This window comes from Humulus lupulus, chromosome X (assembly GCF_963169125.1).
Source record: "Humulus lupulus chromosome X, drHumLupu1.1, whole genome shotgun sequence".
Classification (NCBI taxonomy): Eukaryota; Viridiplantae; Streptophyta; class Magnoliopsida; order Rosales; family Cannabaceae; genus Humulus; species Humulus lupulus.
Genome location: NC_084802.1, coordinates 123,862,786 through 123,934,874, shown reverse-complemented (window position 1 = coordinate 123,934,874; position 72,089 = coordinate 123,862,786). Strand labels below are relative to the sequence as shown.

Here is a 72,089-nt window from a genome sequence, read left to right as displayed (position 1 = left end):
GACTGATCAACAAGTCACTAACAGCGGTTTCGTACCTTTAAACGAGTGACTAGTCATTAAGTTACTATCATGGGATTCTGCACCCTCAGCCATGTGACAAAACAGTCACCTAGGCCTTCGGCCCTGGCTCTGAGTAACTAGTCTTAGACTAGACAAGCGCTTATAATTTTCATCGACATTCGGATCGGTCCAGCATTAATGCTCCTAGAGTCATTCAATGCTGATATCGATTAGATCTAATCTTTTATCAGCTCTGCGTTCATGACGCTTATGTCATTTCTGACTCTCAGGTCAGTAATACGCGACCAGTGCCGATCCTAAATAGTCAGTGCCACACACAAGTTAGCAATGCTACCAAACATATATTATGTGTCACATATCCGAATACAGGGCATTCAGCATGCTTACTTAACAATTGCTAGCACAATTAGGATCATGCATAACACAGAGACTCAAGCTCTGATCAATCTCACATTTAACATTCATGGCATGCCCTAACCACATGTTTCTCGTGCATCATAAATGAGCAAGATTTACTAAGCATTTAATATGCATTCAATGTCCACATTTCAACATTCAACATGCTTCATAATAATAACCACGCATGTCGCAGATATAGGGTGTCATTTTCTTACCTCAAGTTCGAACGAGAAATAATATACGAATGACCCTTGAGAACGATCGACCTTTTAGACCCTTGAGAACGATCGACCTTTTAGTCCCTTCCGGGACTAAAATCAATAAGAGGTTCACAATCTAAAACGACGCTTCCGGGATCAATCCCGCACTCTCGGGAATCTCAATCTACCCAAACGGGGTAAAGGAACCCATCCCCGAGCCTTAAAAGTCATCCCGAGCCCTATAATAGGCTTGCTGGAAAATGGACCAGCGCTGCAGCACTATTAGGTGGCGCTGAGGCGCTATTTCAAGTCAGAGAGGCCCAGCTCTCTGCCCTGCCTAGCGCTGCTGCGCCAAGAATGGCGCTGAGGCGCCAACTACAGACCAGAATCCTTCTGGTTTCCTTCCTTGCGACTTCTCCTAAAAAACAACCCTCCAAACCAATCCCAAACATTACCAAACACATCCAATTCAACCCCTAAACTTCATCTACATCACACCCTTATCAAAACCCAAGCAACCAAACTCAAAAACTTCCACTAATTCCCAACTAACCACATCAAAATTTATAAGCTGAAAACTATAAGGAAAACAGGGTATAAACCAAATATTTTCATGGCTGAATTTCTTACCTCAAGGTTGATTTAGATCCCCTTCAATGGTTGAACCAAGGCCCTAAGCTCTCAAGCCTTGCTCTCCTAGCTTGGATCCTCAAAGGGAGTTTAAAAAAAAACAAAGGAAGAAGAGGAGAAGAATAGGTACGGGAGAGAGAGATGAGGATGATAATGAGGCTCTGTTTTTCTTATACTTTTTCTATAGCCTTTGAATGATACATATCCTTTGCCAAATGACCATATTGCCCCTAGGTCAATTAAATCCCTCTAAAGACTTCCAAGGGTAAAACCGTCATTTCCTGCCTATCTCGTTAATTATAATTAACACCCTCAAATTCCCGTTATTCTCAATATTCTCAAATGCTAATAATTCATATCCTGTTATCCTTTAATTCCCAGCAATGTTCTAATCATTAAAACACCCTAAGGCTCACCCCGAGGCTCGAACTTAATCTTGTTATGAATAAACTGCTAATTTATACTCAAAGATCGTCTCATGCCGAATGGCTTGAACAAATCCACATATAATGTGGTAATATTTATAATTCACCCACATGCATGAAAATACACAATCTTGCCCTCAACGGGCCAAATTACCAAAATGCCCTTATAATAAAATGCAGACCCATATGCATGCATTTTTCATCATCTAATAATATAATTCACATAACACATGCATATAATCATCTAACAACATAATAAATCAATTATGGCCCTCCCGGCCTCCTAATCAAGGTCCTAAGCCTTATTAGGAAATTTGGGGCATTTCAACTACAGAATATACATAGCAAACTTTAGATCAATCAGTTCAATAAACAGTAGAATACAAGTGCTAAACTAGGTAGCGATAATAGTTCAAGCCAAACATATAAATCAACCTTAATATAGTTAAATAGGGTTAGCACCCTTAGGCCAAACCCTCTGGTTATTTAGCTGATCCTTACTCGCTTAGGCCGAGGTGTGTTCAGTACGCTTAACATCAGTCCCGACTACCTTAGGCTGTATTTTCACATCACACATAACAAATAAAAAAATTACATAACACATATGTTCATTAAAGGGAATCTCAATCCCATTTACAACTTGGGTGCAGTTTTCTTACCTCGAGTCCTGAGCAAAGGATGCAGAGCGGTCCCAAGCACGATCCTCAGTCCTAAGCCTTAACGGTAACCCTAGTCACAAGTGACAATGGATAACTATCAAAATCTAATCCAATTAAATGCTTTGGAATCAAATACTAACCTCTGGGACCTCGAATTCTACTAAACCAGGTAGTAGAATTTGTCCCGAGCACCTAGGTTTAAGTCCCCGAGCCTAAAACCAACCTAGGCTATGGCTGCCCAAGCAGGCCCGACCTGGCCCTAAGGGTCACGGCGCGCCTTAAGTTAAAGGCGCCAGCCTCTTATCTTAGGGGGAGGCGGGCTGCGACTTTCCCTCTAGGGTCACAACGCGCCCACGAATCAGCAGGCCTCCCAAGGCTTTTTGGGGCACGCAGGCCGCGACGCCCATGAACTGGGTCGCACCACGCCCCTGTGAACCCATAAATCCTTGGGTTTCTCTGTGTTTTTCCCTATCTATCAACCTTAGAATTCAACCCTAAATACATACCCGAACCAAAACTAGGCCCAGAATTCCCAATATCACCCCATAAACAACATATATATATCCTATAACACCAGTTCAAATTTCCCTAAATCCCAAATTCAGAAGCTAACCCAAGCATCTCTAAACACATCCAAACCTAACCAGAATTTAGCATAATAGGGCTTAAAATCTTACCTCAGTGATGGCTCAATCCTCAGTTGTTCCTTGCCTACTCCTAGCTTCAATCTTTCAATCCCCGAGCTTCAATTCCTAGGCTTCTCCTTCAACACTCCAAAACCTTCAAGCCCAAGAGATGGAGAGAGAGAGAGAACATGTAAGAGAGAGGGAGAGAGTGTTTGAGAATAATCCTAATGGTTATGGTTATTTCCTAAAGTATCAGCTGAGTTTACCTTTAAACCAAAAGACCGAAATAACCCTCAAGACAACTAAGCCCTCTAATTTCTCTTAAGGGTAAAACAGTCATTTTTCCCGTTTCCCTATAAATTCTCAATTAATCCTGTCATGCCAAACTAACTACCAAATACTTACCTGTTACTTGATAAATCCAAAATATACATTAAACTTTCCAAAATACCCCTAAGCTCACCTCAAGCCAGGTATTAAACCCCACTGTGACTATTCCGCTAATCCACTCACTAGGATCGCCTCGAGCCGTATACTGTGAATATATCCACATAATAATGTGGTGTCAATCATTTAATTCATATAATCACATTAATGCCCTAACAGGCCAAAACTACAAATATGCCCTTAAAAACAAGAACGGGCCCACATGCATATTTAATACTCATAAACGTGCATATAAATATATTTATATTATCATATAAATAATGCATGTCACATAGTCACGCATTTAACAAATTAATCACACATATATCCAATTATGCTCTCCCGGCACGCTAATCAAGGTTCTAAACCTTATTAACATTTGTGGGACGTTACACGTCCACTGCTCACTCATCACACTCCAAGTTATCCTAATTCAACCAAAAATCCAGATCAGTCACCAGTGCCTCTTTCAAACCCAAATTCCTCATCCCATTCCAATTATTCTGCTTCTGACCAACATCCGCAAATATCTAATTCTGATTTAGTTCCAACAACTTCTAATCCTACTCTAGATTCTTTTCAGGTTCATGACTCTTGTGCATGTACTATTGCAAGTTTTGGTGACACATCAGGCACCCCAAATGATACTCTAAATGATATTACTACTACAAATGACACTACTTCAAGACCTTAAACAACAGCCACCAACATTCATTCAATGAAGACGATGTCTAAAAGTTGTATCTTTAAACCCAAAGTTTTCACAACTACTCTTGTGCCTTATTTTGTTAATGAAGCTTTAAATAGTGCAAAATGGAAAGCTGCCATGCTAAAATAATTTGTTGCATTAAACAGAAATTGTACATGGAATCTTGTTAATTTTTCTGAAGGTAGCCAACCCATAGGATGCAAATGAGTTTTTAAAGTGAAAGAGAATGTTGATGGAACTATTAACAAATACAAAGTGTGATTTGTAGCTAAGGGTTTTCATCAACAAGATGGATTTGATTTCTTGGAGACCTTTAGCCCCGTTGTTAAACCAATTACCATAAGAGTTGTTCTCACACTTTCTCTTTCAAAAGGGTGGCCAATTCATCAACTAGACGTGAACAATGCATTTCTAATTAGGGATTTACGCGAGAAGGTGTGCATGCAATAGTCGTCTGGGTTTGAAAAAAAGGACAAACCATCTGCAGTTTGCAAACTCAATAAATCATTGTATGTTCTAAAGCAAGCCCCCGGGGCTTGGTTTGATAAATTGGCAGTTGTATTAGTGAATTATGGCTTTGTTTCATCAAGAGCAAATCATTTTATGTTCCTCAAGCACACTGTAGCTCATACCACTATCATTCTAGTATATTTAGACGACATCCTCATAACTAGAAATTGTCCTACAGTCATTTCTTCACTCATTTCAGACCTCAATCGCATTTTTGCCTTAAAGGACCATGGAGAAGTGAACTTCTTTCTCAGCATAAAGGTTTTTCACACGAGTGAAGGTATTCATCTTTCTCAATCAAAATATCTCAAGGATTTACTTGCAAGAACAAAGATGCAATCTCCAAAGCCTCAAACAACTCCAATGAATGGTGGATTAAGATTCTCTGCCTATGGAAGTGATCCGGTTGAAAGCCCCCATTTCTACAGATCTATAGTTGGTGCTGTACAATATCTAGTTGTCACAAGACCTGAAATTTCTTTTAGTGTGAATAAGGTGTGCCAATTTATGCAATCTCCTTTGTAAACTCACTAGTGTTCAATGAAGAGAATACTAAGGTACTTGTCTGGAACTGTGGATTATGGGCTCCACATTCGGAAATCCAACACTTTAGATTTGGTAGGCTTCTGTGATGCTGATTTGGCAGCAGACCCGGATGACAGAGGATCCACAAGCGGCTATTGTATATTTTTTGGTCCAAATCTCATAGCATGGCAGTCAAAGAAGCAACATATAATCTCAAGGTCTTCCACAGAAGCTGAGTTTCGAAGTCTAAACTTGGATTAAGTCTCTGCTTAAATAATTGAAAGTGTCTTTGGCTGCTGTTACAATCGTTTGGTGTGATAACCTCAGTACAGTATTGCTTGCAGCTAATCCGGTTCTACATGCTAGAACTAAGCATATTGACTTAGACTTATATTTTGTGAGAGAAAAAGTGATGAGTAAAGACCAGATGGTTCAACATGTTCTTCCTTTTGATCAAGTCGCTAATAGTTTCACTAAGGCCATTTCTAGCTCAAGATTTCAAATTCTTAGAGACAAACTCAAAGTTGAATCTCTTTCAACTCTGAGTTTGAGGGGGCTGTTAAGGCAGTTTAAGTTTCTGTCGAGCAGTTAGTCGTCAGCTTGGTTAGTTGTAGTTGTTGTTAGTTCTTGTTTCCATTGCTTAGTTCAGCTATATATTTATACATATATAGCTTCTTGTACAGTTACTCAAACATATACAGAAAATACTTTCCCCCAAAATTCTCTTTGTTTCAAGTTTTATTGATACCATAAGTCCCAAATCCTTTTGTATGGCCGTAACCTTTACCCCCAAAGCACCAGCCCCTAACTCTCCTCCCATTCCATAAGTAATTTTCCCACTCCCTTTCGCAACACCCACACAGTCTTAGACCCATCACATCCAGTTGTACTCTGTCCCGATGAACCACAAAGAAAATAGCCCATATATAAAACAACATCAGGGATTTCCTCATTGAAATTTGGGAAAGGGCTTATTTTATAAGGTAATGCTTTAGACAACAGTAGTGTTTTTGTACAAATAACTTTATCTTTTGGTGTGATATCCAATTCAGGGGCCTCTCTAGGAAGCTCTCTGCATCGCTTAGACAAAGCTGGAACTACTAAAGTCTTACCTTTAGGAGACGAAGAACATCCTCTCGCAGCTAGCCTATCGATACCCAGGCCTACCCTCTGCCCTGGCACCATCAGCCCCCTTAGACATAGTTGTATTCAACCTCTCTACCAACACATCATGGGAAGAAAGGTACGCCCCTGGCTCTACCCAATTAGATAAAGGCCTTTCCACTCCTGGCCCCCGAATCCTCATATATCCATCACTTCTAGATCTCTGCAGATGGACTTCAAAACAATCTCTAATGGGACAATCCACCTTCATCCATGAACCAAGAACATGATTGTCAATTCTATACTCAGTTTGAACTGTAAAAAGAGGCTTGTGGCAATGACACATCTTATGAAGAATCTGCCTACACCGAAAGCATACAAACGTAATCCTTTCAAAATTGAAAGGAATCCAAAGTTTTTTCCCTGACATTGGGGGATAGCTTCCTTAATTTGAAGCATCTTCGATGAAAAACGCTACTAGAACCTGAACATATCCTCAAAGAAGAATCTCCTTCAAATTATCCAACTTAATCACAACAACCTTGCCAAAAACTCCAGCCAACCTTTTAATATTTTTATAATTTATAAATCGAGAAGGGATTCCCAACAATCAAATCCAAAGTTGATAAGAAATAAATTTCGCCTTTTGCCAGAGCCCTCCTGTCAGCCATTGTTCCAGAATAAGCAACCCCATATTAAAAATCCAGGGGGGTCTCTCTAAAATTGCAGACCAATCTGACCCTAATGAACATTTGATTCCAAGAATCATTTTCCGTGGCTCTTGATGTATAATCTTCATACTCCAAACCCTGTCTAACAGTGTATCAAGGAGCTTTTTTTATACCACTTTTGTAGACACCAAATGCCCAAGGAGATTTTTCCCATGAATAAGCAGTTCCATTATTTCATTAATTTCTCAATCCCCTTCATCGTTAACCTTCAACCTTTCTGCACTCCACACCACCAAAGCCATAATTGTGCTAAGAAACCAAATCTCCTGTCGAATCTCAATCGCTGAAATCAAGAAAATAGCAAAAAATCCACCACCTGCTGTCAAAACTTGAAGCCATGGCACCCGGAAAAAAGTAAAAGAGTCGACTAAGAGAGAAGAAGGAAGAGGAAGAAACAAAGACCTCTAGAGCAAGCTCTTGCAAGAGATGACATCATTGTCCAGAAAAATAACATAATTTGATTATTATTATGATTATTATTATTATTATAGTTGAATATCCATATCAAAATTCTTTGACAGGGCTTCATTCTAAGCCCTACCGGTAAGGGCTTTCAGTGTTTCTCGATCCGTGAATAGTTTTTGGCATAACTTTTTTTATGATTGTATATATTGTAGCTATTTAGAGCATCCTGCAAATTTTTAGAAAATTCCGAATAGTTTACAGTACCAAAAACTAGGTTCAAACATGTTATTTTCTATGCGCATAAAAAAAATTAGTCATGCGTGCAACAACATGTTTGAACCTAGTTTTCGGTACTGTAAACTATTCTGAATTTTCTGAAAATTTGCAGGATGCTCTAAATAGCTACAATATACACGGTCAAAAAAAAAAATCGCGCCGAAAACTGTTCACGGGTTTTAAACACTGAGAGTCCTACCGGTAGAGCTTAAAGTGAATCCCCTATAGAAGAATTCCCCTATATATATATATATATATATTTGTAGGACAATTCTCCTATAGGGGCTTCACTTTAAGCCCTATTGGTAGGGCTTTCAGTGTTTCTCGACTCGTGAACAGTTTTCGGCGCGATTTTTTTTATGAACGTGTATATTGTAACTATTTAGAGCATCTGCAAATTTTCAGAAAATTCTGAATAGTTTACAGTACCGAAAACTAGGTTCAAACATCTTGTTCTCCACACGCAAAAAAAAATTAGTCACGCGTGCAACAATATGTTTGAACCTAGTTTTCGGTACTGTAAACTATTCGGAATTTTCTGAAAATTTACAGGATGCTCTAAATAGCTACAATATACACGGTCATAAAAAAATCGCGCCGAAAACTGTTCACGAGTCGAGAAACACTGAAAGCCCTACCAATAGGGCTTAAAGTGAAGCCCCTATAGGAGAATTGTCCTACAAATATATATATATAGGGGAATTCTCCTATATATCCCCTATATATATATATATAGGAGAATTCTCCTATATATATATATTTGTAGGACAATTCTCCTATAGGGGCTTCACTTTAAGCCCTATTGGTAGGGCTTTCAGTGTTTCTCGACTCGTGAACAGTTTTCGGCGCGATTTTTTTTATGACCGTGTATATTGTAGCTATTTAGAGCATCTGCAAATTTTCAGAAAATTCTGAATAGTTTACAGTACCGAAAACTAGGTTCAAACATCTTGTTTTCCACGCGCATAAAAAAAATTAGTCACGCGTGCAACAATATGTTTGAACCTAGTTTTCGGTACTGTAAACTATTCGGAATTTTCTGAAAATTTACAGGAAGCTCTAAATAGCTACAATATACACGGTCATAAAAAAAAATCGCGCCGAAAACTGTTCACGAGTTGTAAATATTGAGAGTCCTACCGGTAGGACTTAAAGTGAAGCCCCTATATTTATATTAGATAAGAAAATTAATAAATAATAATATAGGAAAAGTCTCTTGTGCGGACCTCAAAAACGTCTCCAACCGTGCGGACTTTTTTTAAGAAGGTCATTGGTGGTTTTTAGTGATGACCAACTCTTTTATGGTGGGCATATGCGTATTATATCTTTCTTTTTTAGTGTCAGACATTTTAATTTTTTATCTTTGGTACGTTTTCTCTCTCAAATCTCACCTCTATTTATACATATATGTATTTTTAAATTCAAAAAATATTTCTTTTAACAAAATTTGAAAAATACTTTTATATCCCTAATAAAACTAAAAAAAAGTTAAATTAAAAACCGAAATAAAATTATATTTTAAAAAATATATCATTAATATTAAAACTAATTCATTTAGAATAAAAATCTTAATTAAACTCTTTTTCTTTTATTTAAAATCAAAACCTAAACATCTTTTTTTGTTCAACTTAATAACAAAATTTATATAGCTTTAAAAAAACATTAAAAAAAATAATAAGTAAGGTATTTTTTTTATATATAAAAAAAACTATAAAATTATTAATCTCATAAAAATAAATAAAAAAAAGTCATAACTAGTGCCTCAATTAAGTGTTACTATTATAAGAGCATAATATTTATTTTGTTTACTTTTTATGATTCATTTAATTTATATATAATTACATGTTTGTGATATATTTTACAACTAGAAAACATAATTGATTTTATAACTAGAAAATATAACTGCACTTCGCGTATATTTTTATAATTATTAAAAAATATACATATTTTAAAATATTTTTTGAGAGATTGTAGAATAGGGATTCATTTTAACTCTACTCGTACAACATACTTTTTATATGGACACATGAGGGCGTCTTGACCACAATTTTTTTCACAATGGTGTTCATTGTATAGCAAACCTCTTGCAGGTTTTTGAAAAATTCTGAATAATTAAAGTGTTGAAAATAAAGTTCAAAAAGCCTGTCATACGTGTGCTTTATTTTTTATTATTATTATCATTATTGTATGCTTTGCGTGATTTTTTTTTTAATAAAAAGTCTAAATTATGTATAAGAAAATTAATGTTTTGTGTAACACTTATTTTGGCCGATTACCCATTTGAACCCTTTATTTTTAAAAATTAACTTTTAGATCTCGTGTTTTGTCAAAATATTAAATATATGAATGGATAGATCGATTATTTGAACATTGTATTTTGGCCAATTACCTGTTTTGACCCTTTATTTTTTAAAATTAACCTTTGGACCATGTATTTATTGAAAAAGTTCAAAATTCTTTATAAAAATTTAATTATATATTTAATTTATGTTTTCTGTAAGGGTTCACACCATTTTGAACATTGCATTTTAGCCAATTACTCGTTAGGACCTTTATTTTTAAAAATGAACTTGTGGTGACCGAGCTCTAGTAATGTTTAACATTTTGACCAACACACGAGATCTAAAAGTTAATTTTTAAAAATAAAGGGTTCAAACAGGTAATCAGCCAAAATAAGTCTTACACAAAACATTAATTTTCTTATACATAATTTAGACTTTTTATAAAAAAAATCACGCGTAAAATAATGATAATAATAAAAAATAAATAAAAGCACAAATATGACAGGCTTTTTGAACTTTATTTTCGACACTTTAATTTAGAATTTTTCAAAAACCTACAAGCGGTTTGCTATACAATGAACACCATTGTGTAAAAAATTGTGGTCAAGACGCTCTCATATGTCCATATAAAAACATGTTGTACGACTAAGGTTAAAATGAATCCCTACCCTACAATCTCTCAAAAAATATTTTAAAATATGTATATTTTTTAATAATTATAAAAATCTACGCGAAGCGCGGTTATATTTTCTAGTTATAAAATCAGTTATGTTTTCTAATTGTAAAATATATCACAAACATGTAATTATATATAAATTAAATGAATCATAAAAAGTAAACAAAATAAATATTATGCTCTTATAATAATATCACTTAATTTAGGCACTAGTTATGACTTATTTTTTTATTTATATGAGATTTATAATTTCATAGTTTTTTTATATATAAACAAAATACCAGGTATCATGTAATTTTACTTATTATTTTTTTTAATGTTTTTTTAAAGCTATATAAATTGTGTTATTAAGTTGAACAAAAAACGATGTTTAGGTTTTGATTTTAAATAAAAAAAAAAAATAGTTTAATTAAGATTTTTATTCTAGATGAATTAGTTTTAATATTAATGATATTTTTAAAAAATATATACTTTTATTTAGGTTTTTAATTTGACTTTTTTTTTTTTAGTTTTGTTAGGGATATAAAAGTATCTTTCAAAGTTTGTTAAAAAAAATTATTTTTTGAATTTAAAAATACATATATATGTATAAATAGAGGTGAGATTTGAGAGAAAGAAAACGTACGAGCGAGAAAGAGAGAGAGAGAAAGAAAGAAAGCAAGAAAGATAAAAAAATTAAAATGTCTAACACCAAAAAAAGAAAGATACAGTACATGTATGCCCACCATAAAAAAGTTAGTCATCACTAAAAGCCACCAATGACCTTCTTAAAAAAAGGTCCACACGGTTGGGACGTTTTTTAGGTCTGCACAAGAGATTTTTCCAATAATATAAAGGGAAGGGAGAAAGAAGTTTTTTTTTAATATTTATTTTCAGGGGATAATTTTTGTATTTATTGAAAATTTAAGATAGGTATGAAAATAAATTATTTATAATTTAAAATTTTATGGGATATTTAATTAGAAAGGGTTGAGAAGAGAAAAAAATGTTTGAATCGAAACAACCATTTAAAGTTTATGAGAACAATTAAGAAGGTTAGAAGCAAATTATTTTACTTAAACACATGTACATCTCACAGATTTTTATTTATTTCATTCTTACTATTTTAAATGGATGATATGCAGACTTGTTAATCATCCATAATTCAAAACAAATCAAATATACATTGCGGTGGATTCCTACCCTGGTGTTAGTGCCCCTCTCCTAACCCAACAAATCTCTAATGGTATTCAAACAAAGAGTGACCATGAATAAAAAAGTTGGCCAATGTAATATAAATTATGTAGAATAATCAAAATGAATCAAATATAAGTAATATATATACATATGAATTTTTATGTATTTATATTAGTTGGTTCTAAAGAATTAAAAGTTAAATACTATTATTACTTGCATTAATTTAATAAGGCTAGTAATCTATCACACATTTATCATCAAGGTTTTGTATATAATTACCTAGTAACTCATAAACCAACTCTTATCTTTATGTAGTACAAATGCTACTTGTTGGGCTAATCTCATCAAGGTTATCACCAGCGGGTCATTATGCGAGAATTTGACATGGTTAGTGTCCTCTTCCGTAAAAATGATTGGTTGTTTCTCCAACCGTTGTTACTTTGATAACCTCTGCTCTGGTACAAATTCGGTGCCATTGTGTGTCTTCAGCTCTTGGATATACCTTTTTTGTGCTCCACTACTCGTTCCTGCCAAATAGTGCCCTCCAACAATAGTGTCTATTTCCCTTCCTTCAACAAAAGGAGGGATAACATTATTCCCTAGAGCTTGTTAAGGGTTGGCCTGGCTTGCCTGGGCTAGTTGTGAATCTAACTCGCCGATTGACTAGGAGTTACCATGTTTCGAACGTATTACACTAACGGTCTAACCCGGATGAGAGTCTTGATCTCATCTTTCAGTTGATGGCAATCGTCAGTGTTGTGACCAATGTCATTATGATATTGATAGAATTTAACTAGATCTCTCTTCGCCCTTTGATGCTTCATGCGCTCAAGATTTTTCCATGGAATGCGAGTAGAGTTAGCTAAATGAATATGTTCTCATGAATCTGTTAAATCTTTATAGGCGGTGTAGACTGAGGTATATTTATCCCCGTGCTTATTTTTCTTGGAGTCATTTTGATCACCCTCACCATTCCCTTTCCGTTTATTACCCTTCGGCTGATTTTTCTGGGTAGCAGGCTGAGCAACAGTTGTAGTATCCATTACCACTCAAGCGGGCCGAACGGGGGTTTGGCTGGCTTCTGCGACAGTAGACTCTGCCTCTTCTAAATTTATCAATTCTTGAGCTCGAGCCAAGAACTCATCTACACTCTTCATCCCTTTTCTTTAGAGTTCTTTCCACAAACTTCCTCCTACGGTAATTCTCATTCTCATAGCCATGAGCTTAGAGCTATCTGTTGGGGTTTTATGCCCTAATTAAAACCTAAATTCTTTGTAATCTCATTTTATTATCAATAAAAGAATAGAAATAATTTTTGACTTGGTTAATTACTTTGCTCACATGTTTTATTTCCATGATTATTTGTTTAATATAAACTACTATTAAATCCCGAGTATATAGCTAATCTTATTTATAGTGACGTAATCACAGTGGAATATAAATATGATTATATGTTCAAAATAAGTTAGTCCTAAGATTAGTCAGTGCACAGGATTTACACTGACTTACCAATCTACGATATGATCTACTTACACATTACAGTGTTATGTTCTTTCCCGAACATTAACAAAGTAGATAAGATCGGATGTATTTGTTACATCGGACTGGACTGATATTGACAGTTGATAAGATAAGTAAACATATCGTTATTATCTATTCTAGTCATATCATATAGTTGACCATAAGTCAATTCAATCTCAATTCTGAGTGATTAGTATTCTAACTGATTGTATTATTTGAGTTCTTTGACTTGTTCGTTACCAGCTTACCCTACGGACTAGCCCATACTTACATCTTAGGAACTCGGTAGTATAATTGAGTGGGAGTGTCAATCATAGTTATGAACATTTGTAGCTTCTGATGAAGAAGAGAAACGATGGTTTCCTTTTAGTTTGGTTCAAGGTGATAAATGATAGAGACCTCATTTCAGTAATTAAATTAGTTTACTAAAATATCATTTACAAGGAACTAAGTGTTTTAAGGATAAAATACAATGAGGGGTAAAATAGTATTTTAGTCCTATCTCATTGTAGACCATCTATAGAGGATTGAGTGACAATTATGGTTGTAACAATGGATAATTAATAGCGTATCTATATTTGTTATAGAGCATTCTATGAATTCAAGAGTGCAATTCCGAGTCTATAGTGGAGTCACGAGGAATTAATAAGTTAGTAAATTTATTGTTAGATTTATGATAACTTATTGGAGCTTGATTTCATAGGCTCATGGTCCCCATTGTACCTTGGATAAAATCATCTAGATAGTCTCAATTAATTGATTTAATCATCAATTAGAATTATCAAAGTTGACCAGGTCAATTTTGGATAGTTTCACAGAGTTGTGTAATTTTGAGAAGAAAGAGAAATTATAGCAGATTTATTAATTAAGATAAATTGGTATCTAAATTAATAAATAAGTTTAAATCAAGGTTCAAATTATAAATAATTAATTTTATAAATGATTTAAATAATTATTTAATTAATTAAATCGATAGAAAATAATACAGGACTTGATTTTAAGTCTAATGGGCTTATAATCAAATGGGAAATTTCACGGGCCTAAAGTCCATGATAATTTCGACCTACGGCTTTAAAATTGCTATTATTTTATTGATTTTTTTATTAAATTAAATGGCATAATTGAGTCTATAAAATGAGTGCTTAGAGAGAAGTCAAAACATAAGTTTAATCACTAGTTTTCTGATAGTTTTAGATTTTCTCTAAACACAAGTCATTTTTTAAGCCTCTTTGTTATTTTCTCTTCTTCTCTCTATATCTATCTCATGTGTTGAGAATTGCCCACACTAGTCTAGGTGGTTCTAAGGATACATTGGAAGATTGTGAAGAAAATAGAAGATCGGTTCAGTTTCTTGATAATACTCTGCGACAGAGAGGATACAAGAGTTAGAGAAACTGAAGGAATAACTGTTTCATTCCGCTGCATATACTGTAAGTATTCTATTCTTTGTTTCTCTTTGAATTTAATTTTAGAAACATGTTTTAGGCTATCTCGTATTAATTTGTTTAATATTAGATATATATGAAAATAAATAAAGGTCCTATATAAGCTTTTCCTAACAACTGGCCTCAGAGCCTTTGGTAATCTTTATTTTCATGCATGAATATGTTTAAAATTGAATTATTTGATATATTTGAATAATTGGATGGTTTTCATGTTTTTATGAAGCATATTGATTTTATGTGAATTTTAGCAATTTTTAGGTTATTTTGTTGTGTTTTCTATGTTATTAATTTTTATATATGCTTTATTTTGTGTAAAACATGTTAAAAATTAATTAGAAAATGATTTTTGTTTGAAAAATTGCTAAATTTTTTTTTTGCACTGGCTTCCATGTGCGCACGCGCACCACGCACCAGCGTGCGCACCAGCCCAGCCACCAAAAATATATTAAAATTATGAAAATACATTATTTATTATAAAAACTAAAAATATTTTTTTTGTTTTATCATTTAATTTTTTAAAAATAAGATATTTTTGTTAGTTAGGATTTAAATAATTAGATATTTTCTACAAACATTCAAATTCAAATTTAAAAATAGATTAACAACTTAATTTTAAATATTTTAATTTATTAAAATATTAGAATTATGATATCATATATTTAGGATATTTTCATTTAAATTCTTGATATTTTTATTAAATCTTTATTTGAAAATATAAATATCTTTTTATTCTATAGTTTTTAATATTTAAATTATTTGAAATTTGAATATTGTTAGTTAGATATTTTTATGGATATTTGAATTTGTTTAACTCTTTTGAGATATTTTAGGATTGTTATAACTATTTATATTTTATTTTTTTTAAAATGGTTAAAATATTAGCTAATAGTTGTAACAACACAAGATGTTTTTGGAAAATTGTTAAGATATTGATTTTAAAATTTAAAATTGGTTAAATTTTGAAAAATATCATTTTTTTTCAACCAATTAATAAAATATATTTGTTAATAAATGGGATTTAAATTAACTTTGGTTAATTGTTGATAAATCTTATTTAAATTAAATTAATATTTTTTTTTCAAATTAACCTAAACCAAGTTGATTGTTGATAAATGAAATTTAAATTAACAATTGTTAGTTGTTGATAAATTTCATTTAAATTGACTTATTTTTTGTACAAATTTAATTAATTTGAATTTTTTGATAAATTCTAGATAATTAATTGTGGTATTTTTGTAAATAAAATAAATTGTGGTATTTTTGCATAAATTCATAGAATTGCTCATATAGTAACATGATTAGGCCCATCCAATTATAACATGTCTCTTTGCACTATATGTGGTATTTTTGCAATTGGGCTTAGATGCATATAGTGGCCCATATGTTTGTTAGATATATGGTTTTTGCCAAATAAAATATTCATAAAATGATAGGTTTTATTTGGGCCCATTATAAATGTAAAGTTTAAATTCCTCTCTTGTGGGTGATTCCACTTGTGAAGACTCATTTGCTTTGCATAACTATAGTGAGCATAATCAATTAATAAAACAAATGTTTAAATTCTTGTCTTTTGGAGCTTGTATGAAATATTGGGGGCCTTTGTCGTGGGAACGACATACTGGACCCAGCCCTCCTCCATACAAGCCCAATTGTTAAGGCCCATTTACCTGAGTTTGACTTAATTGTATAGGTTCATTATATTAGTTAAACCTAAATATTGATTAGCAACAAATTAATTCTAAATTAATTGAATTTGTTTTAATGTGGCACTTTAGAATTAATAAGAAATTATAGGACTTTGGTTTTAAAAATTTTAATATGTTTAATTTTTTTTGGGGAAAACCATAGTCATTAATTTTCTAAAAATAAATAATAAAAATACTATTTTTAATTTTATAATGAGCTTATTTTAAGAATTTTATTCGATCTCCACCGTTAGTTTAACATAGTCAATAGCTTAATGGGGCCTCGAGGTGCTTTGATTCGTCCCCCCACGGAAGGTGTTCATTAGTTATTTTGACAAAGTTAGATTTCGAAAGATAGATAATTATAGGTCAAATTCTACTAGACTCACCCCTACGGTGACTATTAGGACTAAATCTATGATTATTGAAACCGTGGGTCTAGCTCATAAAATAAGAGATTTTGTTTTCTTATTTTGATCGAATAGTAGGTTGTTAATAGTGGCGCCCATTATTAAATGAGTTTGCAACTCTATTTAACTAGTGATATTTTTGACTCTCGCCAACCGGGACAAGGATATCATAGATTAATTAAAAACCTAAAGAAATAGAGATATGATTGTTTTTTTATTTTTTCTCATATCTTACATATTTTTGGTATATGTTGTGCTATTTCTTGAAATTTGTGTGAATAGAAGTTTTATTGAGCAAATGTGATTGATTTCTATTTTATTGGTAATTTGTAGTTTTGAGTTATGGCTGTGTATACTCCCATCATTTCTCAACTTTCGATGGAGAAACTCACTAGAGAAAACTTCCTTAAATGGAAGCAAAACATCAACATTGTGTTGATAGGTGACAACTCCAAGTTTGTCATGACTGAGGAATTCCCGGAAGTTCCAGTTGAAGGAGCTACCAAGTCTGTGAGGGACAAGTATGAGTGTTGGCATGCGGCTAACAACAAGGCGCGGTACTACATGTTGACTAGTATGGTCGACACTCTCAAGACAAAGATGGAGAATGTCAAGACAGCCTACGAAATCATGGATCAGCTCCAAGACATGTTTGGTGCCAAGTCAGCGCAGTTTCATTTTGAGGCCACCAAGAAATATGCCAATGCTCGAATGGCACCTTCTCAACATGTTCTTGATCACCTGATCAAGATGACAAACTACATCCAGGAAGTTGAACTGCACGGAGCCATAATAGATGAGGAAACCCAAGTTGGCTTAATCCTCAACAGTCTTTCTCTAGCTTTCCTTCCATTCACCACCAACTATGTGTTGAAGAAACTCAACTATGGCCTAACGCAGCTCATGAATGAGCTTCAGAATTTTGAGTCTATCATGGGTGGACCTAGTAAGGGAGGAGAAAAGAAGACAACTACTACTACTGCTGCTGATCCAGCTAAGGCTGAAGCTAACCAAGCTTCATCTTCAAAAGCTAGAAACAAGAGGAAAGGTGGGCAAAACAACCAAGTGCAAAGGTTGTAAAGGCGAGTGCACAGACGCCTAAGGGGAAAAACAAGAAAAACAAGAAAGGTAAAGGTAAATGTTTTCACTGCAAAGAGAAGGGGCATTGGAAACAAGATTGCCCCAAGGTTCTAGCAGATAAAAACAAAGGTAATGATTATAGTTCATTTATCTTGGAAACATATGTTTTAGAGAATGATAACTCTGTTTGGATTATTGATTCTGGATCTACTAACCATGTTTGTAACACTTTACAGCTTCTTGAATCGTTGGAGGAAGTGAACGAAGGCGGCTTAAAGCTTAGAGTTGGGAATGGAGCGTTCGTTGCGGTCCAAGCTAGAGGAAGAGCTCGTCTGAAGTTCGGAAATAAATTTTTAATTTTAAAATATGTATTTTTATTCCAGATTTTAGTAGAAATTTAATTTCAGATTCCATGTTGCAATTAGAACGATTTGTTATTACTTTCACAAGTTTTAATATAGCTATTTCTTTCAATAGATCACAATTGTGTATTGCATGTTTGGAAAACGGGCTTTATATTCTGCGACCTAACGAACCCCTCGCTCTTAATAATGATTTATTCAAAGTAGCTAAACCTAGGACCAATAAACGTCAAAAGACTGATAACAATAATATGATGTATTTATGGCACTTGAGACTAGGTCACATTGGCTATGATAGGATTCAAAGACTTACAAAGGACAGACCTTTGAGAGAAGTCACCTTAGGTGAATTACCTGTCTGTGAATCTTGTCTGGAAGGAAAACTGACCAAGCGTCCATTCTCTACAAAAGGTGATAAGGCCAAAGAACCACTTGGTCTTGTGCATTCAGATGTTTGTGGACCTTTGAATGTACAAACCAGGGCTGGTTTTGAGAATTTCATCACTTTCATTGACAATTACTCTAGATACTCATGTCTTTACCTAATGCATAGGAAATCAGAAACATTTTCAAAGTTTCAGGAATTCCTAGCAATGGCTCAGAACCAATTAGGTAAAACATTAAAGATCTTGCGATCTGATAGGGGTGGAGAATATTTGGATATGCAGTTCCAAGATCATTTAACTGAACTTGAGATTTTATCACAACTTACTACCCCAGGTACTTCGCAAAAAAATGGTGTAGAGGAACGCCGAAATAGAACTTTATTGGAAATGGTTAGATGCATGCTTAGTTACTCAACTCTACCAACTTCATTCTGGGGACATGCAATTGAAACCGCGAATGACATTCTCAATGTCGTGCCGTCAAAATCAATCCCCAAAACACCTTTAGAATGCTGGAATGGTCGTGAACCTAGTTTACACCATTATAGAATCTGGGGGTGTCCCGCTCACGTCCTGAGGAAAAAGGAGAGAAAGCTAGAACCGCGAACTGAAGTTTGGAGAGCTAATCCAAACATTTACAAGTTGTTCTCAGTACAAAATGGTCATTAATGTTTCAAATTTACAACCCCGCCGACCTAAGCGGCAAAAATAGGGTAAACCCCCTAGTTCCTCTAAGAACACCTTGGCCGTGGTGGTCAAGCGGCCACATATGTACACATCACCACCTAAGCTCTCCACTCAAGGCTGGGTGAGCTTTTCTTTCCCTTTACCTGCACCACATAGCACCCATGAGCCAAGGCCCAGCAAGAAAAGCATAATAAAACATGATATAATATCAACAATGATCATAATAATCATTCAGGACCTTCAGTCCAAACAAATAGGTGACAGTCGCAACAATCACAAAAGTGGGTACAGCCCCCTAAAGCCATGTGATGATAGGGTCACTCGGGCTTAAATGATTAGTGAACTTTTCACAAGTTTGAACAGGATAGGTGTATGGTGAATAGTCACCAACATAACCTCCTCATGACCATAGAGTCATAACCCTGGAACAGCGTTCCCTAGCCATGTGACAAACAGTCACCGGGGCCATATGCCCTGGCTCTGAATAACTGGTCTTAGACCAGACAAGCGCTTATAAGTTCATCGACCTTAGGGTCGGTCTAGCGGTAATACTCCATATAAGTCATTCAGCGCTGATATCGATTAGATCTAATCTTCATTTGGCTCGACGTTCATGACGCTATGCCATTTCTGACTCTTAGGTCAACGTCCCTGACTAATCAGTACATATACAAATATTCAACATTCGCTAGCATTTAATAGGCAACCCATGTCCACATTTATCAATCAACATGCCTCAATAATAGTCACGCATGTCCTATATACACAGGGTGCAGTTTTCTTACCTCTTGTTCGAGCGAGAATTAATAATAAGAGCGACCCTTGAGAACGATCAACCTTTTGGTCCTTTAGCGATTACCTGGTCATAACCAATTACGAGATTCCATCAATAAAATGAATAATAAAGGGTTCCCAAACCCCAACCTAGCCGAGACATCAAACACTACTAAACCGGGTAGTAGGATCGACCCCGAGGCCTAAGACTTGCATCCCCGAGCCAAAAAGCCATTTCTGGCCAAAAAGCCACTAAGGGCCGCGGCCCTCCTTGGCCATGCCGCGGCCTGCCCCTCAAACAGAGGCGCCTAACTTCAGCATCCTTCAAGGGCCGCGGCCCTCCCTGGTCATGCCGCGGCCCAACCTCCAGTTCAGCCAAAACCCCTGTTTTTCTTCCCTTGCGATTTCTCTTGGAACCAACCTTTCAAACCAAGCTTAAACACCACTCAAACCTCCAATACAACCCCTAAAGTTGATCTATATCACTCTCTTAGCAAAACCCACGATAAAACCCAATCAAAACTTCCATCAATTCCAACAATCCACCACAAAAACACAAGCTGAAAACTAACACCAAAACAGAACATACCAGTAAACTAATGGCCGGAAACCTACCTCAAACTCAGGTTTGTGATGCTATTCAAAGGTGGAACACTCTCCCAAACTCCCAAGGTCTACTTACCAAGCTTGAATCCTCAACAAGATCACCAAAAATCACAAAGAAAATGGAAGAAGGAGAAGGTACGGGAAGCTCAAGAACTTGCTCTGTTTTTCTCATCAACTTACTGCTGAACTCAGTTTATATCTATCCTAGGGGTAAAAAGACCATTATACCCCTAGGTCATTTAAGGGTTTCTAAAGGCTCCTAAGGGAAATATGTCCTTTCCAACCTATCTCGTTAATCATAATTAACGCTCTCCAATTCCCGCTATCCCCCATAACTCCAAGCACCAATAATTCATATCCCGTTACCCTCTAATACCCGGTAACGCACTAATCACTAAAATCACCCCGAGACTCAACCCGAGCCTCGAACTTAAACCTGTTATGACCAGACCGCTAACTAGTAATCCAGGATCGTGTCATGCCGAATGGCTCAAACAAACCCACATTATAATGTGGTCTCAACACATATCATTGACATGTAAACAAATATACAATTATACCCTCAACGGGCCAAATTACCGTCACACCCCTGTAACTAAACATGTGGACCCACATGCATGCATTTAACATCATATTATAATATAATTCACATATACATGCATATTATCATTTAATGGCTTAATTAAACAAGTATGTCCCTCCTGGCCTACTAATCCCGCCATTAAACCACATCGGAGAAATCAGGGCATTACAGAAAGTGTTTACTTCTACAAATGCTACTTTTTTGGAAAAATGATTATGTCCAAAACTTTAAACCTCGCAGCAAAGTAGTTTTAGAGGAGATGGTTAAAGAATTGACTCCAACCAATGTTCCATCGTCATCAATGTGAGTTGATGATGAAATTCCCACTCTTCACGTCCAACCGACGCAAGTCAATTTAAATGAAGAAAGTACCATTGTTCCTGAGCAAACAGTCACGGAGCCTCGTCATAGTGGGAGGGTTTCTAGGAACCCAGTTCACTATGGTTTGGATCGTGAAACCAATATGGTTGTTGGTGACACTGGTGATGATGATCTGTTGTCTTTCAAACAGGCAATGGCTAGCCTTGAAAAGGAAATATGGCTCGAAGCCATGAAACAGGAAATGGAGTCCATGTACTCAAATTCCGTATGGGATCTTGTGGAAGCACCTAGTGACTTTAGGGCCATTGGGTGCAAGTGGATCTACAAGAAGAAATGAGGTGTTGATGGAAATATCGAGACTTATAAAGCTCGATTAGTGGCAAAGGGTTATACCCAAAGAGAAGGCGTGGACTATGAGGAAACTTTTAGTCCGGTAGCCATGCTCAAATCCATTCGCATCCTCCTATCCATAGCAGCCGCTCTCGACTATGAGATCTGGCAAATGGACGTGAAGACAACTTTTCTTAATGGAAAGCTTGACGAAGTCATTTATATGGATCAGCCAGAAGGATTTAAAGTATCTGGACAAGAAGGAAAAGTTTGTAAGTTAAATAGGTCCATCTATGGACTTAAGCAAGCTTCTCGTTCCTGGAATCTTAGGTTTGATGAAATAATCAAAACCTATGGCTTTGAACAAAATATTGATGAGCCATGTGTTAACCAACTGAAGGCAAATCAAATAGTGGTATTCCTGGTTCTTTATGTAGATGCACTACACCAAAAATCCCTTTTTGCAACACATAAGTATAACAATATTGCAAAAGTATTATAATAGATAAAAATAAAGGTGACATACTATAATACCTAAAATGAATAGCTGAAAATAGTAAAAAATAAGCGGCAAATGAATTATTGTTTCCCAAAACAAAATATCTCAAATGAAACCCTATCTCTTTCTTTTCCCCGTTCCCTCTCCCTCTCTCTCTCTCTCCTGCTCGAAACATCAGCAGCTGTGGGGGCTTCAACTACGACGGCGAGGGGCTATACGAGGCTTCAACAACGGTGGAGGTCGACAGGGCTGACAGAGGCTCAACAGGACTACTGGAGGCTCGACGACGCAGACTCAGTGACTCGTTGGTGCAGGTAAATATCTATATCTCTCGTTTGGTTTTATAGTTGACGTCGACTGGGTTACGTGGGCTGGAGATGGTGGTGCGACGAGGTGCCATTGGTGTTCAGTTCCTAATTTATGTATTTTTTTTATTATTGTAAAGCAATGTATTTATTTCTTTTTGTTTAAATGGTTCTCGTATCTTGCTATGTGCAGTCAACTTCAATATTGTTAATTTCGAGTTTGATCAATCGTGTCATTTCAGGGGAGAAAGGAGCTGGGAAGAGCAGAAAGCCTCTCCACTACAAAGGGAGTTCATTCCATAGAATTATTGCCAGCTTTATGATTCAGGGAGGCGATGTTACTCTTGGCGATGGATGAGGTGGAGAATCGATTTATGGTGCTAAATTTACAGATGAAAACTTCAAACTAAAACACATTGGACTAGGGAAGTTAAAAAGGCCTTCTCCTTGACCCATTTCTTCTTTTATTCTAAAATGGTGATTGTTCAAAAGATAACCCAAAACCCTAGTGTTGACTGTGAATTTAGCCAACGACGTGAGAACGTCAACTACGACAACCTTCAAGAGAATTATAAACGACAACAGACAGTTTTTTATGAACGAAAGTAAATAACACGAGGTTTTTATAGTGGTTCAGCCCCGATGATCGGTAATAGCCTAATCCACTTAGAGATTTTATTACTGTATTCGCACTCAAGATCAGATGAACCGTCTCAACTGAGTTTCTTCAGTGTGAGATATTCCAGAATACAAAAATGGGTTTTTCTCAAGAACAACACACTTTCTCTCTCTAGAATACAGATTCACTCTCGATTTTTGCAAAAGTCCTTTTACGATCCTCCCAAGTCCCTATTTATAGACCTGGGTTCTCAACTGATATCCCCTTTTGATAGGGATATTCTATTATTTACCTAATATTTATATTACAAAATAAACATTCAAAATATAACTGATCCCTAATTTCGAGTGAGGATTGAGTGATTCCCGGATGCTTGGACCAATTCTCACTGAAGTAGTTTCGGGCAGTTTGACGTAGCTTCTCATGCATGTTGACTATTCTTCAAGCTTTACGTAGGTCAAAGGTGGCATACGCATGGCTCTCCTTGGACCAAAGGTCAACTACACTCGAGGTATACTCCTCCATTGTGTCCGATCGGACACAATGGTTGTCTTCTTTGGCTTAAGGTGGTTCAAACCACCTTATTTGACTCCTTCAATCAAGGTCCAATATGACCTTACACTTTGCTCCTCGGACCAAGATGGTCCGAGCCATCTTCTTCCTAGCATATCCTCGGACCAACATGGTCCAAGCGCTCCTGCAGGCGTCTTGCGCGATCGGGGGAGGTCATGTGCGATCGGGGGAGGTTTTGTGCGATCGGGCATAATGCCCCTTTACTTGGACTTAAATGGTCCAAGCTTCCTTTGTTTAACCAAGGTCCGATCGGACCTTGGTCCTCTCTCTTCGGACCTAGGTGGTCTGAGCCACCACCTCTCCTTGGATCAAAATGGTCCAAGGTACCCACAAGACCACGTTCGATCGGGCACACATCCTTCTCCTTGGGCCAACAAGGTTCGAACCTCTTCGCTCAACCAAATGCTCGATCGGGCATTAGGCTTTTCTCCTCGGACCAAGGTGGTCCGAGCCACCATCTACTTCTCCTTGGACCCGAATGGTCCAAGGTACCTCCTATGTGTATGCTCGATCGGTCATAGTCATCCCTTTGGACCAAAATGGACCAAAGTATCCACACGCATCATGTCCGATCGGACACCACCATTTCTACTCCTCACTTCATTCAAGCCCAAGTTCACTTCTTCCACATCATACCCGATCGGCCACTATGTGGCTTTCCCCTTGAGTAAAACTTGAGCCTTATTCTTTTTGAACTTATTCGAGCCAAGCTTAACAAGAGGTCTCCTAAGCTTAGGTCCGATCGGACCTACTGTTTTTATATCTTGAACCAAAATTCATACCTCCCCTTCACTTTCTTGGTCTTGGCACCAATTTAATTATATGGGTCTTTAAACTGAGGTCTGAACCAAGCAACCCCCAGTCTAAATACTCTCTTCGATTGGGCGTATTTGGCTTGACTCTCTGTCCCATTCCTTAACTAATGTATTAGGCCATTACTAAGCCAGATCACCCTACTAACTCATGCCACGTGTCCATTTCACCGCCACGTCATTCTTTTGAAATTTTTGGGATAACATTTGCCCCCCAAGTTTATTATATGATTTATTCACGTAATAAACTTTTTCTCCAGCTGACGCCATTATGAAAAATAATAACTGTTCATCTTCATGCAGCAGACCCACGATCACTGCAAAAATCCACCCATGATCGTGGAGAGAAAAATAGTCCCAGAATATCAAATGTCCAAAAGTAAATGAAAAACCTACTTTTTTCCCTTCAAATATCCCCACTTTACACTCTCTTCTTCACACATACAAAAAATTATTCTAAAAACCCTTCATCTTCTCCCTTGGCCGAAACCTTCTCAAGGACTCCCTCCTCTTGCCGACTTCACAATCTTCAAGGGGAGCTCTTCATCTTCAAGCATCCTCCAAGCAAAATCAAAGCTCTCCAACCTTGGGTAAGTCTTCTTCTCCATGCCTCTTAGATTGCTACATTTTCTTTTCTAAAAAAAAAAAATGCCATGGCCGAATATGCTTGTGCCTTAGATGTTCTTGAAGTTCTTGAATATGTCTTGTTCAATGTGTTTGCTTGTTGTCTTGATGAGGTTTGTGGGATGGGTAACCCGAATTTTCCCTTAAGCTTTTAGGAATTTCAAGACATTTTTGGTATTTTGACATAAACATGAATATGGGTTTTGAGGGTTTTGATAGTGTAATGGGTTTTTAAGAACATGAAGAAAACCTTTCATTTATATGTTTTGATCTTGTTTTTTTGTTTATGTAAATGATGGAATGTGTTTGAGACTAGGGATTTTTAGGGCTTTGTCTATTTGGTTCGGATTCAGGGTAGGCAAAGTATGCCTTTAGGGGCCATTTTTTACATAGTTTTTTGCCCAGAAATTCTGGGCATACGCGTCTCTTAAGGCGTGCAAGTTCCATCTGGTTCGATCGGACCTTATGTCCGACCGGAGCCCACGCCAAAACACCCTAGCCAACGATGCCTCCTTAAGTTGTGGTTAAGTCATTAGGTTCGATCGGAGCTCTTGTCCAAGGCTGGAAGTGGTTGCCTTTCTCTTCATACCCGATCGGATATTCGAAAAATTTCAGACAAATGTGTGGTCCGATCGGACCACACTTTCCTTGGCTTTTAAGTGCCCGAACTCTTGACAGCAAATTTCGAACCTCCCTAGACACCCATGCCCGATCGGTCCTGAATTGTTGCAGCTGCTGGCTAGGAGTTTTCGGAGGCACGAGGCACACGTCTGATCGGACCTCGACATCTTCTCCTCGGGCGTGCTATGTCCGATCGGACGTCTTGGGGACTTCGCGTGAGGCTCGAGCGGTGGCGAGGCAGGACGTCTCCTGGCAAGAATTTGTCCGATCGGACCAAGTGCATTTTGCTCTGGGCTCGCGTGGATGCACGGTTCCTCGACCCATGGGCTCTGAACACCTCTTTTGGTCATGAGTACCCATCCTATCTTGGCATTCGATCGAATGCTAAGTTGTCCCTTAGAATAATCATACGGTCCTATCGGACCACATTCCTTAGACCTTGGCTTCTTTTCCTTTCAAATGTATAACCAACCTTTGTATGTTAACTACACACACAAGGAACTTAGTCTTATAGGAAAACCCCAAAAATGCCTCCTTCTATAAGCTTTAACAAGTTCAATACTTTAAGTACTTTTTAGGCACCTTTGAGCATTAAAATTATTTTTTCATATGCGTTATATTTTTATAACGTAGACAAAATTTTCCAAGTATAACAATAACTCTTATTTTTGATGAATTTTTTCTGTATGGTTACTCACCTCCCCATTTTTTATTCATTTTTGTAGATGAATTGCTCTGACTATAGGGGAGGTGACAACCATACCGACTCCGAATCATCCGCCCCGCAAACAATTGAGACTCCCTTGAATAGCGATTCCTCACCAGGCTCGTCTATCAGTTACACTCCAGAGGATCGTCTTCACCGCTTCAAACAGATCCTCCCTCGCTCAGCCTTATAACTTCTCCACGAGGAACAGTTTCTTCGACAAGCCTCTGAGTCGACGATGAGGGTGAAGCAATCTAACAGGCTCCCTCAGGAACACGACCCGCAGGTTGCCCGCAGAGCAGTACAGAAGGTGGTACAGCGCAATCAAACCCGCACTACCACAGCCTCAAGAAAGCCTTCTCTAAAATTTGCTACCGCGATTCAGGATTTGGCTGTCCAGAAGCCACGTGATGAGGGAGAAGAAGAACCCTCCTGGTTCGTTGCCGAAACCTCAAAACTTACTCCCGCGCTATTCCAGAAACACATTGAAGCTTTAGGCTTGAGCGGGGCAAACGTGACGTGTCCAGGCTCGCACCAAAGAGCTAATAGGCCCGGTGGAAGGTACTGTGCCTGGTCCAGGCACCATGTGCATGCTGGAGCAACACTCCCGCTGCACATCTATTTCCGGTCTGTAGCAGACTACTTCAACGTCTCCCCATTTCAGATCACACCGAACGGGATCCAGGCACTCTCTGCGCTGTACATCCTTTACTTTCTGAATGGTTGGGACGAGCCTACCCCTCATGAGGTGCATTACCTGTTTGATCTTCGGACCATTCCTTCCCACAACAACTCAGGCTTCTTCCACTTCTATCACAGGCACAGGGGGATTACATATCTCAACGGCATCTCCCACAAATCAAACGCCGGGAAGTATCATAAGGAATACTTCCTCACATTGGATATTGAGGCCAACAACTTGGCTTTTTCGCGCTCGGGTCCATTTGAGCGACCATTGCCTACTGAAGAGATGTTTAGGCGGGCCAAAAAGTTGGCTAACATGAGTCTTAAGGAGAAGGATGTAAAAAGGTTGGTCACGCTGGACCTTCTCCAGATGGTAGGTCTGGTGCCATGTGACTAGGATTTGGCGGTGGACAGTACTACCGGGGAGAACGACACTCCTGATCAGTCTACTGGGGGCCTGGAGCCAGTGACTGGTCGGCCCTCTCCTAGGCCTTCTCCGCTTTCTCACAGATCTGGCGACCTAGTCATTAGAGAGCCTGATCCCCAGCGTAGATCTACTATTCCCGCTCAACCTGGGAAAGGAAAAGCTATCCAGGTTGAAGGGGAACTTAGCTCATCCTCGGATGACGAGGATGAGTTCCTTAATCAGATCTTCAACGCAGGTAACACATGCCTAGTGAAAATAGGAATATTTTTGATAATTGGTAATTAGAGAGTATCACAATTGTAGCATACACTTGTACATGTTTCATTATGTTTATTTCTCTAACAATCTTGTTTTTTTATCCTTGGCAGATTCAGACATGTTCAGAAATTGCGTTGCTTCAAAGAGGAAAACTGGTGATGGAAGTGGCTCTATGCCTCCACAGAAGATTCAGAAGGTAGTACCGCCAAGTCAAGGGAGGCAACCTGGGGGACCGACTACACTTCCGCCATTGACCCCCTCTTCCCTTCCTCCTTCTGCGAGCCTAACTCCTACTCACCAGGGTAGTTCGAGTGAGCTTTTTCGTGCTGTTAGCGACCTGGGCAAGGGGCTTCTTGAGGATATTGGCCGTGATGCATCGACACTTCAAAGCCTAGACTCCTACCCCCGACTTAGTGTCGAAGTTGTCTTGAAGAGAGGACTCACTCAATTGATGAAGGTAAGCATTTTTCCTTGAGATACTTTGTTATTAGTATTTTTACTTGTATTAACCTTTTGTCTTCCACGCAGTCACTTGTCACCATTGGTCATGCTCAGCTTCGAGCCGTAGACTACAAGGAGTTGATCAAGGTGCAGGACGATCAACTGGTGGAGGCCAGGTCCAAGCTGGAGCAAGCAGAGAGAACTATAGCTGAACGGGACGAGTCTCTCAAAAAGCAGGCTCAAAACAATGCTTCCTTGACAACTCAATTGGAGAAGCAATCCCTTGATATTAAAGAGTTAGTTCGAGACAATGAGAGGTTGATTAGCGAGAACGAAGAGCTGAAGCAAGAAAAAGAGCTTGACTTGATTCGCTTTGAGGAGGCCAGTTTTGACTGCTTCTATAAGGTCTGGAAGCTGAACAAGCCTCTTAATCTTGATTGTTTCCCCAAGGAGGCCCAGGCAGAGGATCTTGCCAGATGTGAAGCAAGAGCCGCTGAAGAAGCTGCCAACCCTCCTGCACTCGCCCCAACCTGCTCTGCTATATCATTTCGAGCGAGAGGAGCAGCTGATGCAGAGGAGGGAGTCGATCAACCCTCTAGAGGAGCTCGCCTGTGACTCCCTCTCATAGTTCATCACAGTCTACTTTACTTTGTATTTTGTTGCTCGAACTAGTGAGCTATTTTGACATTTAGCACTTTACTCTTTCCTTGCTGACAATTTCAAACTTTTAAGTTTTTATTGTGCATAGCAAAGTTTTTAGATGCCTTTAGTTTCACATGAGAATTTAGTTTTTTAACTTAGAAATTTTTACCATTCCATAAGTTCACACCAAATATACTTCCTCATGCTCTTATTACTCTAACTTTTTATGAGCGCAAATGTCTTATTACACGAATATCAGTTTTTAACTTAGAATTTGAAAAATTCTAAGTTACTTAAGCTTTGTAAAACAAGTTAGCTTAACGGCTATTTTAGACTTCTAAACTTACAAGTCAGCCCAAAAACAAACATATTTGCTCGTGCTCTTATTGCCTGTGTTGAAATACATACCAGTATACCCTATGTGCCCCCCAAGTGATTGAGGGTGGATAAATCCTTGATCACTTACTACTTGATCGAATTTGTTCGAGTAGTTACTACTCGTGAAACACATGAAATATACGAACATATATCAGTAGTTGACCACTTCATAAATATTATCTAAACGTTGGTCCTCCATATATGATACCGACCAGTTGAACACTGTCCAGTATATATTTACACTTAGTTTTTAAAAGACCTGTTTTGTTTAAATCATCATGACAGTTGAACACTGCCCAGCAAAAATAATCAACACATATGCAAAGTTTGTAGCAAGGTACGACCACAATGCGTGTGGTCTCTTTTATTACTCGTAATAATAAATGACAAAACGTGTCTAACAACGAGTTCCAAACAAAATAACATTGTTCAAAATAATGCGACTGGGTAGCAAATAACCAGTTCACAAACAAAAACTTAAATAACAAGTTAAGCACTTGATACAAAGCTACTACTCTGCAAGTAGTATTTATTGATAATATTTTCTCAAGTGCTCGCCATTCCAGTAGTTTCTGATCAGCTCCCCATTCAATCGAGCAAGCTTGTAAGTGCCGGGCGGTAAGACTTGTTCAATTTGATATGGTCCTTCCCAGTTCGGTCCTAGCACACCAGCTGCTGGGTCTCTAACAAACACCTTCCTTAGGACTAAATCTCCGACCTGGAACTTTCGATCTCGCACTCTGGAATTGAAGTAGCATGCCACTTTTTGCTGATGAGCTGCTACTCTGAGGCTTGCCTCCTCTCTTCTCTCTTCGAGGAAGTCCAATGATTCTGCCAACAACTGATGGTTCTCCTCTTGGTTGTAAACGGTCCTTCTATGAGAGGGTGGATCTATCTCCACAGGTAACATGGCTTCATACCCATATGCTAAAGAGAATGGGGTATGGCCAGTTGCCGTCCGAGCGGTAGTCCTATACGACCAAAGGACCTCTGGTAACTCATCTGCCCAAGCACCCTTAGCTTGTTCCAGGTGCTTCTTCAAAGTGTCCTTCAATGTTTTGTTCACTGCTTCAACCTGCCCATTGGCCTGAGGATGGGCCACCGAGGAGAAACTTTTGGTGATGCCATGCCGAGTGCAAAAATCGGTAAATATGTCGCTGTCAAACTGGGTGCCATTGTCAGACACTATCTTTTTAGGTAGACCATAGCGACATATTATATTTTTAACAACAAAGTCCAACACTTTCTTCGATGTAATCGTGGCTAATGGTTCGGCCTCAGTCCATTTAGTAAAATAATCTACCGCGACCACAGCGAATTGCACTCCTCCCTTTCCTTTGGGTAACTTCCCGATCAAATCAATGCCCCATACTGCAAAAGGCCACGGACTTTGCATTTGCTTCAAAAGATTTGGGGGTGCTCTGGGTACCTTAGAAAATCTTTGGCATTTGTCACACCTTTTCACATATTCCATAGAGTCTTCGTTCATAGTAGGCCAGAAAAATCCTTGCCTCAAGATCTTTTTAGATAAACTCTGCCCCCCAGCATGATCTCCACAAAACCCCTCATGCACTTCAGCTAATAAGCTCTTTGACTGGTCGGGGGTTATGCACCTGAGGAGAGGTAAGGAGTATCCTCTCCTATATAACACTCCATCCACCATGGTGTACCTAGCAGATTGCCTCATAACTTTCCTTGCTTCATTACGACCATCTGGGAGTGTCCCATGTTCAAGGTAAGCAATGATGGGAGTCATCCAGGTGTCGACTATCGTAATCGGCATGGCCTCTTCTCTATCAATGCTTGGCTCTCCAAGTACTCTACTGGAACTATATTCAGTGTTTCGGCATCTTTCGCACTTGCAAGCTTTGCTAGAGCATCAGCAATGGAATTCTGCTCCCTTGGTACTAGCTTGATGGTATACTCCTCGAACTGGGCTAGTAAATCTTTAGTTTTGTTTAAGTATGCCACCATGCGTAGGCCCCTCGCCTGGTACTCCCCTAATACTTGATAAACCACCAATTGGGAATCACTGTTTATCTCCACCGACCGGGCACGTACATCTCTAGCCAGTCGCAAGCCTGCTAAGAGGGCCTCATACTCCGCTTCGTTATTAGAAGCATTGAATCCGAACCTCAGTGCACAATGAATTCGGTGCTTCTCTGGTGTGACTAGTATAATCCCAGCTCCTGAATGGTGCTCGTTCGACGATCCATCAACGAAAAGTTGCCAAGCAGGAACTTCTTCTTTTAACCCAGTAACACTCTCCTGTTGGTTAGGGACCTCAACGATTCCGGTACACTCAGCGATGAAATCCGCCAAGGCTTGACCCTTAATAGCAGTCCTTGGTTGGTACTTGATTTCAAACTGGCCTAGCTCGACCGCCCATTTGAGTAGCTGACCAGACGACTCTGGTTTTTGCAAAACTTGGCGAAGAGGCTGGTAAGTGAGGACCTTGATGGGGTGTGCTTGGAAATACGGCCTCAACTTTCGTGATGCAAGTACCAAGCAGTAAGCCAACTTCTCAATCATGGGGTATCGGGACTCCGCTCCTATCAAACGCTTGCTAACGTAATACACTGGGTGCTGCACCTTATCCTCCTCACGTACTAAAGCAGCACTAACAACGTGTTCCGTGACTACTAGATATATAATTAGGTCCTCTCCATCAACTGGCTTAGAAAGAACAGGAGGTTGAGCCAAATGTTCCTTTATCGCCTGGAAAGCTTGTTCACACTCTGCGGTCCATTCGAACTTCTTGCCTCCTTTAAGCAGGTTAAAAAACGGGACGCACTTGTCCGTTGATTTTGAGACGAACCTGCTTAGAGCCGCAATCCGCCCAGTCAAGCTTTGCACATCCTTTATTCTTGTGGGAGACTTCATCTCCATGAGAGCCTTGATCTTTTCAGGGTTTGCTTCTATTCCTCGGGAGTTGACAATAAACCCAAGGAATTTCCCAGAACCCACTCCAAACGAACACTTGAGGGGGTTTAATTTCATGTTATACTTCCTCAAGATTGCAAAGCACTCCTCTAAGTCTCCCACGTGCCCCCCAGCTTCCTTCGACTTCACCAGCATATCATCTACGTATACCTCCATGCTTTTGCCGATTAAGTCACGAAACATGCCATTCACCAAGCGCTGGTAGGTAGCTCCTGCATTCTTTAACCCGAAGGGCATCACTCTATAGCAATAGAGCCCTATATCCGTTCGGAAGCTGGTATGTTCTTCATCAGGAGGATGCATGCTGATTTGGTTGTATCCCGAATATGCGTCCATGAAGGACAAGGTCTCGTGACCAGAGGTTGCATCCACCAACTGGTCTATTCTCGGTAAAGGGAAACAATCCTTCGGGCATGCTTTGTTTAGATCAGTAAAATCTACACAAGTCCTCCACTTTCCATTAGGTTTAGGCACCAAGACTGGGTTTGAAACCCAAGCTGGGTAGTATGCCTCTCTAATAAACCCGTTCTCCTTCAACCGCTCTACTTCCTCCTTAAGAGCCTTTGCTCGATCCTTGTCAAGTAACCTCCTCTTCTGCTGTACCGCTGGATACCTTTCATCCACATTGAGCACGTGGCTGATCACAGTTGGTGAGATACCCACCATATCCTCGTGAGACCAGGCGAAGACATCCTGATTCCTTCGCAAGAACTCTATCAGCTGTGCTCTCACCTCAGCTTTCAACTTCTTCCCAATCTTGACCCCTCTTGTCGGGTCATTCTCATCTATAGGGACCTCCTCTAACTCCTCGGACGGTCCCACATCACTCTCATAATCCCCAAAGCGAGGATCAATATCTCTTCCCTCGCTTTGGGCAACGCCCTATTTGGTGACTTCATCACCTGATGGGGTCTTCTGCTCTTTCAAACTGGGAGTGCTCTCCTGGCCACACTCCTTCAACACCTCTTCATCGTTTACTATGACAAGACTCTGGTCTACGTCCATCTCATCCACTTCCCCTCCTTCAACACACACGATCATGTTGTTTTCCTTGGCACCTTTCTTTGCCTTAGCTATGGAGGCATTATAACACTCTCTAGCTTCCCTTTGGTCTCCTTGGACGCAGCCTACGCCAGCGCTGGTCGGGAACTTCATAGAGAGGTGCCAAATTGAAACTACCGCATGCAAGTTGGTGAGTAGTGGTCGACCAATAACCACATTGTAGGCAGACGGGCAGTCAACAATCAAAAATTCAGTCATCACGGTTTCATGCTTGGGGGCTTCCCCCGTGGTGACTGGTAACTTTATTGTTCCAGCTGGTGATAGTCCCTCTCCAGTAAACCCATAAATGACGTGAGAGCATGGCTTCAAGTCATTGATGGATAGCTTCATTTTTTCAAAAGAGGACTTATAAATAATGTTTACGGAGCTTCCCGTATCAACCAGACATCTTTTCACCTTCATGTTAGCTATTTGAACTGTCACTACAAGAGGGTCATTGTGAGGATACCTCACGTGTTTAGCATCCTCCTCAGTGAAAGTGAGGGACTCACTTTCATACCTTGGGTTCTTTGATTGTCTCTCCTCCATCGTCATAACCTCGGATGTGGACGCTGCCTCCAACTCATGACGAAGGGTGCGAGCATATCTTTCCCTCGCCTTGCTGCTATCACCCGCAAGATGTGGTCCTCCACATATTGTATCTAGTGTGAAGTCCACAGGTTCAGGTTGCAAAGGTGGGGACCGTTGTCGCTTGAACCCAGGATTATTGTTGCTTCCCTCCCCCTGGGTCTTCTCTGCCTTATATTTTTTTAGTTTCCCCGAACGGAGGAGAAACTCTATCTCATCTTTAAGGTGATTACACTCGTTCGTGTCATGACCATAGTCTCCATGGAAACGGCAGAACTTGTTCTTATCCCTCTTACTCATTTCCTTCTTGATTGGAGGGGGTCTTCGGTAAGGGACCTCCTGATGGCTGGCTAGATAGATCTCTGCTCGGGTTGCCGAAAGAGTAGTGTAGTTGGTGAACCGAGGTTCATACTTCGTAGGTTTGTCATTCGACCCAGACTTAGCTTTTTTCTCACTGCGGCGGTCAGACCCGTTATTCCCACGTTTCTTACTACCGCCTTGATCATTTCCGCTATCCTTTGGAGTATCCCCCGATCCACTTGGGTTGTTCAACCCGTTCTCTCCTTTCTCAATGGCATCGTCCAACTTCATGTACTTATCTGCACGGTCCAAGAACTGTTGTAAAGTTGAGATTGGATGGCGGTGAATGCTGTCCCACAAAGGACTTCGATAAATAATACCCGAGGAGATTGCAACCATCTTCCCTTCATCTCCAACAACGGTAGCCCGATTGGCTTCTCTCATAAACCTCTGTATGTAGTTCTTGAGAGATTCATCTTTGCCTTGCCTAATATCCACCAAGTGGTTGGCATAAACTGGAGGGGTTCGGGCAGTGCTGAACTGCCTGCAGAACTCCTTCCTAAAGCCCTCCCAAGAGGTGATGGAGTCGGGTTTGAACTTCCAGTACCACTCTTGGGCAGTGTCTGACAAGGTGGTGGGGAAGACTCTACAGCGGTAATCGTCACTCACCCCAAGCAGCTCCATCTGATCTTCGAACTTTCCAACGTGTCTCACCGGGTCTGCCTTTTCTGTATAAACTGGCAATACCGGCGCTTTGTATTTCTTTGGTGGTTGGGCTGCTCTTATTCTAGCACAAAAAGGGCTACCACTTCTGTGGTCTAATGGATCAATAACTGTTGGTTTAGATAAACTTTGTACTGCCGCCGTCAAAGCATCAAGCTGGGCTTGGATGGCTGGGGCCACTGCTGGGGATGCACCTTCGGGACCGCTTGGTCGGGCACTCCTATCCGGCGTATCCACGTCAAGTATTTCTACTCGACTAGTAGGACGGATTGGCTCCTGCCCTTCGACCGGAGCGGTCTTCCTTCTGTCATCAATGACGTCCCTTAGGTCCTTCTGAGCAGTGTTCTTTCCCAACCGGTCGAACACCGTACTCCGAGTCTTTTCGGAGGGCCTACTAGGTGGAGCGTGCTCCTTGCCATTACGCTGGTTGGGATGCCGTGGTGGCTTCCCCGTTTGAGCTGGTTGATCATCTCCTCCTCGTCGGTTATTATTCTTCTCCTTCGACTGGTTGGTGTGGTAACTGTCACCTTCATCACGCCCATGTCCATCTTTGAAGTGTGAAGTTTCCTTGCCACGAGGGGCTTTGTTGTGCCCCTGCTCAGAAGGTGTTTTCTTACTGCCAGACTTATGACTTCCTGACCTGGAAGTCTCTGATCTGTGGCTCCTTGAGGGGGTCTTAGAATTCCCCCTTTGGGTAGAGGCAGTGCGTGATCGTACTCCCTCCTCCTCATGACCAGGCGGGTTACCACCACCTCTTGCTGGTCTATCAGCTTTCTTATGACCAGCCTCTGTAGTCCTTGCTTCTTGAGTGGGTATCACCCCAGGCGCAGCTTGAGCATTGGCTCGGGTCAACTGCGCAGCTGCCTCCAGAGCAAGTGCAGCTTCGCGGTGTCGCCTGTCGGCCTCCTCCTGCTGTCGACGGATCTCCTCGCTCCTAGCGTCCATCTCTTGTCTCTGCTTGGCCATTTCCTCAGCAAAGGCCTCCTGCCTAGCATTGAACTGGGCCAACTCATCCTGGAACGCGCTCATGGTCTCCTGGAGCTCCTCAACTTCAGGAGCTACATCTTCAAGCACGACCCTAGGTTCATTCTCACGATCTTGAACGTTGGGATTCTCCGATCTAGCATGCTCCCTGGAGGTGCTTGCCCTCTTGGAGGCCGTGGTGGTGTTCTTAGGCGCCATATCGCTTTAGGGACTGTCTGTTTTCTCTTCAGGCTCTCAATGAAAGCACCAAAATGTTGACTGTGAATTTAGCCAACGACGTGAGAACGTCAACTACGACAACCTTCAAGAGAATTATAAACGACAACAGACAGTTTTTTATGAACGAAAGTAAATAACACGAGGTTTTTATAGTGGTTCAGCCCCGATGATCGGTAATAGCCTAATCCACTTAGAGATTTTATTACTGTATTCGCACTCAAGATCAGATGAACCGTCTCAACTGAGTTTCTTCAGTGTGAGATATTCCAGAATACAAAAATGGGTTTTTCTCAAGAACAACACACTTTCTCTCTCTAGAATACAGATTCACTCTCGATTTTTCCAAAAAGTCCTTTTACGATCCTCCCAAGTCCCTATTTATAGACCTGGGTTCTCAACTGATATCCCCTTTTGATAGGGATATTCTATTATTTACCTAATATTTATATTACAAAATAAACATTCAAAATATAACTGATCCCTAATTTCGAGTGAGGATTGAGTGATTCCCGGATGCTTGGACCAATTCTCACTGAAGTAGTTTCGGGCAGTTTGACGTAGCTTCTCATGCATGTTGACTATTCTTCAAGCTTTACGTAGGTCAAAGGTGGCATACGCATGGCTCTCCTTGGACCAAAGGTCAACTACACTCGAGGTATACTCCTCCATTGTGTCCGATCGGACACAATGGTTGTCTTCTTTGGCTTAAGGTGGTTCAAACCACCTTATTTGACTCCTTCAATCAAGGTCCAATATGACCTTACACTTTGCTCCTCGGACCAAGATGGTCCGAGCCATCTTCTTCCTAGCATATCCTCGGACCAACATGGTCCAAGCGCTCCTGCAGGCGTCTTGCGCGATCGGGGGAGGTCATGTGCGATCGGGGGAGGTTTTGTGCGATCGGGCATAATGCCCCTTTACTTGGACCTAAATGGTCCAAGCTTCCTTTGTTTAACCAAGGTCCGATCGGACCTTGGTCCTCTCTCTTCGGACCTAGGTGGTCTGAGCCACCACCTCTCCTTGGATCAAAATGGTCCAAGGTACCCACAAGACCACGTTCAATCGGGCACACATCCTTCTCCTTGGGCCAACAAGGTTCGAACCTCTTCGCTCAACCAAATGCTCGATCGGGCATTAGGCTTTTCTCCTCGGACCAAGGTGGTCCGAGCCACCATCTACTTCTCCTTGGACCCGAATGGTCCAAGGTACCTCCTATGTGTATGCTCGATCGGTCATAGTCATCCCTTTGGACCAAAATGGTCCAAAGTATCCACACGCATCATGTCCGATCGGACACCACCATTTCTACTCCTCACTTCATTCAAGCCCAAGTTCACTTCTTCCACATCATACCCGATCGGCCACTATGTGGCTTTCCCCTTGAGTAAAACTTGAGCCTTATTCTTTTTGAACTTATTCGAGCCAAGCTTAACAAGAGGTCTCCTAAGCTTAGGTCCGATCGGACCTACTATTTTTATATCTTGAACCAAAATTCATACCTCCCCTTCACTTTCTTGGTCTTGGCACCAATTTAATTATATGGGTCTTTAAACTGAGGTCTGAGCCAAGAAACCCCCAGTCTAAATACTCTCTTCGATTGGGCGTATTTGGCTTGACTCTCTGTCCCATTCCTTAACTAATGTATTAGGCCATTACTAAGCCAGATCACCCTACTAACTCATGCCACGTGTCCATTTCACCGCCACGTCATTCTTTTCAAATTTTTGGGATAACACCTTGGAACTTCTTATTATCATTACTAAAATTTCTCTTTATGTTCACCATTAGGAATTATATCAATGGAAAATGTTGGACCAGACACTAATGGTTTCCAATTCTTCATTACTACTGGTAAGTGGTAACTAACTGTGTTTATAATTGTTAAAGCATCATGTTTTGGCTCAAAATGAAGTGAACCCCTAGAGACCTTGAAGGAAACGGTACGGAGCTACCAATTCCGGTAGTATTTCTTTTCAGTTTACTCTTATATCTTTGGTATTTTAGGGCTCTTGTGTTGTAGTTTTTGTTTTATTTTTTATATTTGTATGTGGGTTTTGCTGTTAATTGATTGGGGTTTACCTTGAAATTTCTATGTTCTGTTTTCAATAGGGATAGTCAGTAATATTTCTTATTGTATCATTAATACTTGGTTTGTTGTGACCAAAAACTTTTCTAATTATCATCTTGATACTAAGTTGAAATTTACTAGGTTGCCAAGGACTTGTGTTCCTACCTAAACATCTTTAATAAAATCCTCCTTGCTTCCCATTCTAGTTGGTATATTTCTGCTTTGATTTTCTAGTTGGGAATTGAGATCTCTTACTTTCATTATTTATGGAAATCCCATGCTTTTTGTATAGAGAAGCAATGCTAGTATATATGTTTTTGCCTTGCTTTTTAACCTGTTTATGCTTTAGCCAGCCATGGGTAATGTTTCATGAGCAATTTTTTCTTCAAATTATCTCTCTATGATTTCTAGCAAGAAGCCAATTGGATATTTCAATTGCAAAATGTTTTATTAAAACTACTGTTAAGATTCTCCCTTCTCGAGATGATTTGAGAAACAATCAACTTTAAACAATTTGTAACCATAACATGTTATTGGCATTGATATATGTTCCCTTTTTCTGATGGAGATAGCATAGATTTGTTTATTTATTCGAAGTTGTACTGTTACATTGTTATAAGATTAGTTTATTGGTTAATGATTGGTATGTGTATATATGAGGTGGCTTCTCTTTGCAACTCATATCTACGTGTTTTTTCATTAATACAAGTTTCGTTAAAAATAAAAATGATGTGGCTTCTCCTTTTTTTTTTGCTGGAGGATGGGACTTTTCTTTTATGGTGTTCTTTTTTACTTATTTCTTGATCCTGCAGAGTCAAACATGTGATCGTAACTTCAATTTTCTTGGTTTGTGGTGCGATGACAATAACGTGGATTTGTGATACCATCTCAGAATCTGGATTTGGTACTGGTCTTGACATGTTGGATGCATCATATGTGTTGTAACACTGGTTTTATTACTATTCCAGTCAACTTCATATCCGTGTACCGTCTGATGCATATTTATTTATTTCAGGTCAAGGATCAAGTCTAATTATATGTGTTGGAATACTGACGGGCTACACAAAAATGTTGCACAATATGTTGTCTCGGCAGTCAGGCATGTGACTTGATGGACTAAATGCTGCTAAGATAATTTACTATGCATTGTATGATGGAAATTAATGTAACAGATTCATAAAACTTTCAAAATTAAACATACAAAAGTAGAAACCTCAAGACCCAATACACTTAGAACAGTAATTTTAACAAGCAGATGCCTCCATTCCTTTTGGGATGGATCGTGATTCTAAGCTAATTGTGCCATTTCAGAATTCTTTAAGCCTTAAATTCTAGAAGTTAACAAAAAAGAAATAGATAGTAAGATAATCATCTCAAAGTTGTAGACTACTCATTAGTTAATTATTGATATCAACTTATGTGTGACTGCAACAAACATGTAATAAACCCATTAGATTTCAAGATAATGTAGTGAGCACGAACACCTGTGAAATAGTAAAATGTAGCTAGTTATTTGATACAACGTCATGCCTGTGTGTTACTGTATTTGTGACATTTATAAAACTTGGGGACTAGTGAACTTGTTGAGTTAAGCATTTCAATATTTGTTGCAGGAAGTATTATGAGTTGGGGTCCATATGTACTATATTTGCTGGGTGTGTTTTACCCTTGTCACTATGTGGGCAGCTGTGGTAACTGAAGGTTGCAGGAAAGTAAAACTGCAATACTATGGTTTTAAACTTGCATCAACTGCTAGGTAATACTCATTCACTACTTAGATTTTTGGTCCTTCATATATTCAGCAAGTTATGCATGTGTCAACTGGGGTTATAATTCCTTTTTCCCAAATATATGCGATATATTAGCAAGATAATTATATGTTGTTGCATGTTGGTTGGTAATTAACTTATATGGGTTTAGAAGCTATTTGCACTACATATTGGAGCTTGCTGACTTTATTTTGCTCACAGAGATGACTCTCTTGTCACTGAAGTGGAGCCTTATATTCCTTTTAATATCAACCCAGCAGGAATGCAACCTGTTCTTACCACTAATTATCTGTTGGTCGTCCCCAGCATTCTTGCAAGGTTCTATTAACTTTTGGCTGGAAGTCATCTGTTTCTTTAGATCTTCAGGTATAGATATCCAAGAATTTCAATTAAAATTGATTTTTACCCCAGATTATTTAATTTGCTAAAATCATTGTAACACTTGATTAGAAACAACCAAATATATTAATAAAGGACCCTATATATAAATTACTTATAGAACTAGTTCTCAGAGTAAGTCTGAAATAAAAAGAAAGAGTAACCCAACAATTGGAAAAACCAATATGAACAAAGTTCATCCATCTAGAAATACTGCAGTTAGACCTAGTGTTGAAGATAAACCTAAGTCACAATTTTCACAGCTCTGAAGTAGGAAACTTAGCTGTTTTAAGTTTTCTGATGCTATATTCGCTGTTCTGAGTTTACTTTGATGGATTTTATGTTTTGATTTAAGGATTTGCTTTGAACATTTGGTTGTGGACATTTAATTTTGAAGTAATCTTCAAACATTGTAGTGAATTTGCTATTTTGACTTTATTTGAATTCACCACTTGGTTTAGAATTTGATTAACCTATCTACTTCCTTCAACCCCATTTTAAAAAAAAACCTTATTGAAAGTCAAACAAAAAAACTGAAAGAAAATGAGATAATGATTGAGACAAAATCTGAAAAGAAAATTTAAATCATTAATAATTTATAAAAAGGAATTAATAAAACTTAATCATTACTCAAAGGAATATCTGGTTACATATGAAGCATAAAATTACAATAACCCAAATCCAAATCTAAAATTACAATATCTGGTTACATATATCTATATATATGTCTCTCACACAATTTCAATGAATGTAATCTGCAATCTTTTATTTTCTTTAATTAGATTGGGTCTAATTTTATTATTGCATATCTAGTTAGAAATCTAAATTATTTTTAACAATTATGGCTTGCAATGACACTAATTATTTATATTATCATGGTTTTTATTCCAATCAGTATATTGTGCTCTGCATTTTGTATAATAAAAATAATTTTTATACATTTTTTATCTATAAAAGTAATGCATGATAAGAACCATGATAAGTTTTAGTTAATTTAATCATATGTATATTTTAAGAATCATTTCACAGTAATATCATAGAACTTAGAGAATTCAGCCTTCTTTTGGACAGTCCAACCTCTCATTAGCGCTTCTTGAGTAAGATTTTTTATTTTTGGTTTCTGTACAGTTTTTCAATTTGTGGATTTTGTTTTTTAGATTTTTTATTAGTCTTATGACTTCCAACACTTTGGTTTTGAGGGTACTGCAAGAGTACTGATAGAGTGGCTATTAAGCATGTGAACAATTGAATTCATAGATGGTCTATCAACTACATTTTCTTGCACGCACAACAACCCAATATAAAGATTGTATACCGGAATGGTGTAACAAGAAAGGGAATACAATCTGTGAAATATGTCTTCATGTAAGAATTCAAATGATTTAGATTTCTCTATTTTTGAAACTTCTTTTTTCGGGTCCTTTTTTCTGTATATGTATTTCAGAAAACTAAACCGGGTCTATCTTCTGTTCTAGTTTTGAATTGATCGAACCAAGTTTTCATCGTTTTAAGTTTGTTCCTGATTTTGGATGCCTCAAAATTTATGTTTACAAAATTTATATTTGATGATCTTGGTATATATATGTTACATTTGTAATGATGTAATCCATGTAGTTGGAATAGAAGGGAATGCTTCTCCTGTAACTAGTTAGTGCCAAAGAGCCTTGTCCAAATGGTCCTTTTGAATTTTCCTGTAACATGCTTTAATACCTTATTGATTGCTTGGCAGACTCTGAGCTTTAATTGTCCTATTTCTTGTACTTGATTTATTTCTCTGCTCTATTTACAGAGGCAAAATCTGGTCAAAGGGAATATGCAACTATTTTCAGTGGAACAACAGAGAAGTCAAGCTCTGGAAGCTCATGCTGCTGCTTTTGCACAATTTAAAGTGCGTAAATTAACTTCTCCCTCTCTTTATCTCTCTTAATTCTCTTGTTTTTGATCGCACTTGGTATGCATATCATATATGCATATTTGTTGATTGATTGTCGAATTTATACAGGTTCCAGGGAATGAGAATCCTTCTACTCTCATTTCCTTTGCAACAAAGACTTTTAATGCTGGCCAAATTACATCAAAGCTGCATGTTATAGATCTTGGTGCCCAACCAGGTTAGCTTAGTATTATTTAATTCATCCCCTTTATTAAAAAAGACAAAAATGTTTGATGGGTCTAGAATCTTAATCAGAAATTTATTCCTTTCTTTCTGTCTTGATGAATAATTTTTACATCCTTTTGTTGGTTCATCACAAATTAATATTCCATGAATGATTTTAGGTTGTCCAGTGATTCCAAGAACTGTTTGCACAAACGAAGTATAAAGAAGCTGCTGAGTCTCCACAAGGAATTCTTCGTACTCCTGATACAGTTGCCAAATTTTAGGTTTTTCCACTTTGCTTTTGTTGTCATGTTGGTGTCAAGTTATTCTGTAACTTTTTACTATGTATATTTAAAGTAATTCTCAAATTCAGGTTGTGTAGACTGTAGAATAGACAAACTCTCTGTCAATGATCAGAACGTGGCATTCCATATTGTGGCAGTTTGTTACTATGGGATGCCTGTCAAAATGGCTATTTCCCCTTGTTTAGGGGGCTGGGGATCGGAGACCAATTTCAAATGGTTGTTTCTATAATTTTTAAACAATTGGAAATTTATGAACCTAATTGAGATAAAAAGTACCAGTCAATTACTTGGAAAAAGACATTATCAGGCAGCTCGAATAGGAGTGGTATTGGATATTATTTGCTTTAACAACAGATACAAGTTTACACATCCTTTTTATGGCATACAGTACTTTTAAGTTATGCTGAACCTTTATGATTAGTAATTAATTCTTATTCTTCACTACAACAATATTGAGCATATATTACATTAAAGAATAGCATATATTTAGAAGTGCTATTATTAAGTGGGGGATTAAAAAACACGGAACTGAATAGTGGGGATTAAAAACACACGGTCTGATTTTGGCGCCATATGACTAAAAACTCAGGCGGCAAAATGAATTTCTGCCAAATTCCCTTTCTCTCAGCCTTTCTCTAAGTTACCCTTTCTCTCAGCCTCCATCTCTCACTCACGAAGCCCTCTCCGCCCTCACGAAGACTCACCGCCCTCACCGCCCTCAACTCATCTCTGCCTCACCGTCCTCACGAAGTCTCTCTGCCCTCACCGCCCTCACGAAGTCTCTCCGCCCTCAACTCATCTCTGCCTCATGAAGACTCGCTCCAGAGTCGACAAAAAGTGTGAGACGACAAACATTGAAATGTTAAGATTCAGAAACAGAACCTAAACGTTGGCAGCCATTCTAATTCTTTCTCTCAGTTTCACTTCCGCTGGGCGGCGCTCCTCTCCGCTTCCTCACTTTGATCTTTCAACTCTCCTTTGTTTGTCTTCTCTCTCTCCTCTGCTTTATGTTGTTCTAGTTTCTTCCACTTGTTTTCTATCTGATTCGAAATTGATTTTGAGCTAAGAATCTAAGATATGTTTGCACCTCTTATATGCACTTTTCTATTATTGTGATGATGATTGAATTAGTCTTCTGCATTTAAATGTGAATTTGTATGCGTAAAATGGAAGCTTTAGTTGAGTAACGAATGAATATGAAAAAAAATCTAGAGAGAATAAAAAAAATATCATGGGTCTTTGTAACAGCTCATATAAATATAGTGACGAGTTCAATAAGTTTGTTCTTATTTTTACCAAATGTTTCGGTTTAGACTGTTGAGTATTCTATTGACTATTAAAAAAATTTCACTTCAAAGCTAAAAAATATATCGAAACGTTTGTTTCTATAGATTCTATTCTACAAAATAAGTAGTTCCATTGTCTAGGGTGAGTGAAGGTGCTTGAGTTATTTAACATGGATGAACTAGGCTAAATATAGACTGGTGTATATTTTTTTTGACATTGAATAGATGGGTTGTTGTTTTTCTTAATTTCTAGCAATGGTTACTACTTCTAGTGCTATAATTTATGTTCACATGGTAACTTTTCAGAATGGTTTTGAACATTTTGTGGGATACTGATCTTCTAGCTAAAATTTAACGACTTTTTTGTTTTCTGTTAGTTCGATGCCTCCATTTCCAGTTTTGATTTGTTGGTCCTATTTGAAAATTATGGGTCATTGCTTCCAAGTTCATCGAAGATGGTATCTCTTATAATTATTAGCTCTACTTTCCATGTCTTTAATGCTTAAATTCTTGATCCTCTTGTCCAATTTTTAGTTCAAGGAGCTGTTGGGGGGTCGTACCACAGTTGTATATTTATTGGTGGACATTTTGATCTTTGGTTGTGGTTTTCTGGGGCTCTTAGTTGTTTGGTTCTTAGCTTCATTCCTCTTCTTGTAGGTGAGAACAATAAAACCTCTATTGCAGTTTGTATAATATGCAATTTTTCATCGTTTATTTTATTTTGGGATCTAAAATTTATTTGGGGAGCTTTCTGATGGGAAACCTGGATTATTTTTAAAGCTAAGAATAGAAATCATGCACATCCCAGTTTCAGAATCTTGGAGAATTATGTGTACATATTAGCTGAAAATCTAAGAGTTATAGGTGGTTGCTTATAATTGCCTACTATATGGTCTGAATCTTTCAGGTAGGGCTTTTGTGCATTATATGTATGCTTTTTTGTAAGAGTGAAATCCAAACTAAAGAGCATGCAGAAGGATAACACTAGCACCCCATTAACACCAACTGGTCGGGTTCGACATTGAAGACGTTCAAATGAGGTTAGTCACATCATAAAATCAGGTTTTGGTCATTGTCATTCACATTTAAAATTAATGATGTTGTATTTATTGGGTTTTGGATTTGTTATAAGAGATGGGATGATGGGTACAATTGAAATTTGAAAATTTTCTAATAATAGCTGATATTCAACCTTGGATTTTTTTTTTGAGATATCCTGTTGGCCTCTCAGGTTGTTCCAGATGTTAGTATAGCCAATGGAGGCAATTTACTTGTTGATGACAGTAACAAGTACAGGTCTATGTGGATACGGGCATGCTCTTCTGTTTGGATGATTGGGGGATTTGCATTCATTATATATATGGGTCATCTCTGTATTACTGCTATGATAGTTGTTATCCAAATCTTTATGGCGAAAGAGCTGTTCAACCTACTAAGGCGAGACCATGAAGAGAGGCATCTCCCAGGATTTAGGCTGTTAAATTGGTCAGATTACTAATTTCTTGTCGTGGTAATAGTTGAAGTGTGATTTTACAATTGAAACAGTCAACTTATATAATGATAACTAATGACGTATTTTGTTTTCTTTCATTGTTGACTTGTATGCTCAGGCTCTTCTTCTTCACTGCCATGTTATTTGTATATGGTCACATTCTCAGTCAACGACTTTTTAATACTATAACTTTGGACAACTTTCTCCATCAGTTTGTTAGTAGCCTTATCAAGTATCATATGGTTATCTGCTACACCTTATATATCGCAGGTTTGTTGTATGGTGACAATTTGGATTTTGCTATCAGACATTTCATCTTAAAGCCATGTTTTAGTTTAAATATCACTTAACATTTCATTTACTTCTTCTTTTTAGTTAGCTTTATATATAATTTTGAATCAAGAATCCTGTCTTATTGCTCATTGCTTTTTGGTTAATTTTTCCGTTGGCTTTAGTTCTTTTTTTTGGTTATGTTTAACTGGCTTATATTTATATATTTCTTCTTTATTTTGTGCTTTGGCTTAGGTTTTGTGTGGTTCATCATTACATTGAAGAAGAAGAGGATGTACAAATATCAATTTGGTCAGTATGCATGGACACACATGATCATGATTATTGTGTTTACGCAGTCCTCTTTCACAGTAGCCAACATTTTCGAAGGAATTATCTGGTAAAACAACTTTTTATGGAAATCTCAGGTTGCTTAGTTTCTTACTAAATATTTCTTTAATTCCACGTCTTCGACCTTTTGCAGCTTTCTTATTATTATTATTATTGGATCAAGAAATTACATGATGGTTGTACTTATTACATTTTTTTATATCCTCTATAAATGAGAACTGTGAAGGGTCTTGTATAATATCTTTAGAAGGCTATAAAAGTAATAAATTCTTTCCTCAGACCTGCCTGATATTGTATTTTGTGTTCACTAATTACGTGCTTAATATTTTATGGAAATGCTGAGCTTATTTATGTAAGATTGTTATTCCCCAAATTTGATCTTTATGTGTCTTCAATGTAGACTCTTTTTTATTTTTTTTCCAAATCTTGTTTCTCTTTCTTGATGCACCGTCAAATATGCATGCATGTTTCTTCTTCCAGCAACACTTATAGTTATCAACGACATTGCTGCATATTTCTTTGGGTTCTTTTTTGGAAGAATCCCATTGATCAAATTATCTCCAAAAAAAACTTAGGAGGGATTCATTGATGCTTCTGTTACAACTGTCATATCTGCATTTTTGGTAAGCTTATTTTTCCTATGCGATGCACATTTAGCATTCTTGTGCATATTCCTGAGATTTAGGAACTGTAGCATTACAAAGTTAAATTTAGTTTCCTACTCAGTTATAAAGTGATGGCTATGGTCCAACCTCGGTCACCATCTTATTTGTTAAGGATTGTCTATGTGTAGATCCACACTATAGTTTGGTTGGTAATGGGCTCGATATAAGTATCTGCTGGCCCTAATTTCTACTGTTATCACACAGCCATATCACATTCTGTTTTACCTGAACTTTGTTAACCTAATACTATACTCAATTGTTCTTTATGTACTTAAATTCCTAAGTCCTCTAATACATAACAGTCGTGTATCCATATATACACTAGTCCTGTTATCTTGCTTGTATGACTCAAGTAGCGTGTATTAATTATGCAGTTTTGAACTCACAAATAAGAAAGATTGGTTGATGCATGCCAAAACCTGCAGCTTAGCAATGAAACTTTTGAGATATAAACTGAGGACTTCCATTTTAGTTAAACACCATGGATAGCTATCACTTCATTATTATGTTCTTTCACTTGAGTTGAATCCTACAACTAGCATCCTTGGAAGAAGGTGAATGGTCAGAGACTGATAAACCTTATTCTCTTTTGCAGAATTTGAACCACAAAAATATTGTGAAATATCTTGGATCCTTAAAGACTAAGAGTCACCTCCACATAATTCTTGAGTAAGTGGATGTAAAACTTGTGTATGATATTTAATTGTGTGACTTTTATTTTGGAAAGTCCTATTATTTACTCCGGTTAAAATTTGTAGATATATGGAAATTGGTTTCTGTTTGGCTCATGAATCAATACCAGAGATAGGATTTATTATTTTTTCCTTCTGACTTGTTTCAGATACTTAATCAGTAGTAAGCCAGTCATATTACTGTGTTTGGAAGCACTGAATTATACAGAAAACTTTTCTTTCTGCACATAAATGCAAATTGACCTTTTATTTAAAAAGAAAAAAAATTAATATATATATTTTTGAAAGATAGATCTTAATATATTGAGTGCATATCTATGCATGGTAGACTGAATGTAATTTATTATTGGTTGCAGGGGGGAAGAAATTTTACACTACTGTTGATACTTTGACTCAACGAGAGCCTTATTCAATGCTTGCTACAATGTTCAGTGGTTGGCATACTGTGTGTCAGGATCCTGAAATGGTATTTAGTTTACATATTATTCCTTCAGATTTCATTTTATATTTGTAGATATATGATTGTGTGTGCGCTAGAGAGGGATTATCTATTAGCATATACATACAGAAATGTGTACTTTTATATCATCTGTAAATGTTCATACATCTGTCTGTGCTATGCGTGTAGATGCATATATCTACATAGACTGTGTCCCATAAGTTGATAATTTAAAATTTTAGTCTATATTAAAGAGGTTAAAGTTTCTGTCTGAATTTTGAATGGAATGGTTTATTCCAAGAAAATATTATATGATTTTATGGTTCTAGAATTATTTTAGTATTGCATACAATAAAAAGCAGAATAAATTTTGGAATTGTGGTGTGAAGACATGGTTATTGCGCGGTTTGGCTGGAAAGAAATGACAGGAATTTTCAACATAAGGAAAGCTTCTTCGAAAATCTATGGGACGGAATAAACTTCTGTCTTAGTTTGACTTTAAGCCGGATCTTTCGACTGAATGTGAGGCTTTGATGTGGTTTGTTTCTGCTTTTGTTATGGGCCTATCTGTGTTTGTCTTCGATGCTTATGGTTATAGTCTCTGTAATCTTTATTGATGATACTTAATAATAATCTAGTCTTTCTCTTTCATTTTTTTTTTCCAAATTTAAAGATAAATAAGAGAAAGAAGAAGTGATAAAGCAATGAAAGAGTTTGTGCTTTGTTATAGGTGAAGATTTAGTTCTTACAAATTAATTTTGAAACACATCAGTCCTTATACTTATTTATTATTTGCAGGGATTTGTATTTGTTGATAGGGATGGAAAACATTTCTGACACATACTTAATTGGTTAAGGGATGGTGTTGTTCCTACATTAAAAGACTCTCAATTTGCCAAGCTTTTGAGGGAGGCAGAATACTACCAGCTACTGGTAAGTAGAGTCTAATACTTATTTTGTGTTAACATCAGGATATTGCTTTGTGTATATTTACATGTAGGTGCTCTTACAATTTTTTTTTTAGTTTGGGATCTTTTTCATTTGATTTTCATGTGCTCATTGTCTACATATGGAAGTTGATCGTTCATATCAATTAGCCAGACATGTCTTAATGCATTGTTATAATAATTCTTGTTTTGCTTTATGCCATGCCCTTTTTTTCACATCTTTGGATTTTCATTGTCAAATTTGAGGAATTTCTCCTATAAGTTTCTTTCTATAGAAGTAATATTGATCATCCGAACTTGATCAGTACTCAAGTCAAACAAGACATTGATCCAGAATCCAGGTATTTTGTCCGTTGTTTCTTTTTTATTTTCAAGATTTGGTGAAAATGTAGAGGTTTCCACATAGACATCCAGTATATTCTGTGAACATGAAAAATCTTTTCTCTAAATCAGAAGTCATTTTTACAAGATGACAAGCAATTTTGAATTAGTTCTTTCGTGCGAGCTTTTCACAATTTTAGTGCTAACCTTGCTGTATATCCGTAATCTTGCAGTGGTGGGATGAATGGTTACATTTTTGTTTCTAATAGACCAGTGCAGCCTGCGCAAATAGATTCACCAATTAGTGGCATGGATATGATTGCTGATAATAAAGTCTTGTAAGTTGCATGTTACTTCCTCATCACGTCTGGACGTATACAAATGAGAATCTTTGCTATCATATTTGATAAATCTTTGTTTCTGTTTATTTAGGTCAGTGTTCTATAAGTGTCCAGCCTTCCATGTACACATTCCTAGACCACCAAGTGGAGTTCATTATCCAAATAAGGTACAATGGTTTGTATTTTTTATAGCAGTTAATATTCTAAATCTTGGAAGTTTAATGCAACATAATTCTATGCGGGACTTGAAAAGAGTTCTGAAATTTTACTAGATAAGGATATACAACTTTCTTCTATAGCATGTGCTTCCAAACAATTCTCATTGGAACTAATGAAATTAAATTTTGGTAAGGAAACCTTTGAAAATATTTTAATCTGAACTAGTTAATTTGGTGGTAGTAACTCAAGAGGGGTAGCTCAAATGGTGAGGCATGTAATTTACTCCAACAAGATCTGTTGTTCAAATTTTTCCTGGGCACCTACATAGCAATTGCTATGGTTTCTTGTTCAAATTTTTTAGGTGGAGAGCCTAGTTAAAAAAAAAAATTGGTGGTAGTAACTTTCATTACCAATGATTTATTTTTGTGTTTATGAATCAGTTTATTAACCTTGTTTGTTAGTTTTAGTTTGGACTCTAGAGTAATTGTTTGTGTGGCATTAATGATGCCTGGCATCTCAGCTTTTCCAATTAAATTGTGTGATTGGATTGGAAAACAAACATTTGGTTTTGAGCACCAATGGCACCTTTTAACTTTTAAATGACCCGATTTTTACACCTACCTTTTAATTTGAGACAAAGTGTTAATGGAAACTTTTCAATGAGAAAACTTACTTTATTTGATGCTCCCAGTTTCTCTTGCTTTGATTATAAACGCATGTATATAATACACACACACAAACACAAATATATAATTTGGGTCAAGCTGATTTTTGGTATTATGTTTATGCAGTCTATCCTCAAGAAGCATGTTAAACCCACACCATTTTTTTGGCATGAGAAGTCTGCTGTTGTTGGACGGTTGCATTCTTTAAGGTGAGAAGGCCCTAATATTATCTTTTTATAGAGCAGATTTTGCTTGTAGTATAATTGCATGGCCAGCTGATAAAGTTATAATTAGATAATTAACTTTTTTTATGTACTCTTTTAGTTTACTATAACTTTAAGTTGAAGCATTACTTATTTAATTTTTTTTGTAGCTAAACAAATGGACTCACAACAAAGACAAGTGCACAAAGGATGATGAATTGAAGGATGGAGCAAGTTTCACGCATGGTTTACTTTTGTGTATCTTGTAATGTTTCTATTTTTCATTTTTGAAGTAAAAATTGTTCAAGATTATAAAACTTTATTATGTTATGCTTTCAAACTTAAGTTAGAACTAAGATCTCATGAAGTAGACACATTCATGGTTTGAATTAGTTATTGTTTAATGTAATACTTATGGTTTATCAATCTATTGACAATTACATTTTATGATTAATTTTGAATTTTTTTTTATCAAAATACAATAATGAAAATCTTTTAATTAAAAAAAAAAAAACCATATAAGTATACTTATCAAAATAAAATTTAAAATTTTATTATTATATGTTATGATTTAAAAACATATTATAAGTGTAAAAAATCGTTATGGTTTATATAATATAACATACTAAAAATGTTATCAAAACAATCAAATGTAACAGTTGAAAAGTGTTATGAAAAAAGTACAAGATTAAACTTCAAATTTATAACCAAAAACTCTATCTAAATGTTATTATTTGAATATTATAGCACCTAAAAATGTGTTATTGAATAGTTTAAGATAACACCGAACATAACATTCAAAAACAGTTATAGAAAAGACTGGACTTTTAATAACATGGGCTATGTTAGCATTTTCAGAAGTGCTATCAATAGTCCCGGTTAACAGTTTTTAAGTTTTATAAATACTGTTTTTTCTTGTAGTGCTTATTGTTGCAGAATGTTCCTGTACAAACTGGGCAAACACCACCCCTTTTGCAGTATTTTGGTACTCTCTTGACCAGAGGAAAGCTTAATTCTTTCAAGTCATTGGAACTATCACGTCTTGTTGTGAACCAGGACAAGAATAATTTGTTGGAAAATTGGCTAGCAGAAGACAAATTAGAATGCAGCGAGGAGCTAGGAGATCTTGTGAAGGTTAGCATTATGGAATTTGTTAATTACATGGTCCTGTGTTTCTTTTCTCTTGGCAATAATTTAGTTGTTTACTTCAAATAATGCATGTGTCATGTTGTTTATGGTATATCTTAGTTTCTTTTTAATTATTTAATTATTTAGGTTTCTTCCTCCAGTAATGGATGTGAGATTCTAACTAGTCTAGTATTGGTTATCTGAAAATCTCATCTTCTCAAGCTTTAGTTTTTTTTTTTTTAATTCATTTTGGTATCTTAGTAGTTATTTTATTTCTGCTATGTTTTTTGGAATCTGAAAAGAAAGTTCATATGAAAATGTTGCATACCAGGCGTTTGATGATAATTCTCAAAGAATCTAAATTATCATTTGGATTTGGGATTTGATTTTAAATTGGTAAGTACTGTTATTATATTTTCAACTTTGGGTACGGGAAAAAATGAACCATTTTCTTGTGTTTATTAAGGGTTTTTTTGAACTCTCTCAAAGTCCTGCTCGCAACATGTATTTTTTGGCTGGTTTGTGTTGGTGTTGTAGCTTGTTCCAATAATTAGCTAGAAAAGGAAAGCCAGACTTGTTCTGTTCTGCTTCTAGTTTTATTGATGTTGTTATGTCTACCATTTCTCTTGCTTCTGATGGTACATCTAGGTTTGCTTCTAATGTTGTACTTCCTTTGATAATTCTAGATATGCATGTGCTTTGGTTTCCTCTGTTTTTATAGCTTCTTTCACTGCTGCAATTTTCAACTTTTATGTTGGATGACTAATTATAAACAATGTTTTGTAAACTCAAAATTGTTTTTTTGAAGTATGGGATCCAGGAATAGTTTAGGTTAGTGATAGACTTGATAACTTAAGAAAATTTAGCGATTTTTTATGAGAATCTTTGGTATGTTGATATTTAGTGTTGGTATTGGGCCTATTGGCCATGGTTAGCTACTTAGGATTTCTAGCTTTTTGTCTGTTATGGATTTCCACATGATGAGCTTTTGGTTATTGAGGAAAAACAAATGGTTGAGTTTTGAATTAAATGTTGGTTTCTGTGTGTGATACTAGATATGCATTTTTTTTAAAACTACATAATTTAACAATGAAGTGTAGATAATCACTACAACAAAGTGAAGTAATTGTCACTTAAACAACAAAATACTATGCACTGCAACAAACTGTGTTTTCTATGATCGATGTAATTGTAATAAAAAAAGATCAAATAAATTATATGTCTATATGTTTTTGGTTAGCTATATATATGTGTGTGTGTTTTTAATTAGATATATGTTTTCTACGTTAGAAAGTAGGAAAAAAAAGTTAAAACTTTGAAGAAAAGTTATTGAAAATCTCTATTAGCTATAGTATATAACTTTAGTGGGGAATGTATCAACACATGCATCAGACCAAATAATCAATACTCACAGGAACACATTGAAATTTATGTATTAATTAAATAAATTTTTTTAATTTGCTTTTGGTTGGTTTTGTAGAATTACCAAATACTAATTATGTATTTTAAGTTTGGGTTGTGAAAGTCAAATGTGGAAGTTGCATTTGATGCTAAATGAATTGAGACAGTTGGCAGGGGCTATAATTTAATTACGCTTGTTCTCTTGCTTTTAATTTAATTTCTTATCCTTTGTGGGTTTAGCTTCTATAAATATATATGTACATCTTTGTGCCTATTGATTGTCTATAGTCTGATTACTTTGAAGAAATAAGAATTTCTATTTAATGACACATTTGGTATATATATTGTTATTAGCTTGTTGTTGTCTCGTCTGTTTGGGAGTATTTCATGGCATAAATTGCATGTATAGACACTGTGAGATTGATAGACTTAACTGGTTGTGAGTTTAGGCACCTAAGGGATGGCATGTACTAGTTGGTTAAAAGCTAATTTAATCACAGTTATGCCTAGCTAGCTGTTAGTTACCAATTCTCTCTTTTATTTTGTTTATGTTTTTCTATATGTTTGTGTGAATATAGTTGTTTGATCTAAAAGATTTTTTGTCTTATTTTGTGTTTGATTTTTAGTATCTAGCTTATGTTCTACTTCTACTTCTGGGGGTCTCTACTATTGGAGTAACAAGCTTGCTGGCCCAAAATGGTCACCATTTGCTTCATGGATAACTGGCTGGTATGTAATAATATTCTTTTTCTAACTGTTAACTTGGGAAAATGTCTTTCTTCAATTTTTTCTAGTTGACTGTTTATACTCTGGCTTGGAGCTTTTAGAGTTTCATTTGGGGTCTGAGACTACAATGCCTGTAGAGTACAAAGTCACCATTAGTAAGTATAGCACATACTTTAATCTTAGCACTAGACCTTATATATATATAATTTAGTTAAATCAGTTAGTTTAGTTAAGTTATTGAGAGTAATTTTGAGCTTAGTACTGGACCTTATATGCCTAAATTAGTTGAAACAGATAGTTTATTTAAGTATAGAACTGTATCTTACTTTTCTTGATTCTTCTTTGTGGCATGTATATATTGGTGCCACTTGTATTCTGTATTCATTCAATTCAATACAATTTCATTTTCTTTCATAATATGGTATCAGAGAATTAAACTATTCTAGCTTCATTTATCTCCTATACTTTAAAAAGACAAGGTTAAAACTTGTATCTTAGGCATGTCTTTGACTAAATGAGATGTTCTTCATTGGAGATCATCACTTATAGATTTGTAAACTTGATTAGAAATTTTTTTAAGGAGCTAGGGTCTGGTCTATCCTATATAGGGTCAAAAAGATTGATTTTTAACACAAAATAACTGTGCCAAATCCATCTTTTTGAAATAACATCCTCTGCGAATATGTATCACTGTTTTGTAATTACTTGTTAGTGCCCAAATAACTTAAGGTCTAGAGTTTAGTACCTGTTTGAGCTCCATATTCTATTACACCTCTCCTTTAAATGAGATATGAGATTCGATGGATCTACCCTAGAAATAATAGTATCATTCTAAATGCTTTTGTAACTCAAATCTCCCAAACTTTTAACATGCTGTCTCAGTAATTAAGCACCTGAACCAGAGATGTCTTTAGGGTGAAATTGATGCCCCTTTAACCTGAAAATGTTAATGTTTGTTTACTGTAATATGTATCTATTCACTATGTGATAGCAGTATTTTGAATTTTGAAGTATGTTCACCTGGTATTGCTTGCTTAGGTCTTATATTGTACACAGTTTTATTATTTGATTCATATTATTTAATTTTTTTAAGCATATACCTTACCTTTTATCTGCTATTGCAGGAGAAAAATGTCTCTTTCTCCATCAATTGGAGGAGAAAAGGATACTTAATTTTGAAGGCTTTGTGTTGGGCAGCTGTAGAATATTTTGTGCTGAAAGTAGTAACTTTTCAATATGTTGAATATTTAAGACTACTTGAATACTTAAAGAATATTTTGTTGTTGATGACAGTGTTGAATGTTTTAAACTAATTTGTGGATTGTTAATACAATGTTGAATGTTTTTAGTTTTTGTTATTTGAAAATCATGTTCATTTGATGATGCTAGTATATATTAGAAAGTTAATTTTAAATATATAAATTTTTTTAAATATAATAGAATAAATTAGTGTTATATAAATGAATATATAATGAGAATTTAAACTTATCTAAATATTAAAATAATACAAAAATTGTGTTATAATATCTATTACAATAACACTTTTTATGTAAAGAATTTTGTTATGCAAACTTCATTATATAACACAAAAAATGTGTTATACTAAAGTGTAGTATAACAAAAAATGTGTTATACTAAAGTGTAGTATAACACAAATTTATAAGTATTGAAATGTGTTATATAATCGTCTATAAATAATATAATTAAACACTTATCTATTTATTAAAATAACACAGAATGTGTGTCATCGTTGACAGTATAATAACACATCTGTATAACAATGATAAAGTGTTATGTAAAGTACCCTGACCTACAATAACATAGTCGGTCTTAACACATCAAAAAGTGTTATGGTATGTTTTGATAACACATTTTTGGTGTTATTAAAAGCATTTTTTTCTTGTAGTGATGATATCTTACTCATTGGAAACAATGTTAAGAAATTATTAGATGTGAAGAATTGGCTGAGCACACAATTCCAGATGAAGGATTTGGGTGAAGCAAGTTATGTTATAGGTATCCAGATCATCAGGGATAGAAAGAACAGTCTTAGCTATATCTCAAGCAGCTTACATAGATAAAGTGCTTGAACGTTTCTCAATGACAAATTCCAAGAAAGGATGTCTACCGTCCCGCCATGGAATTCATCTTTCAAAGAAGCAGTCTCCCCAGACTCCTGAAGAGGAAGATGCAATGAGAAAAGTTCCTTACGCATCTGCAGTTGGAAGTCTGATGTATGCCATGTTGTGTATTAGACCAGATATCTGCTATGCAGTGGGAGTAGTGAGTAGGTATCAGTCAAACCCAGGACCAGAACATTGGATAACAGTTAAGCATATCCTGAAGTATTTGAGACGGCCTAGGGATTATATGTTAGTCTACAAGGGTGGTGTTCTGAACCCTGTAGGCTACACCGATTCAAATTTTCAGACTGATGTCGATGACAGGAAGTCTACTTCTGGAATGGTGTTTACTCTTGGGGGTGGAGCTATGATTTGGAGAAGCATAAAGCAGTCTGCAATCTCATATTCCACCATGTAGGCTGAGTACATAGTCGCGTTAGAAGCAACTAAGGAAATAGTATGGCTAAAAAAGTTTTATTTGGATCTTGGTGTTATTCCAGAAATGGATAAATCGCTTGTGTTGTTTTGTGACAATACATGAGCGATAGTGATAACTCTACAAAATAGAGTTATTTTACCACTTTTTTTGTGCTAATTGTTGCTTAATTCTTTAGTTTTTAATTGATTTATTAAGTTTTTAAGTAATTTCTAATTTATTAGTCTTATTGTAGTTTTCTAGATTTTTATATGTTTTTATAGATATTTTATTGTTTTATGTTGTAATTTAATTATTTAAAATTAGTATTGTTAGTTTGAATATGATTTTATTGAAATTAAATGTTTTGTAAATTAAATTTTAATTAATATTTTCATGGAATTTATATGGTATATTTTATTAATGAAAATATTTAATTTTAATTTAGTTTATGATTATTTTGTAGAAAACAAGGTTGCATTTTGTTTATTTGGAAAGAAGAGGAAATACAAGAGAAACAAGAAAAATAAAAAGAAAAGTGGCATTTTCAAGGGAAAGAAAGAAACAAAATGGTATTATTGAAATACCAAAGGAGCTCCATGGCCCAAGCCCAAGAGCCATCAGCCACATTCACCAAATGCACTCCACCATTTTGCCTCCTGAAGTTCACAGTTCTAGCAGCCTTCCGCCTGGCACTTTCAGCAATCCAACAGGTGCTTCTCCAGCTGCACCACAAAGCATCCCACGGCCCAGCTGCCCTCCTGAAGCACCTCTGCCTTACACGCCTCCTCCCAGCAATCAGCCACTGCCTTTTCTCTCATGGAGCCCAACAAAAGCAAAATGTACCATTGTCTATTTGTCCAAAAATACCATTTTTTACCCCACTTTCTACACATTTTATCCCAAAACATCATTATTACACCCTATATTTTACCCCTATTTTCCATATTATAATTAATTAATCAATTTAAATTGATTATTTTAATACCTCATTTTGGCTATAAATATGAAGTTTTGAAGACCATTTAGGGTGTCAAATATTGGAGAAGAGAGGTTACCATACCAAAAATTCTACACATTTCAAAACCTCTCTATTCTCTTCATCTTCTTCTTCTTCTTGGTTATTTTCTATGTATTTTTAGAGGAAAAATTTGGGGGTTCATCCTCCAAATTTTCCTATTTATGTTTGTAATTTTTAGTTTGTATTTGCTATTCTAGTTATGTGTTTCTAATCTTTTTAAGATTATTAAGGTGATGATGAAACAATATGTAACTAGATATTATTTATTTTGTATGTTGATTTCCCATTTTGTGCAACAAAGTTTATAGAATTTTCTTCTTCAAATATATTCTTTCATCTTAAATATCATGTATTTTGGATTGTTAGCACATATGTAAACTTTGTTCTTCGTTAGTGCAAATACATAATATTCTTTGTGTAAGATGTGTCATTAAATTGTACACATCCATGCTTAGAACAAAAATATTATGTTTTGCCTTATAAATAATGTTCATTGATTTATTTGTTATTTCATTAGATTGATTTACACTAAATGCTTTGAAATTATAATTTTGAAAAGTGAAGAAAAATCTTATCTTTTTAAGAAGTAATTTGTGCTTAAAATTATAAATCTATTTGGAAAATGATAGTATGATTTATTTTAACTATCACTAAAACTTGGGAATCAATATACTTATAAATATTATTGAACTTATATTTTGTGGATTCTAATCCTTAATAATCTTATTTTACCATCTTGATTTCTACTATTAATTTATGTTTATAAATTGTCCTTAATTTCTTTATTATTTTCTTTTATTTTATTTTTATTGTTACAAATTATCATCAATCTTTGGGGCTAGGTTAGAATTTATTAATTTTGGTTTAAAATAGTTTTCTTTTCAATTTTAGACAACTCCTTTGGGTTCGATCTCGTGCTTACAAGAACACTATATTCCATATACGATTCATGCGCTTGCGAGTTATAAATATTTAAAACATACCCGTTTTGGGTCGATCAGATAGCCAACTCGAAAGAACCTCGAAGTCACAAGAGGACTAAGCATATAGAAAGGAAGTATCACATTATTCGAGAATTTGTGGCAAGGGGAGATGTGAAGGTTATGAAGATTGCAACTAAAGACAATCTTATAGATCCGTTTACAAAGACACTACCAGAAGCTACATTTGATAAGCATATCAAGGAAATGGGATTAGTAGAATTAAGGCATTAGTTTCAATTAGTGCAAGTGGGAGTTTGTTGGGGTTTTATGCCCTAATTAAAACCCAAATTCTTTGTAATCCCATTTTATTATCAATAAAAGAATATAAATCTTTTTTTGACTTGGTTAATCACTTTTCTCACATGTTTTATTTCCATGATTATTTGTTTAATATAAACTTCTATTAAATCCCGAGCATATAGCTTATTTATAGTGACGTAATCACAGTGGAATATAAATATGATTATATGTTCAAAATAAGTTAGTCCTAAGAATAGTCAGTGCACAAGATTTACACTGACTTGCCAATCTACAATATGATCTACTTACACATTACAGTGTTATGTTCTTTCCAGAACATTAGCAAAGTAGATAAGATCGAATGTATTTGTTACATCGGACTGGACCGATATTGACAGTTGATAAGATAAGTAAACATACCGTTATTATCTATTCTAGTCATATCATATAGTTGACCATAGGTCAATTCAATCTCAATTCTGAGTGGTTAGTATTCTAAATAATTGTATTATTTGAGTTCTTTGACTTGTTCGTTACCAGCTTACCCTACGGACTAGCCCATACTTACATCTTGGGAACTCGCTACTATAATTGAGTGGGAGTGTTAATCATAGATATGAACATCTATAGCTTCTGATGAAGAAGTGAAACGATGGTTTCCTTTTAGTTTGGTTCAAGGTGTTAAATGATAGAGATCTCATTTCAGTAATTAAATTAGTTTACTGAAATATCATTTACAAGGAACTAAGCGTTTTAAGGATAAAATACAATGATGGGTAAAACGGTATTTTAGTCCTATCTCATTGTAGACCGTCTATCGAGGATTGAGTGACAATGGATAATTAATAGCGTATCTATATTTGTTATAGAGCGTTCTATGAATTCAAGAGTGCAATTTCGAGTCTATAGTGGAGTCACGAGGAGTTAATAAGTTAGTAAATTTATTTGTTAGATTTATGATAACTTATTGGAGCTTGATTTCATATGCCCATGATCCCCATTGTACCTTGGATAAAATCATCTAGATAGTCTCAATTAATTGATTTAATCATCAATTAGAATTATCAAAGTTGACTAGGTCAATTTTGGATAGTTTCACAGAGTTGTGTAATTTTGAGAAGAAAAGAGAAATTATGGTAGATTTATTAATTAAGATAAATTGGTATCTAAATTAATAAATAAGTTTAAATCAAGGTTCAAATTATAAATAATTAATTTGATAAATGATTTAAATAATTATTTAATTAATTAAATCGATAGAAAATAATACAAGCCTTGATTTTAAGTCCAATGGGCTTATAATCAAATGGGAAATTTCACAGGCCTAAAGCCCATGATAATTTCAACCTAGAGCTTTAAAATGGCTATTATTTTATTTATTTTTTAATTAAATTAAATGGCCTAATTGAGTCTATAAAAGGAGTGCTTAGAGAGAAGTGAAAACATAAGTTTAATCACTAGTTTTTTGATAGTTTTAGATTCTCTCTAAACACAAGTCCTTTTCTAAGTCTCTTTGTTATTTTCTCTTCTTCTCTCTATATCTATCTCATGTATTGAGAATTGCCCACACTAGTCTATGTGGTTCTAAGGATACATTGGAAGATTGTGCAGAAAATAGAAGATCGGTTCAGTTTCTTGATAATACTCTACGACAGAGACGATACAAGAGTTAGAGAAATTGAATGAAGGACTGTTTCATTATGTTGCGTATACTGTAAGTATTCTATTCTTTGTTTCTCTTTGAATTCAATTTTAGAAACATGTTTTAGGCTATCTCGTATTAATTTGTTTAATATTATATATATATGAAAATAAATAAAGATCATGTATAAGCTTTTCCTGACACTATCATCGGCATCTCTAGCTCGGGCCGCTACATTTGTGAATCGGTTGAGATATGCCTTAAGGGATTCACCAGACTGTTGCTTGATGTTAGCCAATGAATCGACCTCTACTCAGTTCTCTTTTGCAGCCCGATATTGTCTTTTGAACTTGGAAGATAGTTTTTTCCAGGGGGTGATTGAATGTTTTTTTTTATATTTATTGAACCACAATTTGGCTGGTCCAGCCAGCGTTGCAGTGAACATAATACACCTTAGGTCGAAATTTACATTGTGGGCCATCATTAGTGTGTTGAAGGTCCCTAGGTGATTGGATTGATCAGAGGTCCCATCATATGTGGGAATGGTCGGCTTCCTAAAGCCAATAGAATATGGAGCTGCTTCAATATGGGGAGGGAAAGGGTCGAGCTTTTCATCAGAATCACAGTCATCAATGCCTTTTCCAAACATGAGTCTTTTCATCTACTCCTCCATTAAGGCTAGCTGCTCGAGGGTTGGATCCTTGGTCTCTAGGTTATTTGGGAGCTAATTATTAGTTCCCATCCTGTTGTACGAGTTAGATGGGTTATTATCCCTCCAAGCTTAAGCTCGATTAGGCGGGACATTCCCATTGACACGTACAATAAACGGATCTTCCCTGGCCTGAGTACAACTCAGATCATCGTGGTAAGCTGGGTATCCTATTTGTGAGTTCAGATGATCAGGCAGGTCAGAGTTTGGGCCAGAGCGAAGTCTTTGTGTGGAGCTTAAATGTTTTCTTAGGTCACTCTCGTGCCTGCCTCCGCGCTGGCTCTCTATCCAGTAGCTCCCATTAGCGAAGCTTACAGTTCGTGGCTGGGATCGAGGCCCTAGATTATTAGCACGAGATCATTGGATATAAACATCTCTTGAGGGGGGAGGATTTCTCCTACTATTCCCTTGGGTTGTCGCATTTCCATGTGGGAGAGGTGGTGTTGGATGTTGAATTAGAGATGGAGGGTGCCTTATCGGTGAAGCTATCATTGTTCCATCAGGGCGCACTAGATTAGGTCGCCCTTGGTCTACTCTAATTTCCTGGGTTGGAGGCAGTGCAGATTCGTTTCTCCATGCCGGAGCTGCTAGCCGAGGCATAGATGGATTTGCTAGGATGTCTGTTCTTCTTGAGTCGAATTCAGCTCACCCTGTCTGGCCAGGCTGATTCCTTGGGGTGTGAGTTGAATGATTATTCCTGCGAGGGTTGGCAGGTTGAGTATTCCATAGAATTAATTCAGAAGGTAAAGAACTCGAAGTCGCAGTTCGAACAGAATGACTGACATGAGGACAATGATTCTTGTGGGGATTGGCAGGTTGAGTATTTCGCGAAGTCCATTCAAAAGGTACGGAACTCAGAGTTGTAGTTCTGATAGAGTGACTAGTATTGGGACGATTATTCCTGTGGGATCTGTGCGACCCACTTTGTTGCCTTCCGACATTAGTATCGATTTCAGGAAGGGTAATTGAGCCAAAATCTCCTCAATCTTCTTGTTAGCCTGGGCAAGATGGTTCCCTAACTGAGGGGTTTCCATCTCGCTGGTAGGTACCCAGGATGGGGATTTGGTGGGCGTGTGGCCAAGCTCCCAGCATCATCTTGGTTCACATGCTGTTTTTCAGGGCGACATTGTGCGGATGTACCTTCTCCAGTGGGGATGGTCGCATGATGACCCTCGTGATCATCAGGTTGCTCCGTTTCGTTGTCGTGCATGGAATGGGTGACCACCATAGTGTCTGCTGGGTGAAACTTGCATGGGGAATTAAGCCTAATATGCTCTCAATAAAAGCACCAATCTGTTGACGTATTTTTTCGACAACAAGGGATTTAGAAATCTAACAATAGAGAGATTAGACTTTTCGTAAACCAAATGTATAAGAAATGGAAAAAAAATAAGAATGCAAAATGCTCACACGATTTTACATGGTTCAGTGGTTGAAATCAACCAAGTCCACAAGTCACACTTATTGAACTGTTTAAGACTCTAGAGGAAATTGTCTATGACAATTTCAGCAGACTTTTTGCATACAGAAAGTTGATCCCTTAACTGTCCATTCCCCCTGTTTTTATAGGAGATTTTCATGGGCAGTTTTGGGTAACCGTACATTAATATAGTATTTGACCAATTTGGGTAACTTCCCATTTACATAATGTTGACGGTAAGAACTCGTCAACGATACAAGGTCATAAAACTCAAATTAGATAGTGAAAGATAGCTATGAATAAGATGGAAATAACTCGAATCAGCAGAATATCCAGAACTACAATGGAGCAAGGATCATATATTTCTTTTCTTTTGATGGCTGGTCTCTTAGGGGTTGTTGGCTCCACCTTGAAACTGTCGGCTCGCGACCGAGTGATGAAAATTCTGGCCTTGCCGGGTGAATGCAAACAAGCCTGCACCCTTTTTACAGAGAGCAATCTTCACTTGTACAGGTTGTTGACCCCGGACCAAACCGTCTCTCTATGCTCTGTTTCCTCTGAATCCGCTGGCCCATGCCCCGCCTCATTTAAATTTGCGGGTCCATGTCCCACCTTATTTGAACCCGCGGGTCCATGCCTCGCCTCATCCGAATCCGCAGGTTCGTGGCTATACGGCCACGATGAAGGTAATTATGACGAGGTAGCCAATAGGGACTATGTCAACCCTTCGGGCGATCATATGGACGTTGAGGAGATAGTGGTGTCTAAGAACTACTCATGCCTACACTCGTTAGGTGGCAGGGCTAGGGGCGTGGCCGATGATGGACATACTGGCGGTGTTACCTCTCAGATGCCACCATCGATGCCTGGCGACGAGTTTGCCTTCGATACCTCTGTCCCTCGCCCCTCTGTGCCTAAAAGGAATTTCGTCATTCCTTCTTTTGCTGGGGCTCCTCTACCCTCGGGGAGGCATTCTAGGCGGGCGCCTTTAGGCGCCTCTTTACCTAAGGAGATGACTCCGCGCTCTTCTGCCCCCTACACCTCTGTGAATGGATCAGGACCTTCTCAGTCCCGTTCCCTGCCAAAACGTGCCTCGACAGGCACACACATCTCCCCCGGTCAAGCTTATGTTTCTGCTTCCGAAGATCATCCTCTGGCAAGCTAGTATGGGGAAGCTATGAGCCATCATCTGGGAAACTTTCCCAAAGGTGAGTGGGGAACCTTGCACAACGTCCCCGACACTGAGCTAGAGACACCTATATGTGAGCCTCCTTGCAGGTATTTGTTGAGACACTCAGTTCATTCGTTTATGATATATATATATTTGTGTTTTCATTTTGTGCTGGCATTGCTTGACCCTTGAGGCTTTACTCTATGTCCTTGCCCTTACTTAGGCTTCTATCTTGAGTCATCGGTTGATCGCCTCAAACTCTTCATCGACCCAATAGCTACAACGTGAGCTCAAGGAGGCAGTGGGGAATCTCTCGGTGGCCGAGGCGGCAAAGGATGTCTTGTCAAGTCAACTAACCGAGGCAGTTTGCCAGAGGGACGCTACTTTAGCCCAGGCTACATCAACATCTCACACCAACTCCCAGCTGGAAGCTACCATCCATACTTTAAATGAGAGGATTATTGCGCTCGAGGTTGAGCTTGTGAATGCTGAGAATGGCATAGTTGAGCGCACGCTGCACGCCGTATGGAGGACTAACCCCACCGTTGACCTATCTCCCTTTGGAGACTATGCAGTTGAGAAGATTTCTGAGTGGAAGGGTCAGGATGGAAACTTGTAGGTTCCTTTGCATTCGACCTATGTATGTCGTTGCTATGTAATCCCTCATATTATTTCCCTTTGTGTTCATCAAACTTAAGGGACTTTGGTAAGTCCCTCTTATTATTATTATTTGTGGATTACATATCTCTTCCTTGATCTGATGATGATAATCTTTCTGGTGCACCTTGATTATACTTGTAAGGACATGTTAACCCATTGGGCTCTTGGGGTCCTTTTATATTCTTTGCGCGCGCTTGTTACTTTTTGCGAGAAGCGTCCTTCTCGTCATTATATATAGTACTATTTCTTCAAGGGTCTCTTGTAGCACCCTTTTTGGCTGGCCGGCTTAATGGCCGTTCTAGACTTATTGGGAGATTCCTTCCTTACGTCACCCCTTGGGGTGTCAGCCTTTGGTTGGAGGTCATCCTTTTAAACTATTCCCTTTATATTCATAAGGGTAGCTAATCCTTTTGAATATAAGAGATTTTTTTTTTCTTATCCTCGTGCCCTCCTGTCCTACCCCCCGAGTGCTTGGTGAAATTTATTTCAACAAGCACTTTGGTTGATGCTCGCATAGAGAAGAAAAATAACATGCGAAGTTGTGAACAATTTCATTTATAGTAGGCAAGTTACAACAACATATATGAAATGTTTACATCTACTTGGGAGGTTATCTAGGTAACCTCTTTGATTCTTGTCTACTAAGTTAACATAACATGCAACAAACTAAACATAGATATTCTTTGCATTGGATGTGGAAGTCTTACTGGTAGTACTTCTTGAGGTGTTTCGCATTCCATGCTCGAGGTATGATGGTGTCATCCATGCGCGCCAGCTTATAGGTGTTTGGTGGTATGTGTTGAGCGACTTGGTAGGGTCCTTCCCAGTTCGCCCCAAGTACCCCCGCCCCCGAGTCTCGCGTGTTGGGGAATACTTTTCTTAATACCAGGTCTCCTACTCTGAACATTCTCTCTCACACCCTCGAGTTGTAGTACCTTGCTGCCCACTGCTGGTATACCTCCATTCTCATTTGCGCCTTTTCCCTTCTTTCCTCTAGCATGTCTAAGCTTTCGGCCATTGTTGCATGGTTGACTAGGTCCTCGTATGCCTGTATCCTGAAGGAGTTAACCTTCATCTCAATCGGGAGGACAGCCTCACATCCATATGCTAAGGAGAAATGGGTCTCTCCAATGGTTGTGCGTGGTGTGGTCCTGTAGCCCCAAAGCACATTAGGTAGCTCCTCAACCCAAGCCCCTTTCATCTTCTCTAGCTTTGTTTTTAAGTTCTTCTTAAGGACTTTGTTAATGGCCTCCACCTACCCATTGGCCTATGGATGCACAACAACCGAGAAGCTTCTCCTTATCCCTCTTTCCCTACAGTACTCCTCGAATGTTTCCCCTTCAAACTGAGTACCGTTGTCAGAAATAATTTTGTAGGGCACTCCATATTTGCAGACAATGAATTTGTTGACAAAGGTGGTGATATGCTTGGCTGTTATTTTTACTAGAGGTTTCGCGTCAACCCACTTGGTGAAGTAATCTACAGCTACTACCGCATACTTTGCTTGACCTCTACCCGGGGGAAGGGCGCCAATCAGGTCTATCCCCCAGATAGCAAAGGGCCAAGGGCTAGTCATGCTAGTTAACTCATTCTGGGGTTTTTGGGAATAGTTTGCGTGCCTCTGGCATTTGTCACATTTCCTTGCGAAGTCATTTGCATCTCTCTCCATGGAGGGCCAGTAGTACCCTTGCCTCATGGATTTTAGAGCCGTGGATGGTCCACTTGCATGGTTGCCGCACTCACCCTCATGTATTTCATACAGTACCTTCACAGCCTCTTCCTCATCAACACATTGCAAGAGTGGCACAAAAAACCCCCTTTTGTACAAGATCCCATCTACCAAGGTGTATCGGGCTGCCTTATACACTAGCCTCCAGGGCTCCCTCTTATCTGTTGGCACAACTCCATCCTTCAGGTAGCTTATAATCGGGTTTGCCCATGACTCCTTTGGGATGCTGACCATGTGAACGTCTGAATTAACGATGCTTGGCCTTGGTAAGTATTCCACAGGTACTGATTCAAGGATATCCCCATCTTTAGTGGAAGCTAGCTTCGCGAGGGCATCAGCATGGGTATTCCTCTCTCTCGGGATTTGCTTTATGCTATACTCCACCAACTGCCCCAAATAGCCTCTTACCCTTTCTAAGTATGCAGCCATCTTGGGACCCCTCGCTTGATACTCACCCTTCACTTGGAATACCACCAACTGTGAGTCACTAAAAATGTGTATATGCGTTACCTCTAGCCCCTAGGCCAACCGCAACCCTGCTAGAAGCACTTCGTACTCCGCCTCATTGTTCGAGGCTTCAAACCCAAACCGTATCGCGCAGTACATCCTGTGTCCTTCAGGTCCAGTCATCACGATACCTGCTCCAGATCCTCCTTCGTTGGATGCTTCGTCCACATGCAGTCTCCATTCTTCAGAACTCCTTGGCTCTCCTTCTATGACTGACTGTCCTCTTCTTCATCTCCTCCTTCATTTGGTCGATAGGTGAACTCCACTATGAAGTCTGCGAGCACTTGCCCATTGATGGAGGTCCTTGGGGTATAAGTGATATCAAATTGACTCAACTCGATTGACCACTTCATCAGTCTCGCCGAGGTTTCAGGTTTATGCAAGACCTGTCTTAAAGGGCTATTGGTGAGTACTTCGATTGCATGGGCATGGAAATAGGGCCTCAACTTCCTTGAAGTCACAACTAACGTGTATGTCAACTTCTCTATCTCCGGGTATCGGTTCTCCAAATCTACTAACTATTTACTGACGTAGTACACATGATTATTGGGTGGGCTTATTTCTGTTAGGGCCTTTATCTTATCAGGATTAGCTTCGATGCCTCTAGAGGTGACCATGAAACCTAAGAACTTTCCCGAGGATACACCGAAAGTGCACTTGAGTGGATTCAACTTCATTCGGTACTTCCTGAGTGTGTCAAACATCTCTCCTAGGTCTTTGTTGAGTTCTGCGGAATTTTTGGTCTTCACCAGCATATCGTCAACGTATACCTCCATGTTCCTCCCTATCTGGTTAGCGAACATTTTGTTCACCAATCTCTGATAGGTGGTACCCACGTTCTTTAATCCGAAAGGCATCACCTTATAACAGTAGAGTCTTTTATCCGTTATAAATGACATATGCTCTTCGTCGACTGGGTTCATAGGTATCTGGTTGTATCCAGAGTAGGCATCCATAAAGCTAAGTAACTCGTGCCCAGTCGTTGCATCCACTAGCTGATCTATCCTTGGGAGCAGAAAATTGTCCTTAGGACAAGCCTTATTGAGGTTTGAGAAGTCAATGCAAGTCCTCCATTTTCCATTCGGTTTCAGGACTAGCACCGGGTTCGACACCCATGTAGGATAGAATGATTCACGGATGAACCCATTGGCCTTCAACTTGTCTACCTCCTCCTTTAAGGCTGCGTACCTTTCTGGGTCAAGCACTCGTCTTTTCTGCCTAACAGGCCTTGCCTCGGAGGCGATATTCAAATGGTGGCACATGATGGCTGGATCTATTCCCACCATGTCTTCGTGACTCCAAGAAAATACATCCAGATTGTCCTTCAAAAACCTTACCAACTTCTCCTTCGCGTCGCCCTGAAGGCTTTTTCCCACCTTCAACTTTCACAATGGCTCTTTCATCACCATGATTTCCTCTACCTCCTCCATAGGTTCAGCCCCTGGCTCCTCCATGATTATGGGGTCTAGTTCCTGCGGGTTTGCGCCCCCATGTACCACCATCACCATCGGTTCCCGCAGTTTCACATACATGCAAAGGGAGGTGTTAATGTCATCATGGAAAAGCATGGCATTGAGACTTCTCGAGACTGTTGGGGTCGCCACCCAAACCAGGGTGTGTGGAGCTACGCTTCTCTGGAAGATGTCTTCATGACATGGAGTGATGAGCACATGCGGGCTAGTGTGTTATTGATTTTATTAATCTTATGTAAGAGCACGTATAGTAACAAGTAATATATTAAAATTGATCACACCAAGGCTAAACTTTCAATTGTTACCAATTGTCGACCCTAGATTTGGTCAACGACACGGAGTCACCAAAACGATGTGAAAAGTGTGAGTTGAACGAAATAAGACAAACGACACCAAGATTTTATAGTGGTTCGGCCCTGATGATTGGTAATGACCTACGTCAACTTAGTGTCTTTATTAATGTAAACTCCAAAACCTGCAATCAACGAACTAGGGCTCACTGAGTCTCACAAGCTCTGAAGATGGATACAAAGATCGTGTATATAAGTACTTTTGTTCTCTCTGAGTACAAATTATTGCCTCTCCCATAAATGAGTCAATGAGTCCTATTTATAGGTTCATGGATGTACATATGGGCCATGGGTTGTCCTTAACTTGCGTTACAAGCATCAATAATAATTTAAGTTATATTGTTTAAATTTAAATTAGAAAATATCCTTAGATATCTAACTTATAACCACATTTGAGTGTTTGTCTCGGTCCCAAGTGCAGCTCTGGTCACATGTTTCTATCCATCTTCTTTTCCCGCTGCTCAGCATATTCCTTGCGTCTATCGAGTAGCACAGTTTCTTCTGATAACCTGGTCGTAGGTCGACCAATGAATTTTTAATGTGCCACGTCATCATGCTAATATTTAGGGAAACATTTGCCCCCAAGTTTATTTTAATGCAAACAACATTTAATAAACTTACTCGATCAGTAATCTGCTGACCTGTCACATCCAACTGTACTTATTTTCTCGAAAAGGTAAGTAATTATGAACTAGTTTTCTAGGAATGATTTGGTGGTTATTGCAGTTTCCCATACCTCAAAACCATACTATCATCATTTCTTGTCAGTAATACCCCGATCAGTATAAATATAGGTCTCCTCACTCCTTTTCATTTTTACCAGAATTTTTTCTCTATTCAAGAATTCTAAAAAATCTCCCAAAATCCTTCAAACGTTTCTCAGTGTAATCTGAAGCTTTCTGAGTGATTTTGAGCAATCTTCTTGTGATTTTTTCAACAATCTTCACTTCAAGAAAGTTTTAGAGCAAATAATTTGGATTTTGTAGCAATTTCTTGGCATTTTTGGCTGTGATTCTTCTATTTTTGTAACTATTTTTTGATGTTCTTGATGTGCTCTTGTATATGATCGGGTTTAGGCAAAAAATACATAGGAGTTATAGGATGAAATAGGTATTTTAGGTAGTTTTATTGCATATAACGATGTTTAGGAAAGGTATTTGGGTTTATTAGCACTGATTTTGGGTCCAAAATCGAAGTGAAATTTCAATTTTGGTATTTCAGAAAAGCTGAGTTTTTCACGCCTATTTTTGAAGTTGAATAGTTTTTCTGAAAAAACTTTTCAGTTTCACTTTTTGATATGTTTTTCCAACCTACTCGCAGGATTTTTGTGTTTTTACTCAGATGTTGCTGGTCGGATAAAAGCCTAACTTATATCCACAAGTAGCATTATCCTTTCCCTTTTATTTTTCTTTCTCTATTGGTCGTTGATTCTCACTTCCCCTTATTCTTCACAGATATTCATGCACGATCCCTAGGGAGGTGAGAGACAAATAGATGGCGATCTCCTATCTTTACTGTTTGAAGACCGCGAGCCACCTTCTTTCCCTGTTTTAGAACCTTCACCACCACCCTCAATTCCTTCGACCAGTATTCCTCGACCAACTTTTTCCTCTTCCCATACCAAAAGAAAATAAAAAATGAAACAACCATCCATGGCCCGTGTTAAATAGACCGCCCAGAGGAAGAAGAAAACTGTCGACCCACCTATTGGCCATCGTGCAGCCAACACTAAGGGTCCTTCAAGCGACCCTTAGCAAATAAGGGTCAAGCAGCCCGAGGTGGTAATCCAAAAACAAAGCCCTTGTAAAGGAGGGTGCTAGAGTAGATGTACCCTGGTACATCGCCCCTCCTAGCGTCATTTCGATCAGGATAATGGCCAAGTATCCCATGAGGTATGGGCTTCTTGGGATTACTTTATATAAACCTACCTCCGACCAGAGGGCAAACTTGCCCGAAGGCTCCTTCAACGCCTGGTTGAGGTACCATATTGAGGCATGGGCAATTTTTCCTCTACAAGATTTTTTTCGAGGGTTGGCGAACTACTTTGAGGTCACCCCCTTCCAAATAACCCCGAACGGATATAGAGTACTGTCTGCCGTCTATATTTTGTATCACCATAAGAAGCGGCCCGTGCCCACTCCTCATGAGATCAATTTTCTATTCGATCTGAAATCCTACCCCAACAAACATAATACGAGGTTTTTTCATTTTTATCACCAAGAGTCTAGTCGTACCTTTCTAACCGACATAACCTATAAGTCCAATGTGGGGAAATATTTCCAAGAATATTTCCTCACAACTAATCTGGTTGCTAACAACATGGCCTTTACTCAGGGAGGTAAATTTATACTAATCTCTATTAGTAACTTTCTGGTCGATTATTTAGTTATGTGTGTCCTTAGTTATGCATTTAGGCCCATGGGAAAAACCAGAACCTACTCTAGAAATGGAGGTAAGGCCTGCGACCCTGGCTAGTTTGACGCATGTTGAGAAGATTGTCAAAGAGTTGGTCATAGAGAATAACCTGAGGCTGGTCGGCCTTTTGGAACCTCACCAAGATGTGAGGGAATCGACCGTGAGAAATGCTACCGGGGATGGCACCGAGGACTAGGCAACCCCCGATCAGGAGCAGGATGTTTCGCAACCCCCGAGGCATCATCCGACGGGTGTGACCATCCAAGAACTTGACCCCAAGCACCCAACCAGCTGACATCCCTCCTTGACATGGGAAGGGGAAACAAAAGCTGGCTAAGTATTTTGGTCAGGTGTATGAGTCTTTTGACGAGAATGGTATGGATTTTTCACTCTGAGATATGTTTCCCATTCCTTATAATCTTTTCGATAGGGATGGCAACTTTTTTTTTTTGACCAACAGCTTTAGCTTGGACTTCTTCGAGGGAGATACTGAGTGTATCTGTAGTAGCTTAGATAAAGTAGCAACCGGTAATTGTAGTTTGGGTATAGCACTTAGAATTTCTCTTGGTTTGTCTTCACATAACTTTTTGAACTATTTTTAACATATCTGCTCATTCATTTTTTGCAGTCATGTAGGCTAATGCTGCTTTTGACATCTATGCCTCCAGGGGAAAATCTGCTGGCTCGAATAAATCGAGCAGAAAAGAAGTTGGGGATGCATGTGGGGAACTTCCAAGCAAAAGAACACGAGTAGCAGAAACACCTACAACTACTCCTGCGAGAACCACCACTCCTCAACCTCCTCGACACGATTCCTCCACCGAGCAGGTGGGAGGACCCTCAGCGACCGAGATGTTGAGCGATGCCTCTAGTTCAACAATAAAAAAAGTACAGAAGGTGGCCAGGCACCGCCTCAACGAAGAGGTTTTTTGTAACGTCCTAAATTCCCTAATATGGCTTAGTGCCTGGATTAGGGGGCCAGAAGGGCAATAATTTGTTTACTGTGTTATTATGTGATTATATGCATGATTATGTTACTTATATTATTATATGGTTGTATTTGCATGTTTGTGGGCCTGTTTCTTATTAGAATGGAATTTTTGTAATTTTGGCCCGTTGAGGGTATATTTGTATATTTGTATATTTGTTTGCATATATGAAATATATGTGT

General features: G+C 37.7%; 1 protein-coding gene, 2 long non-coding RNA genes and 1 pseudogene across 3 annotated transcripts; all 4 read left to right on the top strand.

The window, feature by feature from the left end:
• The first annotated feature begins 28,237 nt into the window (after positions 1–28,237).
• LOC133806224 (uncharacterized) lies at positions 28,238–29,154 on the top strand. The gene is made up of 2 exons (XM_062244350.1): positions 28,238–28,555; positions 28,627–29,154. The coding sequence occupies exons 1-2, from the start codon at positions 28,271–28,273 to the stop codon at positions 29,152–29,154; spliced, it is 813 nt and encodes a 270-aa protein (XP_062100334.1). The 5' UTR covers positions 28,238–28,270.
• Positions 29,155–42,191: 13,037 nt separating this feature from the next.
• Positions 42,192–42,701, top strand: LOC133805053 (uncharacterized). The gene is made up of 3 exons (XR_009878813.1): positions 42,192–42,247; positions 42,362–42,460; positions 42,575–42,701. It is a non-coding gene; the product is annotated as an uncharacterized LOC133805053 (long non-coding RNA).
• A 2,153-nt stretch (positions 42,702–44,854) lies between these two features.
• On the top strand, positions 44,855–46,826 carry LOC133803686 (phosphatidate cytidylyltransferase 1-like; annotated as a pseudogene).
• Positions 46,827–49,879: 3,053 nt separating this feature from the next.
• On the top strand, positions 49,880–51,157 carry LOC133805052 (uncharacterized). The gene is made up of 3 exons (XR_009878812.1): positions 49,880–49,946; positions 50,730–50,812; positions 50,977–51,157. It is a non-coding gene; the product is annotated as an uncharacterized LOC133805052 (long non-coding RNA).
• Positions 51,158–72,089: the final 20,932 nt, after the last annotated feature.

Excerpts from the sequence above, each read along its gene's own strand:
- LOC133806224 (XM_062244350.1), top strand. The coding sequence starts at position 28,271 with ATGCCTCCACAGAAGATTCAGAAGGTAGTACCGCCAAGTCAAGGGAGG. Across the intron at positions 28,556-28,626 it reads GACTCACTCAATTGATGAAG|TCACTTGTCACCATTGGTCA; the intron begins GTAAGCATTTTT and ends TCTTCCACGCAG.